At 41.8% G+C, this 72,089-nt stretch overlaps 1 protein-coding gene across 3 annotated transcripts; it reads left to right on the plus strand.

The window, feature by feature from the left end:
* The first annotated feature begins 460 nt into the window (after nt 1–460).
* KDR (kinase insert domain receptor) lies at nt 461–42,706 on the plus strand. Of its 3 annotated transcripts, XM_016207269.2 has the most exons (31): nt 622–754; nt 4,239–4,332; nt 6,257–6,453; nt 9,343–9,473; nt 9,720–9,888; nt 10,491–10,630; nt 11,383–11,554; nt 12,979–13,093; nt 13,179–13,342; nt 15,196–15,352; nt 16,273–16,396; nt 16,907–17,015; nt 17,682–18,002; nt 20,141–20,287; nt 20,622–20,753; nt 23,018–23,124; nt 23,550–23,685; nt 24,036–24,140; nt 25,414–25,527; nt 26,101–26,189; nt 26,790–26,943; nt 28,766–28,863; nt 31,064–31,186; nt 31,340–31,451; nt 31,718–31,817; nt 32,506–32,611; nt 33,708–33,859; nt 38,787–38,886; nt 39,389–39,474; nt 41,137–41,402; nt 41,636–42,706. In XM_016207269.2, exons 1-30 carry the CDS (start codon nt 688–690, stop codon nt 41,357–41,359), a joined length of 4,044 nt encoding a protein of 1,347 aa, XP_016062755.1. In that variant the 5' UTR covers nt 622–687; the 3' UTR covers nt 41,360–41,402; nt 41,636–42,706. The 3 variants fall into 3 exon arrangements, with proteins under 3 accessions (XP_016062748.1, XP_016062755.1, XP_016062765.1); XM_016207262.2 differs by having other exon boundaries at nt 461–754; nt 41,137–42,706; XM_016207279.2 differs by lacking the exons at nt 39,389–39,474; nt 41,636–42,706 and having other exon boundaries at nt 41,137–41,267.
* Nucleotides 42,707–72,089: the final 29,383 nt, after the last annotated feature.

Consider the following 72,089-nt stretch of genomic DNA (forward strand, 5'->3'; position numbering starts at 1 on the left):
TCGAGGCCAGCGTGGCGCCGAAGGCTGTCCCAAACTTTGGCGCGCGTCCTGAGGGCGCAGCGTCCCTCGCTGAGCTCCCAGTCCCGCTCTCCAGTATCTCGGGGGTCCGACAACCGAGGGGACCGTGGCGTGCCCAGAACCTGTTGGGAACTACGTTTTAGTTCTGCCAGAAACAGGGTTGTCGCGCCGCAGACCGTCTCCCTTCCGGCGACCGGGGCCAGGCGCGGTTCCGGGCCAAGCGGCCAGCTAGGGAGATGTAATGGGCGTTGGAGCCGGGATTCAGGCCCGGTACCCCGCAGAGGAGCGGGGGCTCCCCCACCCCGTTGCCGGTCCCGCCCCCGTCCGGCCCGCATCGCCCCGCCCCCGCGCTCTAGAGTTTCAGCGCGGCGCTCGCCGGGCACTGCGTCCCGGGACCCCGGGAGAGCAGGCACACGGTGTGCTGGCTGGGCCGCCTCTGCCCCGGGACATCACTCGCGCTACGGAAAGTCCGGAGCTGTCCCGCAGCCAGGATATTCTCTCCCACGCAGCCCTGCAGCCGCGGCCGGAGCCGAGGCACCCTGGCCCCACGCACCCCGGAGTCGTGCTCTGAGGCGCGCGTTCCGCCTCCACGCCTGTTTTGCGGGGCGGGCCGGGGGAGAAAGAGCCGGCGCCCGAATTCTGGGCACTGCGCCCGGCGCGAGGTGCGGGATGGAGAGCAAGGCGCTGCTGGCCCTCGCTCTGTGGCTCTGCGCGGAGACCCGGGCTGCCTTTGCGGGTAAGGAGCCCGCTCCCTAGAAGCAAGGCGGAGAGGTCGGGTTCGGGCGGAGACGCGGGGATGCGGAGAGGACCTGGAGGCCAGACCTCACTCGGAATCGTAGAGCTGGAGAGCCGAAAGCGACCTGACACTTGGTGTTCTTTCACTGACCAGGGAGGAAACTGAGGCTCAGCGGCTGGCCCACGATGACCTAGCAAGCTGGTGGTGTCCTGAGCCCCGTTCCTTTTCCACGACTCTGGTCTCGAACAGGGGCCTGGACTCGGGCGTGTCCGGGGGACCCCACGCACGCTCGGGCTCTCGGGAGGCGGGGTGGGAAGGCGCCCCGAGGCTGGCAGGCAGGAGGTGCCCGCGGGCGGGAGCGGGGCACCGTCCCGCTCGCCCCGTCCGTCCGCGCTCGGGCGCAGGGAAGGGCGCCTTCCCCGAGCGCCGTCCGCCCCGCTCCGCTCCGCCAGCCGGGCGCGCCTCCCCTGGGCCGGGGCTCAGGCGCGCTCACTCCGCGGGCTGGGTCCGGAGGAGGAAACGTTTTTCCCCTTCTTGGTGCAGGACACCGCTTTCCTCGCAGAGAGAAGGGGCGATTGGGGCTTCGACCCGGGGCTTTGACAGCTTCCCAAAGTGTCTCCAAGTAACGGTCGCCTTCCTATGAAAAACAGTGGCACGTCTTTCACGGTGCTCGGGCCCTTGCTCTAGGCGCATGGTCAGAAGTTCACCTGCTGAAAACTTACTCGGCGGGACTTGGTACCTAGATTAAGCAAGCACCTCTCGGACTCTCCTTGTCACCTAATATTTATCTCCTTCAGGATTAGGAACGCATACGCTCTTGATGCAATAAATTATTTCCTTCTCCACCCCCCCCACCCCCTCCCCCTGTTTATCTGTAGCCACAGTTTGCTGATTTCCAGATTTGCACTCTTTGGAGGGTGAGAGGGAAAAGTCCAATAATTCAGGGAAAAATTCCGTATGTCAAAAGACCCAGGCCTTAAAAACAGACACATATAAAATGACAAGGTCGTCTGTCTATAGTTATTGGATTCTTTTTAGCGATTTGGTTCATCAGGGCCAGCTCCACCAGGGACACTGGTTTGTCCCTGACAAGCCCTCTCTCTCCCCCTTTCTGGGGAGAGAATGAAGGTCTGGAAAATGTAGTTGTTCTGTGTCCTACAAAGAAGTGAATTCCTTTTAAGCCTGGGGTGTTTCATAGCGCAGCAGTAGTAAACTAATCGGGTTGTCCTGAATATAATGATGAGGTTGCCCTTTTGGAGTGTGTGACTTGCTTAATTGGATTGGACTATAATTGGTGCCATCAAATTCTACAGACAGAGGCACTGTTGTTTTTCCTTCCTGTCTTTGGAAGGGTAACAGTGCACAAATTAATTAATTTTGGCTATGGGATTTGAACATAGAAGGGCTTTTTATTGAGCAGTAGCATATGTACTTCTTATAGTTATTTCTTTAGAACTTTCTAAATGGTAGAACTCAAACTTGCCAATGAAAATGAATAAAGCTTAATGGAGCAAAAAATTTTAAAAACATTAAAAATTGAGGGTTGGTCCACAGATACAAGTTGAAAGTTACATTATTGATAGCTTCATTGCATAGTTTTTTGTTGTTGATGTGTCCCTAGAATAGTATGTTATTTTGGCTTCCCATGAAAAATATGATAACTATTTTTTAACATAGGGAAGTACAACTAGAGTGTGAGAAAATCTGTTGCAATAATTTATGAAGATCTTTAAGACTCTCTTATTTTGGTGGTGGGGTGGGCAGAGCTTAGTCTTTCCTACCATTTTTTTCTTACTTGAATGTTACTAAATAATGGGTTCTTTCCCATTTGGATCATTGTGCAAATTATATTGTTACTGTTTTTGACGTTTTTCTCAACCCAGTGTTTATTTATCCAAATAAATTGTTTTCATTTTCCTTTTCTTAGACAAAGTGGGGCTCCATTATTAGAAAGATTTTCTTTTGCTTTTAAACATTTTGCTTTATTGTTTGTCTATTTTGAGGGTAGTTATTTCCTTCCTATTGAAAAGTACTGTGCTAATTAACTGAACATGACTATCCAAGACCAACATTGTCCAAGGGTGGCCCATAGACCATGTATGATCGAGTCACCTGAAATGCCTGTTAAGATGCAGATTTGTAGGCCCAGGGATATTCTGACACATCCTAAAGTCTAAGAACCATTGCCTGAAACACAAGTCAGCACCAATGCCAATTAGTTTCTGAGATTTGTTGACATAGTTGCTTTCAGGTTTTAAAAGATTTTTAAATTAATTTTTTTATTATGTTATTTATCAACAAATTTACAGTTATGTCGGCAACCTATTTTGCACATCTGGGTGAGTGTGTGAGGACATGTGTGACCAGTTGCTCACTTTGCCTGCAGCTGTTCACATTGCGATCCACAGATTCAATGCATTGGGTATTTGCACTGAATATTTGCTCATACTCTGTTTACTCATACTCTCATATTTGCTAATACTCTCTTATTTGCCCAACAAGGTCAATGCCAGTTTAGGGCTAGAGAGTCATTTGTACTTAGCTGATGTGAGTTAACAATCATATTAAGCCTGGGTGCTTACCAAGCATTAATCTCTTTTTAAGGTGGTGTTTTGAACATCTGGGTATTAGTGAAGACCATAGCATCATGGACAGTTTTCCTTTCTCCGATGCTTTTGCAGCACCTGGTAGCTGGTTGCATTTAGTTGACAGAGAACTCAGTTTTCATGCTGTGAACTAACCTAACCCATGCTGAGGAATCTGTCCCATGGTATTTTTAAGTAAAGTCAAATTTCTTATGTGCCAGGCTTGGTATCAGGAGGAACTCAGAGCTTATGCTTTTTCTAGTTCTATTCTCTGAGGAAAAGTATATTAATAGGCATATTATGTGAAATTGGAAAATGTTTTCTTTTACTCAGTTTCTCTAAACTAGTTTCAATGTGTCTTTCAACCTTGGAAGCTCAGTTACCAGAGAAAGTGCACTAGAAAATTGATGAAGGAAATGGAGACAAGGTCATGGATATTCCTGCCCCCTTCAGGGTACACACGAACTATATAGAAAGCTCCCTAAGTACTATTCATTAATCAGCAATTTAGTCAAATGTGTGCATCCTATGTTTTATAAGAAATGTCAGTGGGTCCTTTCCCAAGGGAGTGAGATCATCAGATGAAGGTTCAGTTGGTTTCAATGTTCCATATCCTTTTGTAAGACCTTGAAGTTGGCAATGCAGGAAAACAGGAACTCCACCCTAGCTCCATGAATTGCAGAACTGTTGTGTTGGTTTATGACCATCTGCCCATTCTTCCTGTTATGACACAGCTTGTGAACTTTTACTGGGAATGGTGAAAAGTAAATTCACGGTTTTATACAATGAATTGCTGAAGAGGTCTTTTAAAGTTATGGAGTGTGCATTGTTTATGGAAGGTGTTTCCTATTGGGTCTGACTCAGTGGCAACTACATTCATTTATCTAATTTGTTTCTAGGTTTGCCTAGTGTTTCTCTTGAACCACCCAGGCTCAGCACACAAAAAGACATCCTTACAATTATGGCTAACACAACTCTTCAAATTACTTGCAGGTAAGGGTTGATTTTAGATACGTATTTCCTATGTTAAGTAACTCATTATTGAGTGAAAAATAATTTCTATACAGCATAATTGTAATAGATTTATAGTAATTGTATATAAGTAATGAGGTTTCGAAGAAATGATGTAATGAAAAAATAAGAAAGGTCTTCTCCCAAAAATTCTGCATGGTTTTGCTGGCATTTTTTTTTCTTCCCTATCACCACACACACACACACACACACACACACCAATAACCAGTATAGCACCTGACATATAGTATATAGTAGACACTCAATACATATTGAATGAATAAATGAAATTGAGGACATACCCTTAAGGGATAGGGCTGAAGAAGTTTTGGGCCATATTTACAATACTTAGTGTGGCTCTTGGGCATCTGTAGCTCTTTTCAAGAGTTTTATGTCATGATAAAATTCTTACTGTAGCTGCAATTTAATATTCAGTCATTAATATTACCGAGTACCTGCTCTGCATAGGTAATGAACTTCATACTCTTGCTCAATATTCTGGAATGCTTCTTTTCTCACTTTGCTAGCAAGAAGCCACGTGATTATTGATTTGTACTAACTAGGGAAACAGGCCTCTATGACAAGAAGAAGCCTTTAAATTTTGCCTTTCAGCTCCTAAGCCAGGAGGAGAAGTCAAAGACCCTGTGGTTTAATGCAGTGATTATGCAGAAGCTTGTCAGGGCTGGTGCGTTTTGGCAAAATGATTGGCGGAGGCAATGTTGCCCCCTGAGAAGAGTGCTGGAGGTCCACCAGGAACCTTGGGCCGCTTATCGCCATTGTTTATGATTTGCTGAATACTGTCTTAACACAATGACACAGATCTGTTTTAGATTATGAACTGAGAGGGATTCCCTAGTCCCTCCAGGGTGGGTCACCGACACCCGGCCCTTGGGGAAAAAGCACACTAACAGATGCTGTTTCTCCAGCTTTGCTATTTCAGGACACATTTCTCAGTAGACTTACCTCTTACCCTCAGCAACAAAGAATATTTACAAATTCTCAAAGATTTCATACTCCCTTTTTAAACTCTGAATAAACATTTCTTATGTTCTGAGAAAGCTATGAAGTTCCGTGAATGTAGCTGCCACTTCATGAAAATTTGAAGTTCTTTGAAAGAAGGGTCAATGATGTTACCTTCTTCTTGACATTGACTATCTGCCTTGGGACTTTGTAGAGAAATGCTGTGATAAAGGCAATCTATGTTGTAACTCAGTCCTCACAAGGTCCTATGAGGCCCTTAGACAGTTGCACCCCCTTCCTTTCTAACGTCACTTCTTACTCTCCTGCTTGCTCCCTCTTATCTGGCCACTCTGGCTTCCTTGCTGTTCCCTTAATACTCCAGATATGTACCCACCCCAAGGCCTTTACATTTGTGTTCCCTCTGCTTGGAATACTGTTCCTCAACCCCCTTCCTCCAGCACTCTTCACTCTTTTCTTTGCATCGTCTATATTTTGTCCATAGTATTTACCACCACTGTTTAAAGAATACATTGTAATCACTTTTTCTTTAAGTCTGCTTTATTGAGGTTTATTTACTTTTTTTATTGCCTATTTCCTTCAACGAGACAAATTCCATAAAGACATTGATTTTTGTCTGATTTGTTCATGGCTGTATCTCCAGCCTTTAATAATGTGGGATGCATAGCACATAACTTAATAAATATTTGTTGAGTGAATGAGTGAGTAAATTAATAAAAAACGCAGGAACCCCTATAAGTGATTTCTGAAGCTGAGTCTATGGCTTTTTGTGATTTGTCAGAATAACCTGTCATTATCGGTAAAAGTCTATGTGACTCTGTTGAGGAGTCTATATAAAGTTTGAGAACCAAAGCTTCTAGTTATTTTTTAGAAACAGCCTCATAGTGTAGCATTTCATATTAATACTTGACTGTAATTAATTTTTCAGAGGACAGAGGGACTTGGACTGGCTGTGGCCCAATAATCAGAGTGGCACTGAGAAAAGAGTAGAGGTGACCGACTGCAGTGACGGCCTTTTCTGTAAGACACTCACAATTCCAGAAGTAATCGGAAATGATACGGGAACCTACAAGTGCTTCTACCAGGACACTGACTTGGCCTCGGTTGTTTATGTCTACGTTCAAGGTAAGTGGCTAAAAGGAATTAATTTCCCACATTGATTTGCCAGCTATAAAACACAATAGGCACAGAAAAGAATCAGAGTACAACAAAAGGCTCGCCCTGAAGGCTCTTGGCCAACAGGAATATACAAAATTCTTTCCCAAGGCTTCCTCTGAGAATGAGACTCATTGATTTGTTCTGGAGCATGGGCTCTGTTACATCTCTTGCCCAATTAGTTTCGTTCTGATCCTTGTTTCTAAGGGAAATCTGTGTTCACAATTGGCTATGGAGATTTATCAAAAGCCTTCTGATGTTTGAGAAAAACCCCCAGAAATCCTCGAAAAGGAAGGTTCAGAGTGAATTATGGAGAGGTTTCTGTGGAGAGATAGGTTATCTACAGCAGTAAGAGATTTCCCCAAGAATGCACAGAGAAATAGCCAAGGAATCTGGAGCTTTTTTGTACATAGGAACTTTTCTTTCCTTATACTTTATAACAAATGATTCCCATACTCTGGTGCAAATGAAGATGCTGCCTTAAAGTGCCTTTGAGGACAGTGTTTCTTTCCTTTGTTTGTGTGGTCTTAGATCTTGGATGATATGCCACATCTTTTAGAGTTGACAGTTTGGGATTGACACCATGGAGGCCACCTTAATACCCATGTAGGATAAAATACAATGTTATATATTCAGTATTTATAATATGAATTATTCTTTTTTTATGTTTGAAAACTCTTCTATGCCCCGAATTTCCCTGTGAAAACCTCTCTTAACTAATGAGATACCGATCATACAATTTAGAGGAATGTAAGTATGGTATAGTATTTTGCTTGGATGTACTAAATTTTTTTTTTCAGTGAAGATGAACTTTGTAGACATTTTATTTATACATTTATATAGCTCTTTAAATCCCAGAGGATTTGAGGTAGGTGAAGATGGCTTCAACTTTTTTCCAGAAGTATCTTTCACAGAAACAAGAATTTCGTGAGTTTTAGAAAACATACTCACATATCTCCACTTAAATTTTGATAATACAGTATAGTCAGTACAGTGGAAAAGTGAGACCACATCAAAATAACATGTGTCACTTCTGGACTGTATAGTATTTGACAATTATTTTGGTCCAGGGTAAGCACAATACAAGATAGAATTCTGTGCCTCCCTCATCCCCTCTGCAGAATGTGAGAGAGACGAGGCTCAGATCCTCGAGAATTTCTGGCTCCTTTTGATCTGGCAGCCTTGGGAGACCAGGCTTTCTCAGAAGATTGCAAGGATTTCCTGCTTTCAGCCTGTCTGGAAATAGACTACAAGATGAACCTCTCCCATAATATCTCCTTATTTCCTTCTGCTTGGAGTCAGGAAACCTGGAGACATGTGAAAATTCATTTCATGAGCTTCAGTAAATATTTTATTTTGAGAGGATGGGTGGTTGTTTGGGTTTCTTTTGTTTATTTCCTTTTTCATGGGATACTGAAATAGAATTGATTTACTGAATAGCTTTAGTCTTATGTCAAGGGGTTAATTAGTTTCCAAAGGCTCCTGGTAAAGCAAGCAAAAGGCTTGCTCTGGAAGCAAACTCTATAACATTTCCTAGCACGTGGAGGAAAGGTAGGTCCTGCTAAGAAGTCGCAGGCCATAGCTGTTGACTGTGCACTGCCTAGCGTTGGTGTAGCACCAAAGCCACTTCTGTTCAAGATTTTGGCCATGAAGCTTAACAATGGGGAAGAAAACACTGGACAGCCCTTTAATGTCCCCTCTGGTCCCCACCTTACTTCCCTAGTCTTTTGACCCCATTCCTTGCAGCAATGGATGGAGTCAGGGAGTGGGCCCCGGCCTCGCAAGATAATGGCTGTGGCCTGTGGTGGCTGGATTGGCTGCTTTCTTTGCTTTCCAGCTGGGAAGGAAATCAAACTTCTGCTCTTGCGGGGAATTAGTTGCCTTTGTCGCCTTTGGTGTAATTAACTTTTCTTTCCCTTGGGCCAGCCATCTTGAAGAGCTCTGAAAATGCTAAGTCAGGTGTGTTGGGCATAGCACTTGCACCACTGTCTTTCTGAGGCTTCAAGGCTGACTTCACACCACAGCAGCTCTTTCTCTGGGGAATGGAGGGCTTTCCCAGCAGCGTGTTAACATCGTCTGCACAATGTTTGAGTGACATTAAAATCTCTTTTGTTTCCTTCTCACTCTTCGCCACGGTGGCTTTGCAAGTTTTTGTCACTGAAGATATTAATGACTGCTGAATCTTAAACTAGATGCAAAAACTATTAAACATTATTTTAGAAAGAATCTCACACCTCGTCTTCACGATTTTAAAATATTCACATAAAACAATTCAAAGATTCTTAGTTATTTCTTGTTTGTTTTAAAGGTCCTTTGGGATCTATTAATTTTTTTTTATGGCATTTACATTATTTGCCTAAGGAAAGAGAGCATGATTTTTTTTTTAACATCAATAAAACTCAGTAGGTAAAGTGTAAAAATTTAACTTTAAATTTACTTTAAAATTTATATATGAAAAATGTAGTGTATATAAAAATGTGTATGAAAAAAGGAAAAGTATTGCTCATTCATTTTGAGAAAACAATAATGATTGATCTGTTTAAATGTGGAGCCTATAAAATATACTGTACTTATTGATGATCCTTGTAAAGGGAGTCAATCCCATTCTGGGAGTTTTCTTTCAGAATTTTCACACACACACACACACACACACACACACACACACACACACACCTCCTGTAGGATATCCTTAGAGCCAGATATCTACCAGCAGATGGACCTGTGGGTTCCTTTGCCTGTGTGAAATGTCATTCCCAATTTTTCATTTCTCAGGTTCTCAGGTCAGAGTTTATGAACCTGAAAGATAACCAACTTTTCTAGTAAATGCCAATAACTAAACAGAATTAAATTTCCTTTTAGATTACAGGTCTCCATTTATTGCTTCTGTTAGCGATCAGCATGGAGTTGTGTACATCATGGAGAACAAAAACAAAACTGTGGTGATTCCATGTCTTGGGTCTGTTTCAAACCTCAATGTGTCACTTTGTGCAGTAAGTTACATCTTCAGTCATCTCTTATGTTTTCATAATTTCAAGCTAATATTAAGATGGGTAGCTTGTTTATAATATAGCATCAAGAAGGATTTAAAGATCCTTTAGAAAGGGTCACAATGACAATAAGTAAAACCAATTCAATTTGTATTCTTTAAAAGGTCAATTTTTTTAGTGATCATTTTAACATGGTTTCACTTTTGGATGGCACTTGATTAAATATTTGATATTTCTTTTTCTACCCAGAGATATCCAGAAAAGAGGTTTGTTCCTGATGGTAACAGAATTTCCTGGGACAGCAAGAAAGGCTTTACTATTCCCAGTTACATGATCAGTTATGCGGGCATGGTCTTCTGTGAAGCAAAAATTAATGATGAAAGTTACCAGTCTATTATGTACATAATTGTGGTTGTAGGTAAGAGGACAGCTTCTTCTATATCATTATTATCACACAAAAAGATTGGCTTCCTATATTAAGATCCCTGGAGATTGAGGTATAGAGTGAAGGACTAAGATTTGAAAAATGTATTAACTCAAGACATGGTATTGGGAAACTCAGTATATCTACTCTTTTTTTTAAAATCAAATAAACCTATGAGCAGTCAAGGTTTTCTCTTCTTGTCAAGACAAAGGATGAAAGAGAATACTATTAACTAAAGCATATTTTATGGAAAATTTAATGTTCAGAGCATAGCTTGGCATCGATTATTTTAATTATACCTATTTTATGGAAAGTTCAGCAGTTTATTAACTAAGTTCAGCTGGCCCCATTGGCTCTTGACTGCTCAGATTTTACTACCTTACTATCCACTGGGCTGCAACATCTTTGAGATCCCCACAGGCCTGCTTTGGAAATCTCTATAGGCCATTTTTCTGGGAGCTCCCAAGTCCTGGTGAAACCCTCAGGGCAAGATGATGTGACACATTTTAAAGTTGCATCATTTTTGGAAAAACTTGTGCCAAGTTATAGATTTGTTTTCCCTCTCACTTTCTGTTTTTTCAATTTACTTGCTCCAGGGTCAAAGATTTATGATGTAGTTCTGAGCCCCGCTCACAAAGTTGAGCTGTCTGTTGGAGAGAAGCTTGTTTTAAACTGTACAGCAAGGACTGAACTAAATGTAGCGATTGACTTCAACTGGACATACCCTTCTTTGAAGGTAACACTAACAATTTAAAGTCAGATCTCTAAATACTTTGATAATCAGCTCCAATAGAGTTTGAGAGAGATAGGGGCCTATCTAGCCAGATAAAATGTAAATGCCTGGACACTCATGCATGCTACACACTCACACTTTAAAAGAATTGCAGAATTGGTGGCATTCATGGAAAAGATGCAATTCCAAGAACTCTGTCCCAATCTGCTACAATCAGGCTGTGAGGATTAGTTTTCTCTGGGTGATTACATCTTCCCAGGTTGCTTTGTTTCTCTGTTCTGCAAAGTCTTTGATCTATTTTCCCTTCGAGGGAATTTCTCTTCGAGAGGTTGCGTGAAACACACTACTTAACAGTGGGCCTATTTGCCTGTGTTTCTACAGTTCACACCCATCTCATTCCCACTATGTGAGGTTTTAAAAATCATAAGTCACTTGGATCCATTTATTTCTCCTGAAACCAAATATGCAAGGTGTCCTACAAAAATGTATACACACTGTAACAGCTGATAGCTCAATTTTGAAAATGAAATGTATTTTAATAAACATTGCCTTTATAATTATTCAAAGTACGTGTATACATTTTTGGGGGACACCCTATGTTTGCTGTCTACATATGTTAAAAGTTCTGAAGTCTCTATTATTAGCATTAAATAATGTCCACCAAGGGCCAAGACTTGATGTTCTGGGTATCTAGAAGCTACTGGGTCATGTTATGCTGGAATTTGAAAGTTTTATAAACTGTTTTTCAACATCAGCATAAGAAACCTGTGAACCGGGACCTGAAAACCCAGTCTGGGAGTGACATGAAGAAATTTTTGAGCACCTTGACTATAGATGGTGTAACCCGGAATGACCAAGGGTTGTACACCTGTGAGGCTTCCAGTGGCCTGATGACCAAGAAGAACAGCACATTCGTCAGGGTCCACGGTGAGCCGAGACCTCCTTTGGAATTATGCTGTGCTTTGGAAAGTGAGATAATGTAAAGAAATTCAGGTCAGCTAGTGATTTCTATTTTGTTCATTCAGAAGATATTTTTGAACTTTTGCCACATGATCTAGAGGTCAAGAGCATAGCTTGGGTTCAAATCCCAACTTAGATGGTGAGATGAGCCAATATATCACTAAGGTTCACTAAGTGGTACTTGTAGTAGTTGTTGCTGCTATTATTACTATAGTAAGCAGAGTGTTGTTATCTAAGATTGTGTTTAAATCTTCATTTTATTGCAAGGCTGAGAGTCGTCCTTGAGTAAGCGTGGGCTTTGCAGTTGGAAAAACCTGGATTGAATTCCTTTCTGTGGGGCTTTGAGCAAATAATTGAATTTCTCATTTCTTCTCTTTCACTTAAATGGCTCAGTTTGGATGATAATTTATGTGGCACCCAACTTATGAGCCTCAATAAGGATTTGGGGTTTTATAATATGGGACTGCATAGAAGGGTTTTATGCAGAAAGGGAGCCATGTTCTGGCTTATGTTTTTATAGGATTACTTTTTTTTTTTTTTTAATGTAGAATACTTTAGGGAAGTAAGGGTAGAAGTAGGGAGACCAGTTAGGGGGCTAATTGTAATAATCCAGGTGACAGATGGTGGGTGGCTTGGACAAAAATGGTAAGGGTAGAAGTTGTGAGAAGCGACCTGATTTTGGAAATAATTTTGAAGTTAGAGCCACTAGGACCTGCCTATTAATTCTCTGGCTGTGGGGTATGAGAGGAAAAAGAATGGAAGATGACCTTTGAGTTTTTATCGTGAGCAATTGAGTGAGTGGTGATTTTACTTACTGAGATAGGGAACATTGAGAGAGGAGTAAGATTAGGGGAAACAGGACTGGGTGTGTTTATTTCGAGATGCCCATTAAACCTCCAGAAGGAGATATTTAATATATAAACCTGGAACCCAGAGAAGTCAAGGCAGGAGATACAAATTTAGGAGGCTGTAAGTGGCACCTTATGCCTGAGACTAGAAGAAGGTGTCGATAAAGGGAAGGGGCCTGAAGACTGAGTCCTGGGGCACATGGTAGGGAATGTGTAGGGTGTCATGGGAGCAGAGGAGAAGGAACGCCCAAGTGTCTTTGGGGAACTTAGAGAAAGCTTCACAGAGGAAGAACTACTTGAATTGACACTTGAGCAATGGGTAGACTTGCGGAGCGCACTTGGGGAGAGAGAAAAGCAAACGCGAAGCCTGGAGGCATGGGAGGAGCTGGAATGTGACCCATAGTGGGACAGATAGCATGGGCAGTCTCTGAACGTAGACCCCCGAGGCCCTGGCTCTTCTTCACTTGAAATGAAATAATGAACCAAATGACCACTTAACAATAAGTTGACATTTATGAGAATAATTTTTGTATTTTCTTTCAGAAAAACCTTTTGTTGCTTTTGGTAGTGGCATGGAATCTCTGGTGGAAGCCAGGGTGGGAGACCGGGTCCGAATCCCTGTGAAGTTCCTGGGTTACCCTCCGCCAGAAATTAAATGGTAAATCTTGGAAATAAATGCAAAGCAATGTTCTACATGAAAGCAAATGCTTAGATTGTATAATTCCTGTGTTTCCCCCATATAGGTATAAAAACGGAAAACCCATTGAGTCCAATCACACAATTAAAGTGGGGCATGTACTGACTATTATGGAAGTGAGTGAGAAGGACACCGGGAATTACACTGTCGTCCTTACCAACCCCATTTCAAAGGAGAAGCAGAGCCACATGGTCTCTCTGGTTGTGAACGGTGAGTCCATGAAGTTTTCCTTCTCTGCCCAAAATTTATTATGAAGAGTACGATTATGGTTTCCTAAACAGCCAGGCCACCCTTCCTTTGTCTCTCGCTGTTTCACTCTCATCTTGAGGGGCTGCTATGTATAAAAATGGTCCAGACAGTGGAGTTGAAATGAGGCGTGAGAGAGTGCGCTCTGGACATGCTTGCTGATGAGGCCATGGAAACGAACGGCTTGGTGGTCAAGTGCAAGGTTAAAGTAGATGGTGCCCTCCGTGGCTAAATGCTGAGAATGGCTGCGGGGTTGGCAAGCCTCAGCTGTGCCACCTTTGCGCCTGTCTCTTGGAATGGTGCACCTGGCATTGCCAATGTGTCAGACTCCTTTTGAATTTTGACTCTGTAGTTGATGTATTGGTGATGCCCAGGCCAATAGACACTGTTGGCTGGTTGGAAGCTTTACAATTTTTTTTTTGTTTTTAAATAGGAGTCTAGGATCTGACTTTGAGGCTGTAAAGGAAAGCTATTAGGTTTTTGATTTAAGAGTGATTTGAACTTTGTTTTCCCAAACTGAAAGATGTAAATAACTTCTCTGAGTGGGGGAAAAGGGGTGCCATAATCAGTTGTAAGTGTGGAAGATGCTAAGTTGATGTAAAACAGGAGATGCTAAGTTGATGTCTTTATTGTGAGACTTATCAGGGCCTTTAGTATGTGAATGTATATTGCCATTCTCCAAGGGGAGAGACAGAGTCTTCAAGGTTTAACACATTTATTTGACCAAAGCATCCCTCCCCCAGTAAATTCATTAATATCTTGCTCCAAACACAGTTTGGGAATTGGTTTACTGTTATAATTCTTTGTCCTCCCCACTGGCATGCATATTAAAACTGCAGGATCTTCTCCTATGACATTAAGGCGCTTCCCCGTGTGTCCTGCCACCTCCCTGTGTGTCTGTTGAGGTTGGCTTTATTTCTTTGCTCAGACATCAGCTTCCAGAAATGTCCCTTAGAAGCCACTTGGGAGTAGGGGATTGAGGAGTGGAGAGAAGTTGGAAAGCTAATAAGAAAGGTGGGGAGAAGGAAATGAACAAGAAAAAACGATGCAAAAATGGACAGTAAATAGCGCCATCTCATTAATTCATGAAGTCACTGGACACGGGACTCGCCCTGGCAGTTACCCTGCTACATAAAATCAACATAAGAATGAAGTCCAGTTTTAAAAGTATAATCTAAGGCTTTAAGTTGAAAGTGATGAAAAAATAGTTTGGCATGAATGACTTTGGAGCCAAAAAGAAAGAAAAAAGGGAGAGAAGGAATGAGAAAGGGAGGGAGGAAAAGAGAGGGAGGGAAGGAAGGAAGGAAAGGGAGACGGAGTAGGGGAGGCGAGTGACTTTGGACAAGTCATTTATCTTTTTTACGTTTAATTTTTCTCGTGTAAAATAGAAAACAAGAGTAGTGGTTGTGTGGATGAAATAAATTAATCAATGTAAGGCACTAAGAACAGTGCTTATTGCACAATAAATGTATTTACTGTGTTATTCACAACTTTTCTTTCTGTTTGCTCTGATTTATGAGACTGGAAGATTAAGGAGAGCTATCCCTATAATGTAGATGAGAAAAACTGAGGCACAGGGTAGTGAGATTTGCCAGTCATTCAGCTTAGTAGATTATTGTTATTATTATTATTATTGGTAGTAGTAGTAGTATCACTAGAAGTCACATCTCCTGTCTCCAAGTCTAGATGTTCTTTGAAAAACCAAAGGGGGGCAAAATCATCTGCTCAGGAAAATGTAGCCTTTAGTTGCTGAAAAGTCCTACTTTCCATTCCACTAAGCTGACTGACAATTCAAAAGTGGTTTTTCCCATCTCCAGTCCCACCCCAGATTGGTGAGAAATCTTTGATCTCTCCCGTGGATTCCTACAAGTACGGCACCACCCAAACGCTGACGTGCACGGTCTACGCGGTTCCTCCTCTGAGTTACATCCTCTGGTACTGGCAGCTGGAGGAGCAGTGCACATACAACCCCACGTGAGTAGGGCCAGGGCCACACCCTCTCTTTACTGCCTCCTTCATTTCTTACCGCCCAGCTCTGCCACACTCCATTGGAAGCCCAGAAGCCTGTCTCTCATAAGAGCGTCATCCCTCAGGTGGTGCCCTTAATCTCCTTCCATCTTTCCGTCTTACGCTTTAGACGTCTTTCTGGGGGTGTCCTGCTTTGAGGTTAGCCAGCTCTCGCCTCACATATTGACCCTGATGCGCACCTCTCCAAATGCAAGCTGTCTGCTCACATTGCTAATTGCCAGTCTTTGGTTTTTCTCTTATACCAATTAACTGGTATAAAAGCCCATATCTCTCCTTATCTGTGAGAAGGTTCATCTCGAGGAAGTGCTGCTGGATTCAGGGGAGCAGTTGACCTAGCTGCAGCCAGCCCTCAGAGGCTCAGGCCCAGCTTATCAGGTTCTAACACAAGTCCAGACATCCTTAGGACAAAAAAACGCCACCACAACAGGCCACCTACCACCACCCTAAGCAGTTCACTTCCTGTTGTTGTTTTTGAGATGGCCACTACTGGATTCTTCCTCAGATGCTGACCGTTTCCTACACAAAGGCCACAGTCCCACAGAGATTACTTTAAGGAGCCCAATGGTTTCTTAGTTTCCTTGCCTTCCTTTGAACTAAATTAACTTGAATTGTCTTGTCGATCCAGTTTATGAATGGAGGTTTGTTCCCAGAATAACTGCTTCCCTCCTGTATCCTGAATGATCTACCTGGAACCTCTCCCCTCATTGCTGATGCCAATTTTTAATTGGCACCAATTAAAAATAGGCAGGGTGCATTGAAAGTTATTTCTAAGAACGTAATAATCAAAGTCTGACTCCTTTCCTTACTATTGATGTGAATTAAAGAAAAATTTAATCATAACATGATCTGTTATCTCTTTCTTATAGTCAAGCTGCCTTAATGACAAACCCATATACCTGTAAAGAGTGGAGAAGTGTAGAGGACTTCCAGGGGGGAAATAAAATTGAAGTCAACAAAAATCAATTTGCCCTAATTGAAGGAAAAAACAAAGTGAGTTTGAAGTTCTTTAATTTGAAAATCCCTCTCTCTTTCTCTCTCTCTTATGGAAGGATGGAAGGATGGCATGGAAGCAGGGTATTAATATATGAGGAATATCGGAGATTGATAATCCAACAAATCAGATGATAAAATACTAGTGTATTAAGTCAGTTTGGAAACACCACTCACTTTTAGAAGCACCATTGGCTTATTAATAGCTTAGAATAAGATAAGGCACATATGTCATTAAATGTAAATAGCCTTTGTAAGGTGATTCTGATTTTAAAAGTATGAAAATGAGAAAATATGTTACATTAAAGCACATGGTTTCCAAAGCCCATTTTGTGTAACGCGTGAGCTAAACCAGCATAATTATACTTGCATGAATTTGCGAGTGCTCAGTATGAATGCAGTAGGCAGGTCATAGCGCTTGTGGGGGTGGCTGAATTTTCTGGTCTGAATGCATGTGCACAAACACAGCCTCCATTGTTTATAGCCTGGGATTTTTTTTTTTCTTCACAGACTGTGAGTACCCTTGTCATCCAGGGGGCAAATGTGTCAGCTTTGTACAAATGTGAAGCGGTCAACAAAGCCGGGAGAGGAGAGAGGGTTATCTCGTTCCACGTGACCAGTAAGTGCTGCCCCCTAAGGGGTGGGCTGGATCTCTCATCTAAGCTGTCTGATACGTGTAGCCCTTGCTGTTCCTAGCAGAGTCATGGGCTTTAGGAAGAGGACTTGGACTGATAATTTACGCTTTTGTTTATAAGGGGAAACTCCTCAGGTAGCTCCTAAGGTCATGTGAAGTAGGTACATCCAACTTCACTGGAGAGATAATGGTTTCATACAGGCTTTCAAATCACAAGTCCTGTATCATATGTATGTCTCCACCATCAGAATCTAGCACAGTGCTTGGTTATTGGGGTTCAATTAATACTGGTGGGCCCACTGCTAAACCGTTGACAAGGTTGGGTTCTCTGGGGGCTATTGTAATGACATAGGAGCAGTGCCCTCCAAATGCTGCTAATTTTGTCTGTTCATCTTAGTTTTATGGCTAAGCTTTAGCTAATATTTGATAAATATTTGTAAAAACTTATATTTCCAAGTAATATATTTTGGTAAAATAATATTTTGGGGGACCAGAATTACCCAGTTTAGTTGTCTCCTTGTATTACATTGTCTGTGATTGCCAGAGCTTCACTTCTCTTGGCACTTTATAGCAGTCCGAAGGCAATAGGAAGACAGTAGGGTGCTACCCCAGCTGAATCACGATCTTCTAACCATGGCTTTTACATTTCAGAGGGTCCTGAAATCACTCTGCAACCTGACAGCCAGCCAACTGAGCAGGAGAGTGTGTCTTTGTGGTGCAGTGCAGACAGATCTACCTTTGAGAACCTCACATGGTACAAACTTGGCCCACAGGCTCTGCCCACACCTGTTTGCAAGAACTTGGATGCTCTTTGGAAAATGAATGCCACCATGTTCTCTAATAGCACAAATGACGTTTTGATCATGGAGCTCCAGAATGCATCCTTGCAGGATCAAGGATACTACATCTGCTTTGCTCAGGACAGGAAGACCAAGAAAAGACATTGCGTGATCAAGCAGCTCACAGTCCTAGGTAGGAAGGCGACTCTGGGTCATCAGAGGCTGTTGTTATGCCTTCAATTTAGTGCTTTCAGAAGCTGAGTGAAGATTACTGCCCTCTAGGAGCTTATAAAGGCAACTGGTGCATATTTATCTTATTCACTGAAAAGTCCTTCAGGCAGAAAGAAGCTAATAATGGTGACGTGATGGATTAAAAGGAGAAAATAGCTTGACTCTTTCCAACCCTGATGGTGGAATAACTCACTAGTATCTGCAAGGGATTAGCCTAAGCCAGGGAAATTTCTGCCTTACTCTTGGGCATTCATTTTTTTAAAGAGGCACAGATTTGTGAAGTGCCTAGTATGAGCTAGGAGGATGCCAGTAGTTCACAGTGGTGACTAGGTGGACAGGCTGAGAGCACAGCCACTGGGCAGTCAGAATGAAGTCTCTATGGCTGTGAGGACAGGGGTTGTTTTGTGCTGTACTCGTTCCTACGCTTCAGTCATCCAACACAGTGGCACATGCTGGGTGCTCAGTAAGATATCTGCTACATGACAGTGCGGTGATGGGTTGGTTAGGGCCTATGAGAGCCTTTGGGGGGGGCGCTGCACTCAATGCCTGTACCTCTTTTGTCCTCCATGTGGTTCAGAGTAGGTCAGGGCCCCTGAGATGAAAATTTTAGTGATCAGATAGCTTTGTGAATTCCCCGTGAAGCCACTCTCTACACCTTATCTAACCTTGGATCTTGCACAAAATCTGTGCAGCCATGGTTCTTTCTCCGGGGAGATCAGGCCAATTTGGCAAGTTTCTCTTGACGCCATCTTTCTCCGTTTCCTCCTCTCCTCAGTGTCCCCTCCCTGTTTCTAAGATGCATGTGTTCTGTTTTTTGTTTGTTTGTTTTTATTGTTTGAAAGGGGAACTTCCCAGGTAAACGAATCTATACCAAAATTTTAGAGGAATAATATCTTCAGAGGCCTTGGCATATTTTAAGAGGTACCTTAGACAGGCACTAGATATCTTAGACAGACAGATGGGTTTTGCTAGTCTGAAAACTCAGATGTCAAAAGAAAAGATATTTTTATGTGAAGCCATCCCAGGGCCCTCCAAAACTACCACATACCATGTTTTCTGTTTACCTTGGTAACTGCTCTGGTTTTAAGCTACAGAAGAATTCAGAAAAAAATGTAAAGGAGGCGCCTGACCTTGCCATACCCTGGAAATATGCGGTCACAATGGGCTGGTTGGGTCCCTAAGGACTCCCAAGTTGTTTCCCAAAAATTATTTTTAGGAATTGACTAGAGCCCAGGACATTGGCTTAAACCCGAGTGTTGTGCACTGTTGCGGTGACGTCATTTTGCTAAATGTTGAAAGAGATTCTTTCAGCAAGATTCCTTCTAATGTTCAGTTGGTTTGGATAAGATATTTCCATAGCACTTTGATTTTTAGGAAAAGGGTAAATATCAAGTTTTGCCGTACATGTAAATAAATACCCATGGACTTACTTTTCTTTAAATCTTTGACTTTCCTTAGGGTTGCTTTGTTTGTGTTTTAATGGAAGTAGCATTGGACTAGATTTTTAGATTCACCAGGTTCTATTAGTTCACCTGTTTCCTTAGTTCTAAAGACTTGGGCAAGTTGTTTAACCCCCCGAATGGCAGTTATTTCATTTGTAAAGTAAAGCTAATACTCCTGTCCTGCCCATAGGACTGACAGTGAACAACAGAAATAGTATAAATGAGTTTTGTAAAAAGTGCCAAATAAATATAAGGCATTCTTTGTTTGTTGAATTACACTGAAGGTTTGCACTTTCCAAGAGAAACACGCAGGGTTCTAGGGTGTCACCAGCTAGAACTTTCCTGGGAGGGAAGCCATGTCTAATTAGAGGAAAAATCCATAAAGGTAATGACCTTTATTCTGTGATGTGATTACCAGCTCAAATCACTAATATGAATGTTCAAAGAGATGCAGTAACCTGTCTGAACTGTCCTGAGTTACTGATTTCATTTCAGTTTACTCAGTGACCAATGGAACTGTTATCACCCTCTGTGTGTTTTCAGCTTAGTGAATCAACAGTGTGCTGTTTACTAAGTTTAAATGGTTTAATAGTTTAATGATACTCAAACCATTTCAGAAGTTATACCTGAATGCTCTATTTTCTTTCTGTGTGCATAGAGCGCATGGCGCCCGTGATGACAGCAAACCTGGAGAACCAGACGACAAGCATTGGTGAAACCATCGAAGTTTCCTGCACGGCGTCTGGGAACCCCCCTCCGCAGATTTCCTGGCTTAAAGATAATGAGACGCTCGTGGAAGACTCGGGTGAATTGAACATGTCTCTCTCTCTCTGCCTGCAGAAAGTTTCTGGAGGCGTTATATAAAATCCATATTATATTTTTTATTTGTTTGAGGTAGGAAAAAATAACAATCTAAGTGTCCACAGCCTGGCTCTTTTCATAGGCTAGAATCAGAGCTCTCAGAGCCTGTCGGCTTCGCCTGGGAGCCGGGGGTGTTGAGTCAGCAGTTGATTCCATACGTCTCTTTGGAGTCAGATAGTAGCCCAAAGAGAGGGCAGCATTTATATTTCAAGGAATTTGCCTGAGAAAGCCCAGGAGACCACGCTGTAGATAAAAGTGATCGTTTTCTTCCCCCCCAGGCATCGTGCTGAAAGGCGGGAACCGGAACCTAACCATCCGCAGGGTGAGGAAGGAAGATGAAGGCCTCTACACGTGCCAGGCGTGCAGCGCTCTTGGGTGTGCAAAAGTGGAGGCGTTTTTCATAGTGGAAGGTCAGCGGCGCTCCAAAGACGCATCGGCTGGTTCTTAAAAATTAGCTTATGTCTCACACTCACACGCTTTGGGTGGGCAGATTCTCAGTGATTTTCAAATATTCCTTGCACCTGTAAGTTTGCTGTGATGCGTGCACGCTGTTTTAACCAGCGAGTGTGGCTGTTGCTTTCATTTCCTTCGCATCGCCCTCCTGTCCCTGCAGCTCTCACTGCGGGAAATCCTCAGCCAGGCAGGCCAAGTGTCTGCCTTTCCCCGATTCTTTCTTTCTTTGAATAGCTCAGCGAACTGGTTATGGAGTTATACCTCTATATTTATTTGGGAAATCATTGGAATTACTGCCTAGTCATGAAAATCAGTGCTATCCAGATGGTCACAAATGTTCATAGTTTTCACTGGACTAAAGGTCATTGAGATTCCCTTGTGAACAATAGACCATTGCTTCTCTGAAATGAAGGAGCTGGGGTTCTTACCTAACCATGAAAGGAAACTTGTCTACAGTGTGTGCAGGGATGAGGTGAAATCGGGCATTTTCTCAGATGGGGAAGGTAATTTGTGACAGCGTGTTTTATCTGCAGGAGTGTACTCCTGTGTCTTTTTTGATAATAACCCATCAGGGGGACAATGGAAGTGTATTATGCGGGTGAAGGAATGGTATGCAGGGGGAAGAAAGAAGGTGGTGGCAGGTGCGGGAACTGATGGATTTCTGTGAACTCATCCTAACTTGTCTCTCAGAGTCTAGATTATAGGCCCTTTAATCTGTCAAACTCTGTTGCCAAGTACTGCATCTCAATACCTTGACTTGTTTTTGAATCCATAAGCTTATTACCATTTCATAAACTGCACTTGCAAGTAAAGATTTGAAGTGTATGAAATAAATAAATATTTAAGCGCTTCATGTTTTGGGGCAAATCCTAAGGGAGACGTCTGTTTTTATCCTTGGCTTTGCCTCACCTATTAGCTGTCTGCAGCTGGTTACTGATAGCTAACTAGGTAACACTGGCACAGAGATTAGATTTACTTCCAACCCAAGGGAAATACTAAGAAAGGAAGAGGTAAATGCTTAATTTTCCTGCTTGGTTCCCAAATATCATTATGGGAATATTAATACAAAAACTTATATAGACAATTGAATCTTTGAACTCTTTTCCATGTATAAATGGACATATCCATCCCTATGTATAAATAGAGAATTACTTCAGTACATCCACCAGGGAAACAAAATCTACTTCCAAGCATCCTTGGTGCTTACCTCTCGACTGTTAACTCTTATTTTGCTAACTAATTAATTACTTGTCTCTCTAGCTTCTTGAGGCTGCCATGGACCACTCACAGCTTGTGGCCTGTTTGATTCACACTGCCCTCCTCCCCCAGGGGCCCTAAGTGATAATTGCTTCCTTGTCACCTCTTTGCTAATCACTCTTAAGTCCTCTGGGCTTAATTTCTCCCACTCAGAGCTGTCCTCTGGAGCTTTGAGCTTCTGCAGCTTTCCTTGTCCACCTCTAGCTTTCTCTCTTCTCTTTTCTTTCCTGAGACTTTTAAAAAAAAAAAATTATTTTCTATTTTTCAGTTACAGTTGACATACAATATTGTATTAGTTTCAGATGTACACATAGTGATTAGACATTGATATAACTTACAAAGTGATCACCTCAATAAATGCAGTACCCATCTTACACCATAGTTATTACAACAGCATTGACTATATTCCCTGTGCTGTATTTTACATCCTGTGACTGGTTTTATAACTTGTAATTTGTACTTCTTAATCCCTTTCCCTTTTTCCCCAACCCCTCCCACCTGGCAAACATCAAAATATTCTCCATGAGTTTGTATCTATTTTGTTTGTTCATTGTTACTGTTTCTCAAACACTATACAGATCAAAACATAGACTATCAGAGTAAAACCAGACGTTTATTTTCCCCCATTAGAAATACTTCTCTATAGAACATGACCTGTTTTCTCTTCATCAGTCTTCTCTTCTTTCAGACACTTTCTATGGTTGTCTTTGGAAACATGACTATTTCCATCCTTAATTACTTTAGAATTTTATTGTTGGAAGTTTTCATGAACAAAGTTTTGCAAACTTTAAATTATCCATTAAGAATATTATAGACTCCATCTGAGTTAGAGGTGGTGACCTTTTACTCAGGATTTTTCCGTGTTGGTAAGCTTGAGATCTTGCTTTAATGTTGAACTTTGTCATCTTCTATCGAAAGGTATGAGTTTCCAACTGTTGATGCTCATTCAATTGTGTCTTTCCAGGTGCCCAGGAAAAGACAAACTTGGAAGTCATTATTCTAGTAGGCACTGCAGTGATTGCCATGTTCTTCTGGCTACTTCTTGTCATTGTCCTACGGACTGTTAAGCGGGTAACACAATAATTTCTCTTCCATCTCATGCACGTTGGTTTTCATGATTAATGAAAGCTGACTGGGGCTCTCTGAGTTGTTTCTTCCCATTGTTATTGGCTCAATGGGCACAGTTCATTTCAATACAGTAACATCTTGCCCACTTTCTTTTGGCTGGACCACTGGGCTTTAATTGATAGAAGCCACTAGTGGAGAAAAAGGCTTGGACTGTCTATTGTAATTAAGATTTAAGAACTTTAATTCTGAGCTCATTTGGGAGTTGAGGGGACACTGGAAACAGGATTATAATAGGACTACTCTGAAACTCCATGAGTTTTATTTCAAAATGAGACATCAGAAATGGGGCTTCTATCGAAACAATAGCAAGCACACAAACAACAGCCAAACAGCAGAGTGTGTGTGACTTAAAGGAGGATGCTTTCCAGGCCAATGGAGGGGAACTGAAGACGGGCTACTTGTCCATCGTCATGGATCCAGACGAGCTCCCCCTGGATGAGCACTGTGAACGCCTGCCGTATGACGCCAGCAAGTGGGAATTCCCCAGGGACCGGCTGAAGCTAGGTGTGCTTTCGAGTGATGCTTGTTTGATGTTGGGCCATCTCTTCTTTCTTTAGGATTGTGACAAATCTAGTCTTTGCAAAGGTTGGATTCTAGTTCAAAAATATTCAGTTTATCTCTCGAATTTAAATAATCATCCTTTTAGTCACCTAGAAGTAGGGTCTCTTGGAGAGTAGGACATTTGGAGAGTAAAGGGGGAGATACTAAATAATTAAGCCAAGACAAGGAGTACACGGGACTGTTCATGTTAAACTGGGATGCATGGCCACCATACCTAGCTAGAACCTCCGCCTATCACTTTGGAGGTATAATAGTCCAAGTCTGTTTGTTGTTGCTGTCATTGCTGATTGTAGGTAAGCCTCTTGGCCGTGGTGCCTTTGGCCAAGTGATTGAAGCAGACGCCTTTGGAATCGACAAGACAGCAACTTGCAAGACAGTGGCCGTCAAAATGTTGAAAGGTAAAAGCAAAATTCTATGGTGATGTAACCCTCTATCTGTTTATCTGGTCTAGGCTTGTATCAGTGGCTTTGTGGTTAGGTGGGCCCACTAGCCGAGCATGCAGTCAACCTATATATCTTTGTGCAGATTGAGGGAAAAGTCCCTCTTTTATAGCCTCATGCCAAGGTGCATGTCAGGCAGGCGAAGTTGGAGATGGGTTTCAGCTGCCCCCCTCACTCCCCACCTTGCCTGGGAGTCCTTGCAGGACACAGTATGCACCACTGTACTAAGTGGCCTGACTATAGGGAAAAAACCCCACCTTGGTTATGTAAAAACTGTTTCTTATTATATTATGTTGCATTAGTAAGATAATTATAGACTGTTCAGAAACAGGAAAAGAAATTTGATATAATAAGTAAAAATAGTAGAGTACAAAAACAGCATGTTCCCTAGAATTGGAACATGTTAAAGATTTCATATATAAAAGATAATATAAAAAATAAGAATGGTTGTGTTAGGAAAAAAGGATTATGGGTGATATGTAAAAAATTAAAAGCTTTGTGAACAATTGTTAATCCCAATAGTAATGGAATTCTGGTCTTGCCATTTTATTTTGGGGAGGTGATGCATACAAAACCCTTTGTTCCAGTGGTGATGTACTTTTATTGATGGAGATGATACTATCTACCCTTTGCCATTTCAAAGCCATCTCTCTCTATTTGCCTGGTCTCCCTCAGGGCCGAGGGGGTATGTAATTTTGAAGTGGCTCATCAGGACCTGAGGTGTGGGTCATGTCTGTGAATTACAGGGAAGTGTAGCGGTTGGCACTGGATCAAACTCACAGTCTTAGCTTCATCAGCTTCAAATGCCAACTGGCTTTGCCAGCTGGCCCTTGTTAAGTTTCCTGCGCGGCACAGATTGGCGGGAACTTCAGCATAGCCCCGAACATGAGGATATTTAATACACGGTATTGCTTCCTTACAAGGAAGCACCGAAATAATCAGGCCCCAAGAAGCATAGTAAACCTGGTATATGAAAATTCAATTTTGTAAAAGAAGAAAATCTAGGCATGATTCCATTTACAGATCTATTCTCCACTTTGCAAAAGACTTCACAATGGATTCCTTTAAATATCAAACATCCTGAGTGCACTTAAAGGAAGAATTTGATTTGGAATTAGAAAATATAGTTTATATTTGACTTTCAGGGGAATGTACCTAGTCTGTAAATTGGGCAAAAAATGTGTTATCCCTGGAGGGGAAGTTGATTTTCCTCTTCCCCCTGTATTTGTAGAAGGAGCAACACACAGTGAACACCGAGCCCTCATGTCTGAACTCAAGATCCTCATTCATATTGGCCATCATCTCAATGTGGTCAATCTTCTAGGTGCCTGTACCAAGCCAGGGGGTGAGTATCTGTGGATGGTTCTGGTTGCCTGATCTGAGCATACACAACTCTGCTGGTATTTGAGGGAAACCACTCAACTGCCATGGCCTTCATTTCCTTAACTTAGGATACTTTGCCAGATATTCAGATACATATAAATATATTTCATGGAGGTTAAATGGACACTATAATTATTCTAGATCTACCTGCGAATTAAAAAATGTCACAACACTGTAACATAGTTTGCTACTTGTATAAAAGGTGTTCAGATGAAACAAGTAAACTTCCCAAAAAACCTAAAAACAAAAGACCTTAACAGTAGTTCCCTGTAAAATGGAGTCATCTTAGGCAATTGTGTTGAAAAGCAAGTGAGTGTGTTTTCTTCTTAAATTTTCGTCAGTCTTGTGGAATTGCCTTTTGGAAAAGCAAAGCTACAGTGTAAGGGGATTATGACCAGCTGATTTCTATGATCCTGTCCCCTATGAAAGGTTGTAGCCTTTCTACAATATTTTCTGGTTCAAAAATATATTAAACACTTAGTGAGAAACATGAGTGAACACATTTTCCTTTCTTGACATGCTGTGCTGTCGGCAGGCCCACTTATGGTGATTGTGGAATTCTGCAAGTTTGGAAACCTATCTACTTACTTAAGGAGCAAGAGAACTGAATTTGTCCCCTACAAGGTATGTATGTCATTTCCTAACTCGTCTCTGGCTATATTATAAAATAGAGGAGAATTCAGAGTGGTGCAGATTAAATTTTTATTAAAATTTTGTGAAAAACTTCTGAGGAATCTTCTCATATTACCTCTTAGGTGTCATAACCTCTCTTTTTCATTCTGGGGCACATAGGCTCTCATGTTTTATTTTTGTGACTTTAATCGACTGACCCGTTACAGGTGGTGCCTGAGGAGGGGAGAAGGTGGGCATGGTTAAGGAAAGGAAGGGCAGCTCTGGATTGTCTCTCTTCCCCTACCCATGTTTGACCCTGTTGAGTGGGGATCCCTCCGTAAAGAGCATCCCAATCTTTGAAGTGTGTCCGAGTGAAACTTGACACAAGGCATTGAGCTCTGTGAGCTAAAAAGAAGGAGCTAGGCTGTGTGGAAGGAAAACATCTACTATGTAGAACACTTGTCCAAAATTGTAGGCAGGAGACTTCCTAATCCTGACACTGATGCCCTTCTGGTCTGCTTTTTGATAGTTACAATTGTTTCCAAAGTTTATTACGTTTTAGAGATCCGTTTTGTAGCCAGGGGATTTGTTTGTTCATGCGCTTTCTTGCAGACCAAAGGGGCACGATTCCGTCAAGGGAAAGAGTACGTTGGGGAGATCGCCACGGACCCCAAGCGCCGCCTGGACAGCATCACCAGCAGCCAGAGCTCGGCCAGCTCCGGGTTTGTGGAGGAGAAATCCCTCAGTGATGTGGAGGAAGAGGAAGGTACCTGCCCTTGCTCTCTCCACGCGCCGCGCATCTCTCGGGGGAACAGACCCGGTGACGGGGTGTCATGAGAAGCTTTGCCAAGGGAAGAGCCCAGTACTACCTAGTATTTGAAAGAGACCTGAGTTTCTAGACTGGCTCCGCGTAGTCTCCCCAGAGGTGAAGTGTGGAAGCTCCAAATGAGCAGGGGGCTGGCTGGCCTGAGAAATCTCTAACCCCAGGAGAGCTCAGCAGTTGGCCACCGTCAAACCAATGCCCTTAAAACACTGGTTCAGCACTTATTAGCAGGAGAGGCTCGGCGCTGTGTTCCAGAAGGGCAAAGGAGGCTCTTTGGGGCTGATGGCCTTTCAGTTAATCGTACCCAGCCTTCTCCAAGGCAGCGTAGGGGCCACCTGCTGTCCCTACCCCACCCCACGGGGCTTATCAAGCCTTCCTTCCAACCTGCTCCCTCAGAGGAGCCTTGGTAAATACGCTTTTCTCTACCCAGCTGTGCTTGCAGTGATATTTTAGAGTTCTTTCTGAGCGGCGCTGTATTCCCAGCCTAACTTCCAGCACTTCTTCCAACTCCAGGGGACACTATCTGCTTCCCTCAGGAGGAGCAGAGCGAGCTCTGTGGATGTAGAGACAGGGAATCCTGACATCTGGCTCCTCTTGAGGCATGAGCTTAGGGTAATCCAATCACGAAGTGGGAACCGGTCACTATGTCCCTTGACATAGGACTGAAATCTGACTTCTGTCCCTCCGAAGCCTAGCAGGCAGTGTGAGGCTGGAACTGGTCTAGAAGAGCGTGGGGAGGCCGTCTAGACCTCCCATGACTGGTCCCACCCTGATGGAGCCATCTCTGTCTGTCCTGTCTCACCACACAGTGGCCAGTGAGCTGGAAACCCAAGGACTGAGGCAGTCAGTTGGAGCAGAAAGGGTGCTAGCCTAGGATTTTGCCTCTATTTCTTCATTTGGAAAATGAAGGGGTTTCAACTAATTATTCACTGAGAACCCTCTAGCCCTGTGAGTGAAAAGTCATTGGGAAAATGGTTCGAAGCCTTTTTAACACTTACAAGGTTATTACAACTGAGTTTTCATTTACTTTGTTATTTGTCTCCAGGAAAGAAGCCCTGTCTTATCTTATCTGACTAAAGTTAAGAGATTGTGTTGAAATACCCGTTAATGTCTTAGTGTTTATTTGTACCAGTTGCATGGAAGTAAATAAATCACCAATTTATGTAAATTCGTCTTTCTTCATGTTCCTGTCATTTCTCATTCATATCCTTGAAGGAAGAAAGCGTCCTCGTAGTCCAGGTTTACTGTGTTTACAACACTTTCTCATCTTGAAAGTGAGAGAAGTAAATATATATCTGGTATTTTTAGTTATCCGTTGTAGATTATAATTTGACCTTTGTCTTTGTCCCAGGACAAAGCCTGGAGAGAAAGATTCAGTGACCCTGAATATTGTTGTTTTATTTTTAGAGTTCTTGATATGAAACTATTGTTTATCCCTCTGGGTACATGAAAAAACAACAGTGTAAAATAGTGCATTTGAAAAAGTCCACTTTCACCCTGTTATCTGTGCCAAGTTCACTTCTATTCTATCTCCTGGATTTGCTGGTTCAATTTGGCTGGAATGGAAAAACTAATATTTTTGCTAAGCAGTATGATGAAGGCTAATAATACTGGTATTCAGCAAATTTATAGAAGTAGAAGCATTTTCTTTCTGCTTGTATTTTCTGAAATTTAATTCCCAAGTTATAAAGTGAAGATTACAAACTTATAAACAAACAGTTTCTGGGGGAAATGCTGACCTCTGTCTCCCTGCTCCTTCTGACAGTTTCTGAAGATGTGTACAAGAACTTCCTGACCTTGGAGCACCTCATCTGTTACAGCTTCCAAGTGGCCAAGGGCATGGAGTTTTTGGCATCTCGGAAGGTAAGACAGCTCAAGGGGCAAGAAAGTATCTCTTCAGATCACAGATTTGGAAATAAGACCTGAAGTGCCACGCATTGGTGTTTGTTTGGGACTGTAATTCATTCACCACTCCTGGGTCTATTAAAATAGCTCTACGGGCGAGGACCCCATTTCTGCTCTTTAAGGAGGTATGGAGATTTCATGAAATTAATTTATGTGATTTTTGAGCCCTTGATTATTGAACATCTACAAAGCGCAGGCAGTCTTCTAAGCACTAAGGATACTGTGTGAACAAACATGCAAGACTCTAACTTGGTGGAGTTTACATTCCAGTGGGTGGAGCAAGTAGTAAATATCAACAAGTAAAATACATAGTAGGTCCCACAGAGTAAGAGCTAAGGGGAAGAAAAAACAGGAAAGGCTATGGGATATGTAGGGGCGGTGTGTCGGTGTGTGCATCTGCTCTTACGTTTGTGTACATCAGTTTTAAACAAAGTGGACAGGGAACGCTGTATGAGAATATGACATTTGAGTGATGACCTGGAAGAGGTGAGGGACTGAGCCTTGCAGATATGTTTATTTTTAATTTATTTTACATTCATCACCGTCCATCAAAAAGTATTTGTTAGCAGTATAATTAGAAACCAGGAAGGACAGGCCTCAGATGAGAGAGATTAAAAGAGCTAAAATTAGAAAAGTAGGCCAAACAAAGGCTGAGGTGGGGACGTGACAAGTAGCAAATATTCCAAAAGTTGTGAACACCAGGGAGGGAGCAAGGTTGGTTGAAGTCACCTCTGTGGAAAAGGGTACAATGAATGCTTTGACATTAAACAAGAAAAATTCAAATTAAGTGTCAAGAAAAATTGTTGGTTGGCAAAATGCATTTGCTGCAGCAGCCTACTGGGGGAAGAAAGACTAAGTTTTGGGGGGTTTTTTTGTTTGTTTGTTTGCTTTTTGTTTTTTCTAAATTAGAGTGAAATTCCTAATCCACTTATTTTCAAGTTTAAAGCTCATCACAGCTTTCAGAGCTTCAGGATCTCAGATATTTCTGCCAAAGGGGAGCTCTTGTCTTGTCTCTCCTTGCAGAATTTTCCCAAAGAGAAAGGCCCTTTGCCCTTCTCAGAGATTCTGATTTTCTAAAATTACTTTTTAAAGGCTAGAGCCTGCCATTTAGTCAGAGTCTGCCTCCTGGGGAGGAGGGAGATCTTTTAGCTTTCCTTGCATCTACCCAGTGATTTATTGAATACCACCTGGTCCTTGGGCTACAAAAGGAAGCTCTTAGGTTGGAAAGAAAGTAGGAAGGGCTGTCTGTGTTTTGGAATCTCCTGTTGCTCAGTCATGCTAGACGATGTGCTTTTAGCTAGGCCTCATTCAGAGGGAAGTGCTACCCAAATGCGAGGTGTGGGATGGTCAGTAACGCTCAGCTCACATGATCACTTCTACACTGACCTAGGAATTCTCACCCAAACCTGTCACCCATTGAAAAATGCTCCCCTTGACTCTTACTCTCCCACACATCTACCAGGGGGAGCTAAAGCTGCTTAGTGGTAGGAAGCAGATGAAGTTGGGGGACATAGAGGAGGGAGAACCGGGAGCAGAACAGAATAGAAGGAAAGGCCATGGGGGTGGGTTTTCCTTTCTGGTGCACCAGAGAATCAACCCCACTAGTGGGAAGCTGACATTGCTTTCGCAGACCTTTATGATAACCCTACACTTTGGAAACAGGATGAGCCCCACTGGGAGGTGTTTATCGGAGCGGGTCCAGCTTCAGGGACATATGGCATGGGGGACCCAACCAGCCACCTAGCCAGTGAGAGCCCCTTGTTCCTGGTTTCCGTGCATTCATTCAGGATAAATCCCATTCTGGGGCGTCCCTTAGAATAACACGTTCCCACCATATATGGGGCCAGGCAAAAGGGATGTGTGGATGTGACCAGAAACACATTCTTAATTGTGTCCAAGAGAAGTCTATTTATGACTCCCTCATCGTACCATAACTTAATTCTTTAACTCCAAAGTCTGGGGCTGTTTATGGGATAAACAGATGTGCGCCTCTGCGAAACTCAGACTTTTTCCCTGAAGTGTTGATAAAAGATATTAACCCAGTGCTTGTTAATCAGCTGGGTTTCTGATGTGGGTTTTTTTTTTAAGCATGAGGTCACAACAGATGTAGAAAAGATCAGCTGTGCTGAGACCTAATGCACACACGACTCCTTTTCAGTGTATCCACAGGGACCTGGCGGCACGAAACATCCTGTTGTCGGAGAAGAACGTGGTTAAAATCTGCGACTTCGGCTTGGCCAGGGACATTTACAAAGACCCAGATTATGTCAGAAAAGGAGACGTAAGTTCCAAAGATGAGCCCAGTGACCCGTTCATGGGCACAGTTCAGACGCCTCTCAGCAAACCTCAGGACCTGTGTTCAGGGGGGAAGGAAGTGTTGTTCTTCAGAAACTGGCTAAGTGGGAATCTGATTGCTTGTCTTCCACGCTCTTAGGCTCGCCTCCCTTTGAAATGGATGGCCCCAGAGACGATTTTTGACAGAGTGTACACAATTCAGAGTGACGTGTGGTCTTTTGGCGTCCTGCTCTGGGAAATATTTTCCTTAGGTAAGTCGCTTCTCTTGGTCCTTCCAACCAGACTCCAAATAGAACGATAAATCAGTGGCCCCCAATTCATCTTTCCCTGTCTTGTATTTGACCTTTATTGAAACTTACTTGCAAGCTTTGTGTTGTGAAATTTAAAAAAAAAAAAAAAAAAAAAAGAAGGAAAAAAGTATATATAGGTGATCAGTATGTTCAAGAATCAGGTTCAGGGCTTTCTATAAGAGAAAATCAAATCACATAATAAATGTCCCATTCCTGTTTTATTTCAGGTGCTTCTCCATATCCTGGAGTGAAGATTGATGAGGAATTTTGTAGGCGATTGAAAGAAGGAACTAGAATGAGGGCCCCTGATTATACGACACCAGAAATGTAAGATTTTAAAAGTATCCCTTTATTCTTTCTTTGCTCACAAAATTCTCCCTGCCTAGAAGACTGGCCATTATATACACCTTCGTGGGCCAGTTTGTGTTCTACTTCTTTGTTGCAGTCCTTCCTTGATAATCTCAAGCACAGAGCCATCTTTTCTTGAAATGTCAGCATTTTATCTATACCATCCAATTAATTTTATCAAATCATTTTTTGTTATTGTTAATCGTCACTGGAGGGATATTTTTTCCATTGATTTTTTTTTTTTTAGAAAGAGTGAAAGGGAGGGGGGAAGGGGGAGAGAAACAGAAACATCGATGTGAGAGAGACTCATTGATTGGCTACCTCCCGCACGCACCCTGGCTGGGGCTGGGGATCGAACATGCAACCCAGGTACATGCCCTTGACTGGGAATCGAACCCTCGACACTTCCCCTTTGGTGTGCAGGCCGGTACTCTACTGAGCTACACTGGCCAGGGCAGTTTTTATTAAAATCTTGATCTATAATTTTCCTCTCTGTACACACTTCATGCTCCCAAGTGGAGGGGAGCATCACATATCTTATGTATCCCTGTTCAGCATCTTGGCTCCTGGAAGACTCTTCATGAATGTTTGCTTATTCAAGTGCTTATTTTCAGCATCAGATCAAGACAAAAAGGCAGTTAATGACATCAGTGTTTTGCTTCTCTAGGTACCAGACCATGCTTGACTGCTGGCATGGGGAGCCCAATCAGAGGCCCACGTTCTCAGAGCTGGTGGAGCATTTGGGAAATCTGTTACAAGCTAATGCTCAGCAGGTTTGTGACCTCCATCCAAGAAGCTTCTTTAAAGAGTACTTAGGTGTCAAGGACTTCTTGACTGCCCAGACCTTGTCATGGCCACCGTGCTATATTCTCAGCCACTGAATAAGAAGTTATATTCTTGCAGATCTGAACAGTAGTGATGTTCTCGCAGCTGTAATTAAGCTTTTAGACAGACGAGATCCTAATTCATAACCACTCTTATTCCTACCAATGTATCTTTTTAAGCCTTTAGATGCTCTCCTAAAGTAAAAACAACACACTAGTTGACCTAAAGAATATCAACAATGTATGGATTTTCAAGGAATTTTTAATACATTCTGCAGGCAAAAACACATGTGAACCCTGAAAAATAGATGGCTTTATTTTTCCCCAGTAAAATCTCAGGTCCCCATAACTTCCCCATAACTTTCTAGCCTTTACCACTAGAAAGTTATTTAACCTCCAGTCAACACCTCTTACTATGGTGAATGGAAGCCATTTTCCTACTGTTTTCTTTTGAACATCTGGGGGGCAGTAGGTCAAATCTGTTTTTATCATAAACCTTCCAAACCTTTAAAGGTATCATCTTGCCCTTTATTTCTTTCTTTTGGTGAAATGATGTTAAATTGGGTCACCTTTTTTTAGAAGACCCATTTTCCTGCACATTTATTGCTTTTCTCTAGACTGTGATCAGTTTTTCCATTGCCTTGAAATATAGAGGCTAAAATTGGATGACATGCCCTTTAAAGGACCTGGCTGTGTGGATAGCGCTTTGTGTACAAATGATTTCTCAGCTCTGTGGGGCTGTGTGTGTCCTGTTGCTGCATCTGTGACCACGGCCTGCTTGGTCTTCACTGAGGCCACAGTGCTCTGTGTCCCCTTTACCCATCTCCTTATTTGTGAGCTCCTTTAATATACTTTGATGCACACATCCCTTTCAAGTGCCCTTTTGTTTTTACAAGCCAGTTTTAATGTTGTCTTAAAGTTTTACATTTCCGATGTGAAGGCAATATACCTCATAACCAAGAATCCATGTTGGCCTTTGTTTTTCATGAAAAGGCCCTTGAAGGGCCGAAGCCATAACAATAGCACTCTGTGTTTATTGTTTCAGGATGGCAAAGACTACATTGTCCTTCCGATATCGGAGACTTTGAGCATGGAAGAGGATTCTGGACTCTCTCTGCCCACCTCACCTGTTTCCTGTATGGAGGAAGAGGAAGCGTGTGACCCCAAATTCCATTATGACAACACAGCGGGAATCAGGTACTGTATATGGCCAGCATCCCCTGGGGAGCGGGGTGGCACTTCGAGGTCATCTTGGAAAGGGGGGTGGAAGGAAGACGTTTCATGGAGCTGCTGCATCCCACTTCCACATTTATCCGTGGCCCTGAGGCTAATAGAAAGAGAAGTGCTCCTTGAAGAGGGCCTGGGTAGGTGTGTTTCCTCCCATCTGTGGCCCACATTGCTGCCCTAGCTCTTCTTTTCAGAATTTTAAGCCCTGCAGCTGCAAATAGCTGGAATGCCACAGTTTGTTAATCTCCAGAAAAAGAGACCAGTTTTACAAAGACATCTGTATTTAAATTATCCCCATGTACTCTTTTATTAATGTGAATTAAATGGCTCAGGAAAGATTCAGGGAGGAGGAGTTCTGTGCATATATGAAAACACACTTATGCCTCTGGGGCTAGGATACAGTCTGCCAGGGGGATGCACCCTGAATTAGACTGGACAGCACATCTCCCAAAGCCCCGCCCAAGTCTGATTTTCGGGGTTTTATTTGCATAATGAGACTTCTGGGCTTATTTAAAACATGTGCACTGCAGTCCTTCCCTGATTTGTAAAGGGGTTCTGAAGGCAGCTTTCTTCTCTCTCCCTCCCAGCACCTGTGCATAAGGAAAAAGTTGATATGATTTTCTATGTCGCGATGTGAAAATTGCCTTTTACTAAGCCTGGGACTTCTTCCCTTTGCTTTGGTTCTTTTAGTACCCCTTTGGGTGTTTTCCTCCTATAGCTGGGCCCCCCGACAGCATGGCCCCAGCTGCCGTCTTGGGTGTGCTGTGGCCTCAGAGAGGGGCACGGGCCTTTACACACTTGGCCAGGTTGCCACATAGCAGGTGAGGAGGCGCCTGGACAGTTCGTGCCATGGAATCACACGGGGCAGCGGAAACTCTGTTGTGAGAGAGAAGCAAGCTCAGGGCAGTTGGTGGCCAGCAAGTGAGCTGCCCATTCCATTTTGTCAAGAGCCTTTGGCTTTTCCTTATATTATCAGATTTTGCCCACATGGTAACGCTCAGTGTTAGGCAAGGTGGAAAGTATGATCTTTTTTGATGTGGATGTTGAGGCTCAGAGAGGTTACCTGGGGAAATGTGATTCAAGATCCAGATTTTGAGTCAGACGGAAGTGGCCTGAACTCCCAGGTCAGCCTCTTGGCAGCTGTGTGACCTGGGGCAGATCTTCGCCAAGACCCAGGCAAGGCTGCCGGTATTCGAAAATGATTGCTTTGAGAATTACTGATATGATGCGTTTCTCAGTGCCTCGCACTTAGGGAGCGCGCAGTAAATGCTAGTTCTTATGTGACTTGCTTAAAGTCGCATTGCCCAGGATGACTGCAGTTTCCCTGATATTGAACCCAGTGCCGTTTCTCCCACACCAGGGAGGATCTCTCAGAGAGAAACAGTAATGGAATGAAAGCCTACACTTCCACTCCCATGTTAAAAAAAAAAAAGACCTCGTTCCAGTTCAGCCGGCCTTCTGGCGTGGTCATTATTCCCGCAACACTGTCGCCTGCTGGTTGATCCTGAGGCCTGTTCCCTGGTGCCCTGACCGGGTGGAGCGCGGGCCCACGTCGGCAGCGTGTGGCTCGCATGGGCACTTTGCACATGGTGCTGAGAGCGGATGAAGTCATGTTTGTGTAATGGAAGTGCCAAGTGCGAGGCTGGATCTGAGACAGGGCTGCTAACATTTATCCCCAGAAGCGTGGACAAATGTGACACCGCACTCCCAACGCAGGCCTGGCTTCTATTTTCTGCCTGTGATTTTTGAATTGGTCTTTCCAGCTCAGTTTCTCTTTTATCCAGTTGTAATTTAAAAAATAAAGTGGAAATTGGCATCTTTTGTCTGAATCCCCTCCCTGCCGCCTCCACCTTTTCTCCTTTTATAAAAATAAGACTACGCAGTCACATTTTAATCATCTGGGTTCAAAGAAAGGCGGCACCGAGGCATCTGCACACGGCACACTTCATTTTGCGGGTCTGCTTCCCTGGGGGGAGAGAGACGAGGCTGGGGCACCTCTCAGCGGACTTGTTTTCCCCTCTCCCACATTTCCAGTCAAGTAGAAAAGCCGAGGAGCCTTTCTCACTTGCTTCCTCCTTATTTTCAACTCCATTGCACTATAAATAGAGCTGGACAGAGACATCACTGTGGGAGCCAACCTCATGATTTGCTACCTAGTTAAAAAATATGTGTTCAGCATTTATTTAGAGAGAGGCTGAGAAGTGTGTGGGGGAAGGGTGGCGAGGAAGGACCACCAGTGTCTAGACGTAGCTTCGTCTCTCGTTTCCCCTGTGGACCGGCCCTGGCCCCGAGTTTGCCTGCTTCCTGCAAGAAAACACATATTAATTGCACTCATCTTTCTTTGAAAGCAGTTTGGGGGCTATCTGCGGTTGCTCCATCATTTCCCCGGGTAGTTTCATGTCCCACTCCCAGCAGCTTATCAAAGATTTCTTTTCAGTTCTCTCCCAGACAAAGGTTTTGGCACATAGCATTTTCTTCATTTTGGTTAATTGCTGCTGCTGACTGAATGTTCCTTGGAGATTGATGCTTGGGACAGCCTGCTGGCTAGAGGCTCCTGAATTTGGCTCTGATATTAGACAGCTTGAAGTGAAACTGTCTTTTTCCATCTTTAGTCTATCTCACACCCCACATACACCCTTCTCACCACCTCTCATCACACAGGTCACACATGGGAGAGAGCTGTGCTATGCACATACTAGGTGCTTAATAAAAACTTGAACAGCCATATCCACTGCTCTTCTTTTTCCTTCCTGATACTTTTCCGAAGGAGTCAATGTAGAACAGAACAAAACAAAACAAAAGAAAAACCACCACCACCAACAAACGCTTGCATGGGCTTTGGTGTCTAAGACCAAAGTGTGAGTGCCAGTTCTAGCCATTTCTTCCCTAAGGCTTATCCGCCTCATCTCCAAATGGGAAATAAAACACACACACACACACACAACTTTGTAGTTTGGTGAGGAGCAGATGCAGCAATATCCATAAAAATGCCTTTTTAACTATGAAGGGCCGTCAACTTTTAGAGTTATTGGGCTCAGAAGTCAAGGAGCTACCCTCTCTAAGGTAGCTGCAGTATTGCTCAAGATCGCCAACTTTAGTTGATTCTATATCCTAATATCTCTCGAATCTGTCCATTTCTCCAAACTCTGTGAGCATCGCCTTTCTTTAGTCAGGCTGCCCTGCCTTCTCCCAGACAAGTGGAATTGTCCTCTCAGTGATCTCACTGGCTTTGGTCTTACCCTCCTCAACTCAGGGTCATCTTTCTAAAGAACATACCTGACCTGGTCATTCTCATGCTTAAAATTCTTCAGTGGTTGTTCATTACTCTCAAAATTATAATCCAGATATTCCAGGTATGTGATTTTGGACATATTCCTTAACCTTTCTATGCCTCAGTTTGTCATCCGAAGTCGGGATAATAATACCCTTCACTAGGGAGGTACCACTTGTGAAGATGCCACAAGACAGTGGTTGAGGAGCATTTAGCACAGTGCCTGGCACATGGAAGGGATTCCTGAATGAGTGAGCGAATAGATGACTGACTGTGCTACCAATAGTCTTTAGCAACTGCCGCTTATAAGGACTGAACTTAGGACAAGGGAGCTTTTTCTCTCTGTGTGTGTATAATGTCTTATTTCTTGTGGAGTTTCCTGAGTGAGGATGTTACTGGTGAACTTCACTGGCTCCTCTCTATAGGAGAAGGAACCAGCCTCCTGGGACACGGGAGGGAGACTTGGTTTCCACTCTCTTCCTTTGGCCCAAGTGAGTCCTCACTCCACTCATTCACAGAAAATGCAAGGAAACAGAAGTGAGCATGTCCAGAAGGCTGCCGATGGTGGGAAGTACTCTGGGAAAAGAGTGAAGAGTGAATTTACTGTCCATTCCTGCGAAAAGGAATTTCTTGCTTTCCACTTGGGCTGTCAGTGATTTTAACCAGATCGCTCAGACTCACCCAAAGTCACAGGGCAGGGAAGGAGCACCCGCCGCAGGCAGGAGATATGTTGTCTGACAAGTCCTATTCTTTGGGCTCCTGAAGGAAACTGGCACCCTTTGGACACAAAGGAGGAAAACAAGCTTCGGTTGCTAGAACATTGTACTTTCTAAGAGCACTTAGCACTTGCCATGTATTCCTCACCTCCTGCATCTCCATCCATCCTTCTGGCTGAGGGGGAGGCTATGGCCGGTACATTTTCAAGATGAAGCAGCAGGGGCGTAGAAGTGTTTAGGACTCTCCCAAGTTTGTGTAGACTTTGAAAGAGACAAACTATCTCGTGACACTTGAACCACTGCCCTTTCCTGAGACCAGCAACTCTGTGGGCTGAAAATAGGGGATAGTGAGACTCCTGTCTACACACTAAGCTGCTATTACCTGTAGACGGAGGTGATTGTCTTCAGATCCTGCTGGGTTCAGCATCCTATAGTGAGATTCAGTGAGGTTCAGGAGTTTCCCTTACCCATCTTCCATTGGATGTTTGCTCTGTGGACATTGACTAGAAACCCTTTCTTGGGAGATGGCCAGGAAAGTGTGAAGCACTCAGTGATATGTTGAGAACTCAGTGGAGGAGCCGCATGCAGCGAGGAAGCCAAACAGAAGGCAGCCGATCACTTAATTTGCTGTTGTCTTTAGTCCAGCCCTGGACCTCAGAAGTACGATTCAAAGGAACAGGGCTCATCTAGGCCCCTCGGTTATATTATACTTTTAAATGGACTTTCGCAGGAAATTAAGCTGTCAATGTGTGCTAGCAGAGAAAGATTCTGTTTTGTTTTTCTTTTTCCAAAGGATGTTTGGAAGGTCACTGTTAAATTTGTGGTTGAAAGATAACGAACTTAGGTATCACTTATGGTAACTGCAGCCAAATATACCACCGCTAAAATACAAATATTTGTTCTTTTGCAGTCAGTATCTGCAGAACAGTAAGCGAAAGAGCCGGCCTGTGAGTGTAAAAACATTTGAAGATATCCCGTTGGAAGAACCAGAAGTAAAAGTAATCCCAGATGTAAGTACATCTTTTAAAAATAGTCTTAGAAATAATACAAAGGACGAAACATTTGCTAGATAAATATTAGCCTAAGCATCAGTCTTGGAGGCTCATTATAAGGCTTTCCTTGAGGGTCTGTGTCATGGGGTCGCTACTGAAATGAAACTTATCAGACCCCCTGGCTTTTTCCAGAAGTAAAGCCTGGTTCAAGGTTCAAGATACTCTACTTTCATGTCCAATTCCACTCAAGTGTAAATAGTATCATTGGGAAAAGAGGGATAGAAATAGGTCCCTCAGCTTTTTTCCCCTAAATTCCTCTCTTCTTCCTGGCCTGGGTCTACTTCTAGGAAGCAGTTGTTCCCTCTTACAGCTTGCACAGTTTCTGGCTGTGTCACCTTTACCTCCCTCTGCACAGCACTGAACATGTTGTCTGATAAATGGGTTAAGAAATCAGCTTAATGAAGTAGTTGGTCAGTGTATGCACTCAATCAACTGTGCCATCTCATTGTCTCTTAAAAAGGACAACCAGACGGACAGTGGTATGGTTCTTGCATCAGAAGAGCTGAAAACCTTGGAAGACAGAACCAAATTAGCTCCGTCTTTTAGGTAAGGCCCAGCCAAATAGAAAAGACAAATTTCAACAAGAATTTTTAGAAGGAGCTTAGGATTTTCAATGTAGGGGCAGAGTTTTCACATTTTGTGTCTCCGTTGGTTGGGCAAATTTGCATCAGCCTATCTAATAAAGAACTTAAACAATTAAATTAAGTGTTAAGTCTAAGAAAGAGTTTGAAATACATTAGAGGATTTTTATGAGATTTGTCTGGTACTGGCTAAATAACAAAGAGATCATTATTAAAATCTTTGTGGACCTGAACATAAATAGTGCATCTGTCCTTAAGAATTATGATATATAAATAAGCCAATATCTGTTTGTTTAAGATACTTAAATATTATTGGCTGAGTTCGCCTTATTCAATTGTGGGAAAAATACTAAATTTTGTTTTGAGTATCATTTTCTCCAGGTGGTTCCATAGGAACCTGTAGTTGTTTTGAATATACGTACCTGCTTTTGACCTAACAAATAAATGAAAATCTGCATTTATATGAATAATAGGATGCAGAGTAGTTATTTATTTGCTAGTGGGTTCACTCAGGGTAAGAGTAGAGATGATTTTGATCTACCTATAATCTAACTATTGTATAAGTTGGGAATACCGAGGGATTATTGAGTGATGTTCATGTTGAAAAGACAAACATTAAAATGTGCCATTGTGCTATTTTGTTTGCCTTAGCCCAAGGTGGGAAATTGTGAGAGTCAATCATGTTTTATTCACTGATTCAAAATATATTTACTTTGAATATATATATGACTGTGTGCCAGTTACCATGCCATTGCTTGAGACACTAAACTCATTTTATTGAGGTTGGGTTGAAAGGAAAATTGCATTTCTAGTGATTTGAAATAACTTTTAAAACATATATGAGCACAAAGTTAATAAAATCCTTTTTGCAGTTTTCAACATGAATAATTTGATAAAGCACTTATTAAGGGGGAAAAAGCCACATCTCGGAATGGCTTGAGAAATGTAAATCCTAAAGTTTAAGATCAGCACAGCCTACATTTCTGAGCTCTGACATGATTACCATCTGTCATGCTTCCATATCATTAAAAACATTCTCTTCTTGTTGCCAAGTGATCCAGGCCCTCAATCCTTCCAACGAACGTGATTTTGATGGGTAAAAAAGTAGTTTCTAACATGTCTGGCTTGATTGCACATACATCTTTCAACTTATTAAAGTTTAACATTGCTTGAGAACTCTGTTGACACCATACACATGCCTTGTAATCCCCTGGTTGACAGTGTGGGGAAGGCACAAGTGGACTTTCAGAACATCCCAATTTCCTTTCATATCATGAAAGAGCCCCTTTGGCACCTACCATTGTATACAAACTTGTCAATCCACAAGGCCATAAAAATGTTCCATTGGTTGGAGCCTTTGCATAACTCAGAACTGCCTTTCATCTCATCTCAGGTTTGAAAGACTCAAACCTGAATAAGGGGACTTATCTGAAAGGACAAATTCATGCTCGTACCTGAAAATAGACATTGTCTGAGCAAACCTGATATGTTGATTAACAAGTGGGAGAGATAAGGGCCAGTGTCTCCAGGGAGATTACTGCCTACCTGGGGTGGGGATGGAGTTAGGGTAAGAAGCAAAAAGCTGCCTGCTCTCCACCAACTCATGCAGTTGCCATTTTTTCCACAGTGGACTGATGCCCAGCAAAAGCAAGGAGTCTGTGGCATCTGAAGGCTCCAACCAGACCAGTGGCTACCAGTCCGGGTATCACTCTGATGACACGGACACCACCGTGTACTCCAGCGAGGAGGCAGAACTTTTAAAGCTGATGGAGATGGGACCGCAAGCTGGCAGTGCAGCCCAGAGTCTCCAGCCTGACTCTGGGACCACACTGAGCTCTCCTCCTGTTTAAAAGGAGGCACCCATCTTCCCTACTCCTGGAAATCACATGAGAGGTGCTGCTCAGATTTTCAAGTGTTGTTCTTTCCACCACCAGGAAGTAGCCACATTTGATTTTCATTTCACAAAAAAAAAAAGGACCTCAGACTGCAGGGAGCCAGCCCTCTAGGCATTTCCTGACAAGATGCTTATGACCCAAGAATGTGTTGTGTCTCCTCCCAGTGTTGACCTTCTCTTTCATTCTTTTAAAAAACATGTAAGATGTTCCCTGGTGTGGGTCTCCCCACAGGTTATAACAAAAGAAGTCCAAGCAATGGCTTCATTGTCCAAGAAGCAGCAATACCTGGGGAGTTGACGCCTCTCTAAAACCAGAAGATAATCCAGGCAATGGAAGTGCTTTTGGTGTTGAAGATGCGAAGACCTTTAGGGCCGAGTCCATCTGGGAAGCTTTGTTTAGGATGTGGGTCCTGAGCCAAGTCTCACGTGCAGGGTTTGGACTGATAGAAAGGAAGGTGTCGCGTACTTTGAGGGCCTGCTGGAGCCTGCACATGCATCGTGTTGCTCTGGTGGACGTGGGCATGGGGTCTGCGAGGGAATGCAAAGGCTTCAGACGAGGTTACTGGTTTTAGAAGGTTGCGTGCTCTTCCCAGTTGGGCTAAATGAGAGTTCCTTGTGCTGTTTCCGACTCCTGATGAGAGTTCCTTCCGGACTCTTACGTGTCTCCTGGCCAAGCCCCAGGAAGGAAATGATGCAGCTCTGGCTCCTTGTCTCCCAGGCTGATCCTTTATTCAGACGCCACAAAGCAAGGACATTCAGAAGAGGCTCCCCGTGGTGGTGAAGAATCTGACTGTACAAACCAGCTTCTGGTTTCTTCTGGATGAATAGCCACATATCTGTCCCGACGTGTTAGGCCTGAGCCTGAATGCAGCAGGTTCAGTGTCAAGCTGCGGTGTCAAGGCTTCGGGAAGGACTTTACTCCTTTGTCCCTTCTCTGCTCCTGTGCCATCCCTCTCCCGTTCACCCTCCACTAGTCAGTGTTTTAATCATTTGGCCTCTACACCCTCGTCAAAACTGATTTGGTTTGTTCACTCTTTGAATAATTATTAGTCAGATTTCAAAATTATTTTATAGCCAAAGTTATAACAACACCTATTGTATTGTGTAGACTTTTTAACATGTAAAGCTATTTCTACTGGTTTCTGCCCTTGTTTCCTTTTTTAAAAACAAAATGTATTGTTCGTTTGGTACCATAGTGTGAGATGCTGGGAACCATGACTCTAAAACATGCTATGGCACATATATTTATAGTCTGTTTATGTAGAAACAAATGTAATATATTAAAACCTTATATTATATATAATGAACTTGGTATTATCCACATTTTGTATCAGTGTATGTGGCATAACAAGGTCACAATGCTTTCAGCAATCAATGCCTTTTATTAAAAAAAACAACAAAAAACTGAAAAACTTGAAGGAATCCATTTGCAAGGTTGTGTGACTGTACCTATCACTGCTCTCACTTCTGAAACGGAGGGAAATTGGACGTAGTTTCCATGTGGTAGTTTTTCACTTTTGCTTGTTCCCCTATTCTTCTTATAAAGGATATTTTCGTAAAATGTTTATATACTTTATAAACCAATAAATGTATTCTTAGTTTAAAAAAAAAATACAATGGTATAATATTATCCTAACTATTCTGAGGGTACATACTTCTGGCTTGAGGTAGAATTGCTTCTCCCCCTCCTCGTCTTTGGGACACAATAATTCACACACGTGCACAAATTGTAGTCCAAGCACTTTTTGGAATCTGACAACATGGACTGAGAGATACCTGGTAAGTTCTCGAAAGTATTTTTGGCCCTCCAGTAAACCCCATGCCTGTTAGAATCGCCAAGCATGAAAATCAGAGGGGGAGAGAGCCTGAGATAGGCGGCCACACCCAGGCATTGCAGGGAAACTTGGAGCGTACCGATAGTTTTCCATACTATTTTACTCTATACTTACAGTGTCAGGACATCAGATTCGATGATGCCATTTCCAATGATTACTTTGGCCTGAATTCAGTGAGTGGAATTATCTAACAAATCATTGACACCATCAAGTGGCCCCACTCTGCCATATTTTTATATGAGATTTTGAAATGTTAATATCGTCAGATATGCTTATTTTTTTTTATGGCTTCTAGGTTTTTAAATCTTATTGAGGAAGATCTTCCCAATTCTAAAATAACTCAAATTCTAAATTTTCTTCTTTTTTCTTTACATTTAAATCCATTTGGTATTTATTTTTGTATATGGAGTGAAGTAGGGGTCTAGCTTTGTTTTCCTCAAGCAGTTGTCAATCACGGCAGCAGCATCTATTAAATATGCCTCTTCCCCACTCCCTCTCCCCATGGTTGTTACATCGTAGCATTTTCGAACCCTATCATCTCCCTGAGACATTCTGCAGAACTTTATGGTGCAGAGGGTGGCTATGGGGGTATGTGGTTCCTGGGGACAGCACTTACAGATTGGGCCATTGTCTGGGGTTAGTGGATTGGGGTCTTCTGACAGATGTGAAGCTGTAGGTCAGGCGTGACCTTGTCCATTCCGTTGTTAGAGTGTTGTCCAGTAAATGAACAGGAGAAGAGTCTAGGTTATTCAAGACAGAGAAGACCTCACAGAAAAACAGAATTTTCTTCATTTTAGGAAAAAGAGATCGTGATTCTCATGAGAGGCACTGTTTCCAATACCAGGAATTTGGATTCAGTTGAAACTTCACACTTTATAAAGAAATGCTTCTAGCACCTCAGGCAGCATGATTAGGAGGTAAGGTTTGCCCTCTCCTTTCTCTCTCTCCTGTCTTCTGCTCCCCTTGTTCTTAGCTCCTTTGCTCTCCTCATTTGCCCCTGTATTGAAGAGAACTCTGTGGCTTTTTTAAGTGTTTCTGGCATGGTCTTATTTTCAAAGCTTTGATTGGAGGCATTTGTTGTATTTTAGATGAGGCCACGGCTGTCTCCCCTTGGCTCCTGCCCTCCCTCCTCACTCCGTTAACTTGCTTTGTTCCTTTCCCCCCCCCCCAAACTCCTCTGCCCCTTCACCCTCTGTTTCTCTCTTTGCACCACTCTCCTCTGCACACCCCACCCTCACCCCCAGCAGCCCTTCTCGTCAACCACATCAACAGGGAAGATGAGAGTTGGGGGAGGGTTAAATTCATTACCCCTGGACTAGGTTTTCCTACTAAGGCACATTTATTTGCCCTCTTCAATGAAAGGAAAGAAGAAAAGTAAAAATCTCAAAGCCACAACTTTGTAGTTAACAGAACCCAGTTTTCCTGTCTCCTCTAGCATGTCTTTCTTCCCACCTCTTACTCAGATATGTTTCACCAAGATGATAAAACGTAGGTACATCCAGAAAGCCAAAGCCTTTAAGACAGTCACTTTGCATACACATCTCTCTACACTTGAGTGCCTTTTCCCTTAGCAGCACTGGTCATGCCATGTTCGTGCCTTCCTGGGTCTGTAAGGAGCACGGCTCAAAGGGAGTTCTAATCTGTTGTTATAAAATTGCATTTGCTACATGAATCTCTTCAATGTAAGGGCTTAGACATAAGTGAAAATCTGGGCAGTGTTTGTGAAAGCAATTTTAAGTCCATTTTTTTTGGGGGGGGGGCATAGTTACAGAATGATCTTAAGTGAATAATTTATTTTGAATGGAGAAAAGTAGAGGAATCTGGGAGGAGCAACCCAGATAGAAATTTAACAGCCAAGTTGGCGTGACATTCTGGATCAAAAGTTTTAGGACATACCAGCCCAGCAGGTCTGACTCAGAGATAAGGACTCTGAGTTAGGAAAAAAGTTTCCTAATAAAAAGGAAGTCTGATAAGACAAGGGTTACAGTAAACTGTGATTGATATCAAGTGAATGTTAGTAAGAAGACCTCTAATTGTACCTTTCTTTACAACACAACACAGAACTTTATATAACATTTATGGGTATAAAACAACATTAAATTTAGCAGCTAATGGACACATATGATTTATTTGTTAATTTTAGCCTCACCTGTCATTTATTGCAGTGCAGTGGACTCTCAGGCCTTCATTGTTTGACACTCTCAGCTTTTAGATACATTGCAATGGAAAAATGGCAGGGAATAAGAAAACTGGGCTTGCTCTAGTTTCAATCCATACTTTGCTCTGCCTGTGCTGTCCCTTCTTCAGGAAGTCACGTTTTGGGGGGATAAGTTCAGGAAAGTGGGTTGGGTTTTTCAGTGTTGAAGGTCCTCTCATTGCCTGACTCTCAGCTCCCAGGATATGGGGCATGGAATGGCTCCTCAGGAGCCCTCTGCAGGACTGCTTCCAGGAGAGTTTAAGGGGAGCCTGGCGCTGTGCTGTGTGGGTGATCTCGTTAAGCTGAAACGACTTAACCTGGCAAAGGGGATTGAGAACATTCCACTCATTGCCACAGAGAGAACATAAATGGAAATGAAAACCCAGATGCAAAGTGGAGAATTCAAGCTAGATATATGGTGACCAAAAACACCCACCTTCATTCCCCAGGGTAACAAGGAAATTAGCAGACAGCACCCTGTAGCACATATTGGGGAAAAGCAGGACTTCGATAGATTCAAGCACCGAAGAGTCAGCCCTTCGTAGTAAACTTTAAGTAATATTTTACTTGTTTGTTTGTTGTTTATTCATATTTAACTGTACTTATAAAATGCTTACAATGTGCCAGATCCTCTTTTGAAAAGTTGACTAATATTAACTCAATTAATAGGGACCCGAGAGCAAGCTGCAGGCAGCACAGTATAGAGCAGACGGCAAGCCAGAGTAGGGTACACGCAAGGATCCTCACTGGCGGTTTCCACAAGTGTTTGCCAGGCAGGTCCTGTGTGCCAGGCCTAGCAGGCAGTGGTCAAAAGTCTCCTTAGCTGCGTGGGTTAAGGGTTAGCAGCAGAACCACAGAGAGGAGGAGCTCCGCTCTTATTTCAGACTCTCTGCCTGTTCTGATGGCCTCACCTTAATGACTGAGCATAGTTCTCATCACTGGCTCGTTCTTTCTCCAGCCATTCTTGAATAAAGATCTGAGTTCCATAACCCTTCTAGGTCAAGAAGCCATTTCACAGAAGGCTGAGGAAATTAGCTTCTTTTTGCCCGGCTTGCCTCGTGTGGCAAAATTCCCGGCTGACTTGTAAAGCAAGATGCGATCCTGATGGTGCTCCAGGATTCCGTGTTGGCAGGCATCGTGTGGCACACAGAAGGAATCTTTGGTTTTATCGTCAGTAACATAGTGTCGTCTTTGACTTACCAGTCTACATTTTAAACTTTTCCAGCGGCTGCAAATCCAAAGCACAGGAAGAATAAATTCCGTCACTGTCATCGGTTTTATAAGGAATTCTTCGGCAGGGGTTGGTTTACGAAACGACTTCTCCTTGGTCATTTTAAAGTATTATCATGTACCGTGCAGCAGCTCTTCAACACATCAGTTTCACAAACCGAAGTGTGGTCCTGTGTAAGCTGCCTTGGGGATCTTTTAAGCAGCCTGTACTTCAAATCAATAGAAATGAATTTTCTTTGAGTTCAGTCATGGATAAATAGTGATATATTGCTGTGCCTCCCCCCCCCCACACACACACCCCACGTCTGATGTGGTTGGCAAATTGCCTTGAGGGCCTGTCATGAAGAGAGCAAAAGATCTTCATTCTTCCCTTGTCACCTTACTCATCAGCGAACGTCCGCGTTCTGCCCAGCTTTCATTCTGGTGGCCTTTGGACTGGAGGGGAGCTTACTGCTTTGTTAACTGAGGAGCAGGACAAGAGGATGTCATACCAGGAACCATTCCTGAATCAAATCTTACAGAATTAGTCAATAATTTTTACTTAGAAAAAGTACCAGTGAGCATTAATTTTGGATGACCTATATTAGAGCAGGCTTAATCACGACATACTAGTTTTTTCATAAATATATGTTATGAATTTAACTTTTATTATGTTTCTTTATTTCATGGTGATAGACATTACAAGTAGCTCTGTAATCACTGAGATCTGAGCAGCTTGAAGGGCAGAGAACTAACGTTCATATGCCATATGCCAGGCATCGAGCTGCGCTCTCCTCACATGTTGTCTCATTGAATTGGAGATAATATATGAGGACTGCCTATTCAAGCTGAAACTTACTGCTCTCCCTAGTCCATTAAGTTTAAAGACCTGTGTGTAAGGATTCTCTTAGCATCACAAACAAAGTGTTGGAAGGCATGTGCCTGGAAGGCTGCAGCGTGATAGAGGCGGGATTCAGAAAGAGCTCACTTGTGCATTGCTGCTGGGCTTGCCAACTGGTGCAGTGCGGCCACTATGGAAAATAGCAGTGGAGTTGCTCCAAAAAACTAAAAATAGAACTACCATGTGACCCAGCAATCCCACCTCTGGGCATCCGTCTGATACCCTGTGTTCAATGCAGTGTATTCACAATAGTCAAGCAACTTGTGTCCATAGATAGATAACTGGATAAAGAATATGTGCCCCCCCCCCCCCCCAGGAATATTAGCCACAGCAAGGAATGAAATCTTGCCTTTTGTAACAGTGTGGATGGACCTAGAGGGTATTATGCTAAGTGAACTAAGTCAGAGAAGGATAAGTACTGTATTATTTCACGTATATGTGAAATCTGAAAAACAAAACAAACAAACAAAACAACAGAAACAGACTTGTAGATAAAGAGAATGAACTGATGGTTGCCAGAGAGCAGGAGTGGGGGTGGGGGTGGGGGCGGTGGGCGGTGAGAGGATGGTGAGAAAGGTAAAGGGGAATAAGTACAAACTTCCAGTTGTAAAATAAATAAGTCACAGGGATGGAATGTATGGCACAGGGAATAGAGTCAATAGTATAGAAGTAACTTTGTATGGTGACAGATGGTTACTAGATTTATCACAGTGATCACTTTGCAAGGTACATAAATGTTGAATCACTATGTCGTACACCTGAAACCCATATCATATTGTATGTCAATTATATGTTAATTTGAAAAAAAGAAAGAGCGCACTGGTCGGGGTTCAAAGGTTGATTCAAATTCATTTGATTTCTCTGCACAAATTTTGGGATGGGGCACCATGACTTTAGCAATGGCTTTAAATGAACAAATATCAGTTTGCCAAAATCAATTATAAAATGACCAATTTGCTAAAAATCAATCTGTCAAATGATCAGTTTGCTCAATGATCTACTCATCAAATTAAATTAATCAATAAACCCAAATCTTTAAGAGTTATTTATAAACTTTACAACAATTTGTATTGAATGAAGTTTTCTGTGAAATTGTAATGAACTGTTTCTCCGTCTGTTTTCCAAGCAGAATTTTATGGAATGTTCAATTTTTCAAAAGGTTTAAATTTCTCATGAATATATTTAATCAATGTCAATGACTTGATCAAATTCATCAATCTCAGCATAAGATTATACTGTATATTTGCCATTAATATGGAAATTCTGCAAAGGGATCCAAACTAATCACATCAATATGAGACGTTGAATTTTTCTTACCAATTGCTAGAAATATAAAATTAAGGCTTAAATGCCATTTGAGGCATTGTTAAAAAGACTTTCAAAAGAATCAACTCAAAAGTGTCTGGCGCAATTCCATTGTACAAAGAATACTAGTTCCATCAAAACAGGAATTTTTGTGTATGTTGTTCACCTTAATCTCCAGTGCCTACAACAGCACCTGACAAGAGTAGGCGCTCAATATCTATGGAATGCAACAGTAAAATTGGCCCCTTGGCAAATAGAATTTCAGCCAATTGGCTCTCAGCAAATTGAGTTTTGGCATTTTAGCCTGCTCTCCTCAATACCAGCAAGAACACAAAAAATTCAGGGGCTTTTGTTGACTGCGTTTTCAGGGTATGTTGGTGTTTTCCAAAGAGATGAGGGAAATTTTAAACTGTGTAACTAGATAAATATGTGGAGATCAAGGGGAAGGGAGATGTCCCACGGTCTCCAAGCTGGTCGGACCCACTTGAATTCTGTCACTTCATTCTTGTGACCACATTTAAGAGATAACTTGACAAACTGCATCATACCCAGAGGAGGGTGACCAGATGGTCTTACATAAAGAATGGTTGGGAAACCAGAAATAGACTAGAGAAGATTTAATGCTTATGCAAAGGCTGTCTTTTAATAAGTGAAGAGGCTTCAATGGTAAGTACTCTGACTCTCTTTGTCTTCCCACAGGGCTAATTAGGTCAATGGATAGAAACCATGAGGATGGCATACCCGGGATCATCTGATTCCTAATCAGATGCTCTTTCCCTTGTGACTCATGGATTCCTCCTTCCATAGAGTAAGTAGAGATTATTCTGTAAGGTTGTTGGAGAGGTTAAGAAGTTGTAAGGAGTTAAGGAACCAGAGCGCCAGTTGGACCAATTGGTCTCCAAGTTCCCTGTCAATCCAGCATATTAGAAATCAAGAAGCTGGTTCTTGAGTAAGACGTACCCATGTCTGGATCCATGTTTGGAGTTGTGTGGTCATGTGCAAGTTACCTGACCTCTCTGAGCCTCGGTTTCTTCATTCATAAAATGATAATAACAATACATACCTCATAAAGTTGTAAGGATTAAATAAAGTCATGGATGTAAATCGCTTAGTGCAGTGCCTGGGACAGTGCACTCAACAAACACCTTACGTATTATTATTATGAATCAAATAAGAGGAGTGTACTGTGTTTGCTTTTCTTTTTTTGAGAGGTGATAACCAAGGTTTCAGCCTCAAATGGCTAAAGTCGGCACTTCTAAGAGCTCACCAAGATCTTCTGAGGGCAGGAAAGTTGTTTTTTTGTTTTCAAAATAGCTGCTTCCACAGATGACGCCCAAATGTATACACAACACTTCAGTCTTCGCAGTGGCCTCCAGGCTTCTGCTTTGTTCAGAGGTCCGGGCGGAATGTAGACAGGAAGAGGTGCTGAGACACTGGGGCTGCGGAGCTGGAGTCCAGGCTAGGTTAAGCAGGGGCGTTTTTCCATGAGTCACAGGCTGGGAAGCTCCAGCAGGGCCCCTCTGACTCTGGGGCTTCTCACACTGGGAGACATTTCCTGCTCTTTGCTTTCCAAGACCCCCTCCCCCAGGAGTTCCTTAAGACAAGGTCTTTAACTGAATTGTTATAACCCAAGTGTCTGCCAAAGCTGGGAATCTCCCAAGCCTTGAGAAAATTGTGTATGAGGCAAGTTGGTTCTCCATCTGGGGCCCACTTTGCCATCTAAGCAAAAGGAAGCCAGGGTTGGAGGGGAATAGCTAACTTGTGAGTTAAAAAGTGAAGTGTTACTGCCGAAACAGTCCTTTTTCAGCACCTCTGGAAAGGGTGAAAACTTTGATTTGACTTTGGATAAGGTGCCCCATAACCCCCTGGGATTTGCTCACTCAAGCTCCGCATTGCATGGAGGTCAACACAGGAAGTTCTGGTCACTTGGGAGGAGGAGATGACGTGGGTTCTCCCTGGCCAGACTCAAACCCTTGGCAGGTTTATGGAGGATGGAAGGCAGGGAGAAACCTCCTCCCTTGGCTTTGGCCTCTTGGCCGGATCAGGTTGAGCTGGCTTCACGCTCCTGCTCAAGCCTGCAGACCCATTGGGCCCGGGGCTTCCCCGGGGTCCTTTGGAAACTGCACAGGCCTCTGACATATGGCCCTGATAAGGATCTCCCTCTGGAGATAAGGAGCTGTTTAAGGGGATCTGAGGAAGCCCGATTTCGTTTCCGCAATGCTGCACAATGTAAAGCGTCATCCCTGCACAGATGTAGTTAGCTGTTAAACATATTAAGTCGTGAGGAAGGGGTGCTCTGCCAGTCCATAAACTACTGCGAATTTGCCCCAGAGGAACTGCGGGTGGGTGTCTTTCCTGCCAGGTCATTAGAATGGCCACTGATGATGGGTCAAGAGGCCGAGCTTAGAGTAGTTTCAGCACCTCCTGAGCTCCAAAGGAAGAAGGGCCTTTGGGGAAGTCACAGCTGTAAACGACCAAAGGTCCTTGGGCCTTTTGTCTCCCTAATATAAAGGAGGGGGCGGCAGAGTTGTCTTTGAGAAAGGCTTTGAAGAGTCACATCAAGGCTCAATATGGCAGCCAGCTCACTCGGTGCTCTCTGCTAACACGGGGTTTGGCACTGTGGTAAGTTGCCAGGTGATCTTGGTGAAGGCCGAGTGCCCCTCCAACTGCAGGCAGGCAGGCAGGCAGGAAGGAAGGAAGGAAGGAAGGGGACTCTAAGTCTCATTTCTGGCCAAGTCACTACTAAATGGCCTTCCCCTTATATGCCAGTGTCACCTCTGGCATATTCCTTTCATTGATTTAATATAAATAATAATAACAGCAACAATAATAATAATCGATAATTATTAGGAGATTACTCTGTGCTTGGCAGAGTACTATAGTTTATATCTATTATCTAATGTATGTCTCATAATGTATGTCTATGTGCTAGGTACTAATATTATCACCAGTTTACAGGTGAGAAAACTAAACTTTAGGCAGGTTAATTTATTTGTACACAATTATACAGTAAATACGTAGTGGATCCAGATTTTAATCCCAGGAGCTCATTCAAGAGCTTAAACTCATAACAAATATTTTAGGGCTCATTGGAAACACCTCTCCATAAGCCTTGTGGCGAAATCTGGCATTCCTGACTCCAGTTGGTATTAAGAGCAACCAAAAGTAAAATGCATTAGATGAATATGTTGGTAGAGCCTATTACAATATGCTCTTCTACATCCTCTGGTCTAGCCTGATCTTCAGAAGTTCATTTGGAGCTTTCCTGTCACAGCTGACTTCATGTTGTTTGGGAACTTTTTGAGATGGTGAAAGGACAAAGCAACTGGTGAGCAGCATCTGTGATCATGCCTTTGAGTGTCTTCAAGGCTTTTCAGGCAAATAACCAATAGTTGGGGTGGGATACTGAGGAAACTGCTGCCAATTAACATTTGGGTGGATTTTTATAGCTGTTCTTTTCCTTTTTTTAATTTTTAATTGGAGTTCAAATTTAATATTATTTTATATTAGTTTCAGGTGTACAGCATAGTGATTAGACATTTATATAACTTATGAAGTGATCTCCCCCGATAAGTCTAGTATCCATACCTGGTACCATACAGTTATTACAATATTTGGCTGTATTCCCTATGCTGTACTTTAAAGCCCCATGATTGTTTTGTAAATACCAATTTGTACTTCTTCTTTTAGAAATAGGTTTTTATTGATTTGAGAGAGAAAGGAAGGGAGAGGGAGGGAAAAAGAAAAATATTGATGTGAGAGAGAAACATCAATCGGTTGCATCCTGAATTGCACCCTGAGCATGTGCCCTGACCAGGAATCGAACTGGCGACCTTTCAGTGCTTGGGAGGACACTCAGCCAACTAAGCCACACTGGCCAGGGCCCAATTTGTATTTCTTAATCCCTTCAACTTTTTCACCCAACTTCCCCAACACCCTCCCCATCTGGCAACCATCAATTTGTTCACTGTGTCTATGAGTCTGTTTCTGTTTCGGTTCATTAATTTTGCTCTTTAGATTCCACATGTAAGTGAAATCATATGCTATTTGTCTTTCTCTGTCTGACTTACTTCACTTAGCATAATACCCTCTAGGTCCATCTATGTTGCCACAAATTACAAGATTTTATTCTTTCCACTGTATATATGTGCCACATCTTCTTTATCCAATTGACTATTGATGGACAGTCAGGTTGCTTCCCTATCTTGGCTATTGTAAATAATGCTGCAGTGAACATGTAAAGAACTCATACAACTTAACACCAAAAGAAGAAGACCAAATAATCCAATTAAAAAATGGGCAGAGAACCTGAATAGACACTTCTCCAAAGAGGACATACAGATGGCCAATAGACATATAAAAAGACACTTACCATCAGGAATCATCAGAGAAATGCAAATTAAACCTGCAATGAGCTATCACCTCACATCTGTCAGAGTGGCTGCCATCAATAAATCAATAAACAAGTATTGGGGAGGGTGTGGAGAAAAGGGAACTCTCGTGCGTTGTTGGTGGGACTGCAAATTGGTGCAACCACTGTGGAAAACAGTATGAAGTTCCCTCAAAAAATTAAGAATGGAGCTGTCTTATGTCCCAGCAATTCCACTTCTGGGGATTTATTTGAAGAAATACAAAGCACTAATTTGAGAAGATATATGCAACCCTTTGTTCAAATTTGGGGTTTTTAAGCAAAACGTAGACAAAGGCTCTTTCCTTTGAACTGGCTAGCTGGCACTCCAGTAGTCAGGCTCTCCAGAGCTGTGTGCCCAGGCAGGACAGGTAAGATGCTTAAGGGTGGGTGGGTGGCATACTGCCTTTGTGGCTGTTGCCATTCTCTTTCTCTTCTGGTCTCTTCTATACATTTTCCAATCAGAAATATTTGGACGCGGCAAATGTCTGGCCTGAGATTCCAATTTGCATTCACTGCAGAGGCAAATTGTGATGTGACTGCTTAGTGATGTAACTGCTCTCTTTCAGATGCCAGTTGGATCTTTGCTGCACTGACTTGTGATGGGAAATTTCTAGAGACTGAATCACTGTAAGTGGAATTGTTAATGATTTCTCTTAAATGACAAAAGATTCTCCCACCAGGCATTTAATTAAAAGTTAGTCCCAGGCTACTACTGACCTCGGCAACCTGCTGGGGTTCTTATTCCACAGTTTCTCTGGGGCCCTGCTCAGTAAAGTGTTGAAGGGAACGGTGTGACTTCATGAGCATTTAGTGCACCAGATGACAGAGTCTATGCAATCGACTTAGGATGGCAAGAAAGGAAGTGGCCCTGTGGCCATCAAGGACCAGGTGGGGCTGGAGTAAAGAGTGGCCAGGTCAGCCAGGCTATGCTGAGACAAAAACACAGCTCACTCCATATCTTATCAATTGCCATTCTGTGTGATTTAAGACAGCCCAGTGTTACTTTTATTTTTAAGTGTGTGTGTTGCTGGAGTGGGGCAGGCATGGATGGAAATCTAAATAGCCAGGCACTCACTTCCAGAGTCTCCAAGAGATAACGTCCCGCAAGCAGCTGTGTGGGGCACTCAGGGTAGCCTTGCCCTAAGACAAAATCATAATCACAAGGCGATCTTTACACTTTCTGATAAAGCTCCCCCTCTCGCTTACTGGCAGGAGCTGATGAACATCATATTTGAGTTAAGGACTAAAAGCGGCAGGGAGTGTAGAGATAAACCACTGCAATGATTAACTCACTGCTGTTTAATGGCACGAAGCCATCCGGAGTGCGGCGGGCCTGCCCGGCTCCCACAGCGATCCTACGGTCTTGCGGGCCCGGCTTATTCCGTTTTACTGGCAGCCAGCAGCTCGTGTTGGTTGTGCAGCCATCCCCGTGGAAGGTGTCGCGTTGTGCCTGCCCAGGCCAGTTTGCTTCCTAGCACCAGGTTAGATAGGGTGGAGGGTCATTTTGAAAGTTGTCATTCTTATTTGCGGCTGTCTGATTTTTTTCGCCATTTATCCCATGAGATTCCTGGGGATTGGTTTTTAAAATCTCCTTAGAAATTCTGGTACATAGTGAAAGTTAAGAACTACTGGTTTCAACAGTAAGAACATGCATATCTAACCTCACGTGACAGGAAGTGTGGAGACAGAGTGGGCGTCGGCGGCCCTGTGACGCCACTGGGGACCCATTTCTCTGCTTTCCCACACTCAGGGTAGTTTCAGTGTTTTACGTAGGAAGCAAGATGCTGCCGTTGGTGCAGACTCGACAGCGTGAGAAAGAAAAGGCGAAAGCTCTCAGAAGCAAGCACGGGACCCCCGAGGCCCACACCCACACCCCGCCTTCCCCTCATGGCTCAGCGCTCAGGGCTGGCCTATTTCTGAGTCAGTCACTGGCCAGGAGAATGGGACAGTCCTTCGATCAGTCAGGAACCCCTTGGAAATGGGGGTAGGATGGCCCAAGCCCATGGTTTGGCCACAAGGCACACAGCTGTGTTGCTAAAGAGCAGAGGTCTGACATGAAGGAGCTGAAGTATGGAAGAGGCAGGCAATTCAAGTGCTCACCGGAGGACCATTCGCTGTGAGTGACGAGGGGACCTGCAGTGACACGTTTGCTTTAATTTTTCTTCTCACTGCTTTTTTTTTCAGGTCACAAAAGTATATATGTTCTTTATGCAAAACTTTTGAAATTCAGGAAATTAAAATCACTTATTACTTTCTACCTAATAATAATATTATCATTTGGCTTTAACCCTATATATATTCTAAGTATAGAATATACATATATGTATTATATATTTTAAGCAGGTACTATTTTTAACAGTCTCCTTGCTAACACTACTTTCATAAAAATCCTTGCATGAAAAAAATTATTATGTATATTTAGAATATATATATGGTTAAAACCAAATGATAACCATGTTATCGGGTAAAAAGTAATAAGTAGATATATATTCTAAATATATATGTATGTAGTTAAAACCAAATATTAGTAATGTTATCATATAGAAAGTAATGTGATTTTAATTCCCTATATATACATATACATATATATTTAGAATATATACACATACTGTATATATACACATATATTTAGGGTACATATATATAGTTAGCAGCAAAATATTAATATTAGTAAAACAGACATATCTATCTTGTGTGTATTTGTATATATATTTTACATATATATACACATACATACATATGTAAAGATATAATGGGATTATAATATGCATGGTGTTTCGTAAATCTGCCTTTTCACTGAAAATATACTGTGAGCATTTCCCCATGCTATTAAATACCTTTCTAAATTCTGACTTTTGATGTTCACATAGTATTATGTACCATAACAACTAGTCCCTGTTGTTTCATGTGTGTTTTTTTCCCCAGTTTTAAAAATTATAATTAGTAATCTAATAAACATCATTAGATCAGCCTTTTCTTTTTTTTGGAGACCTATTCATAGAGATGAAGTAGAAGACTTGAGGTTAAGAACATTTTTAAAGCCTTTAATAACTATTGCCAGTATATCAATTGATATAAGTGGTACAATGCCTTAGGAAAGCAAGTGAGAGAATGTATTTGGTCAGTTTTAATGAAAGCCTTAAAAATATTTATACCTACTAATCCCATTCTTGGCAATTTATACTGAGAAATTAATCTAAATTAGACAAAAGTAGGAGAAGGCCATCTGTGCAAAGATGTTACTGCAGCATCCTTTGTAAACAGTAAACTTTTGGAAACAATCTAAATGCTTTAGAAACACACCACTGGAAGAGTTCTTGGAGATCATCTAACTCATTTTTCAGACTTAGAAAAGCAAGATCCAGAGAGTTAAAGTGACTTCCCCAGGATCACACAGTGAGATGAGGTGTTCTGACTCTCATTTCAGACTTTAGCAAAAGACTTCTAAAAGTTCAACTTATACCTCTTGAAATGTTACAAATGTGGGCATCATGAATACTCAACTCTTAATGACTAAATCTCTTTTGGGGTAGGAGAGATAATTTTCAAAATATAATTTAAATCTTCTTGTACAAGTATGATATTAAAACTATATTAATTTTACAAATGTAAAATCATCAAATATTAAAGCACTGAAAACTTACATATTTTATCTGCTTTGTTAAACAATGCCTATATGGTACATTTATTTTTAAAATTAGAAAATAAATATGCATTTTATATAAAAAGAATACTTAAAAACAATGCTCTATAAGAAAATCTACCTGTTCTGAACAAAGTAAAACATTAATTGCTATATTTAGCTTCCTCTCAAACAGCACAGGAATTTTTTTTTAATTAAAAATTTTTTAAATTTTAAATTACAGTTTACAGTCACTGTTATTTTGTATTAATGTCAATCGTACAGCATAGAGGTTAGCCAATAATACTTCACAAAGCATTCCCTGATATTTCCAATACCCCACAGGCACCATATATAGTTACTACAATATTAATAACTATATTTTGTTTTGTTTTTGTTTACCTTTAATGTTGAATGTATTACAAATGTCCCCCTTTTTTCCCTATTGATCACCTCCACCCTGCACCCCCACTCCAGGCCTTTACCACACTATTGTCTGTGTCTATGGGTTATGCATATATGAATATAAGTTCTTAGGTTAAACTTTCCCCTCCCCCCACTCCCCACCCCTTCCTTCCCTCTGAGATTCGTCAGTCTGTTCCATGCTTCTGTGTTTCTGGATCTATTTTGTTCATTGGTTTATTTTGTTCACTAGGTTCCACATATGAGTAAGATCATGTGACACTTGTCTTTCTCTGACTGGCTTATTTTGCTTAGCATAATACTCTCCAGGTCCCATCATGCTGTCTCAAAGGGTAGGGAATCCCTTTTTTACAGCTGCATAGTAGTCCATGGTGTGAATGTCTGAGAAGATGCCTGATGTGATTTCAATATTCTTGAACTTGTAGAGACTGGTTTTGTGTCCGAACATGTGGTCTATCTTTGAGAATGTCCCATGTGCACTTCAGTAGAATGTATATTCTGCAACTTTGGAGTGCAATGTTCTGTAAATTTCAGTTAGATTCATGTGATCTAGGATGTCATTTAGAGTCACTGTTTCCTTGCTTATTTTTTGTCTAGAAGATTTATCCAGTAAAGCCAGTGGGGTGTTAAAGTCCCTACTATGACTGTATTGCTGTCAATCTCTCCCTTAAAGTCCTCCTGAAGTTTTTTTCTTTTTCAGCTTGTGTGAGCCTTTTGCTCTGAGGTGAGTCTCTTGTAGACAGTATATATTTGGGTCTTGTTTTCTTACCCATTCAGCTACCCCTTGTCTTTTGATTGGAGCATTTAATCCATTTATATTTAAGGTTATTATTGATTGGCATCTAGCACCATTTTATTTCTTTATGCCTATGTTTCTCCTTCTCTCTATTTCAACTTATTACAGCAACCCCTTTAACATTTCTTGCAATGCTAGTTTGATGGCGATAAATTCCTTTAGCCTTTTTTTTAATTTGGGAAGTCTTTTATTTCACCCTCTATTTTGAATGATAGCCTTGCTGGATAGAGTAGTCTTGGTTTCAGATACTTGTTTTGCATTACTTTGAATACTTCATGCCATTCCCTTCTGACCTGTAGAGTTTCTCATGAGAAATCAGCTGACAGCATTATGGGAGCTCCTTTCTAGGTAACAGACTGCTTTTTTCTTGCTGCCTTTAATATTCTCTCTTTGTCTTAAATTTTTGGCATTTTAATTATGTGTCTGGGCACATCTTTGTGTTCTACTTGCTTGGGACTCTCTGTGCCTCCTGAACTTATGTGACTTTTTCCTTCACCATATTAGGTAAATTTTCACCTTTATTTCTTCAAACAAGTTCTCTGACCCTTGCTTACTTTCTACATCTTCTGGCACTCCTATGATGCAAATATTGTTACATTTCATGTTGTCCCACAGTTCCCTTGAACTCTCCTCCTGTTTTTTAATTGTTTTCTTTTTGATTCTTTGATCGAGTGATTGTTTCTACCCTGTCTTCTAATTTGCTGATCTGATCCTCAGCTTCCCCTAATCTGTTTATTCCTTCCTTTTTTTTTTTTTAATTTCTACTATGTAATTCTTAATTTCCTTCATAGTTTCCATTTCTTTTCTCATGCTGTTGAGCAACTTTATGATCAGTATTCTGAACTCTATATCTGATAGATTGCCTATCTCCATTTCATTTAGCTCTTCTGGAGAATTCTTTTGATCTTTCATTTGGGGTTTGTGTTTTTGTCTCCCCATTTTGGCTGCCTATTTGGCTTTGTTTCTATGTATTAGGTAGATCTGCTAGGATTCCCAGTCTTTTGGATGGTTTCTGGTGCAGGCCATTGTCACATGCTGTTTGTGACTGGCCTTGAGCACCCTGTTTGAAGCTTTCCACACTCCACAGCTTGTGGTTCCCTCTTCTGGGGCTGGGTGCACTTGGACAGGACCAAGATGTGCACCAAAGTCTGCTTTTCCAAGCCCTGAGTCCAGCAGTAAATCAGGCAATGACTCAAAGCACCCAGAGGCTGTTATTCAGTCTTTTAATGAGCCTCAGGTTGTAGAAACCACAGAGTTGGGTGAGAGGTTTTTCACAGGGTGGGGCAATTGCTTCCCCTGAAGGCAAAAGCTGCTTAGAAAGTAAATGTCTGCCTGAGAAAGATGTCCTCTGCAGTATGGAGGAATAGCTCAGCACAGGAATCCAGGTGGCTGCCCTCTGCCCTCTGTCTCCTGAGCCTGCACCCCTGGATACTCACACAGCTCCAGCCCACTTTGCCCCCCCTCCACTGAAGCCTAAGGTGAGTGGCTGCACACAAAACTTTCTGCGATGGCCCCTTAAGAGGGCTCCTGCACTTCCTGCCATCTCTCCCTGGCAAACAGAAACCCTGCTGCTTTTCACAGCCAGATGTTATGTGGGCACCTTCCTCAGTTCTGGTGCTCTGAGCTGGGAAGCTAAGCTTGGGGTTTTGGTCCCAGAGTTCTCAGTGGAAACCCCCCACAGCTGAGATATCCCTCAGGACCTTCAATTTCTGCCTGTGGGAGCCTGGCCAGCCCTCTCTCGCCTCTGCACTTCCTACCAGTCTCTATGTGGTTTCTGTTTTACATCCTTGGTTATGAGAGTGCTCTCCAGATAGTCTTCAATTGATTATTCAAAATGTTTTTTCTATATTTTAGTTGTAATTCCAATTTGGTCCCGGGAGAGTGTCAGTGTAGCTCCCACTCAATCCACTGCCATCTTGGAATCTCCTATATTTTCTATGTTGTACTTTACATCCCCATGACTATTTTTATAACTTCTAGTCTGTAACTCTCAGTCCCTTCACCCTTTTCATGCAGTTCCCCAACTTCCCTACCCTCTGGCAACAATCAGTCTCTTTTCTGTATCTATGAGTCTGTTTCTGTTTTCTTTGTTCATTTATTTTGTTCTTTGAATTCCACATGTGCATGAAATCATGTGGTGTTTGTCTTTCTCGAACTGACTTATTTCACTTAGCATAATAACCTCTAGGTTCATTGATGCTGTCGCAAATGGTAAGATTTCATTCTTTTTAATGGCGGAGCAATGTTCTATTGTATATAGGTACCACAGCTTTTTTATCCACTCTGCTATTTATGAGTACTTGGGTTGCTTCCATATCGTGGCTATTGCAAATAACAGTGCAATGAAAAAAGGTGTGCATATATTCTTTTGAATTAGTGTTTTGGATTCCTCTAATATATACCCAGAAGTGGAATCACTGGGTCATAAGGTAGCTCTATTTTTAATTTTGGGGGGAACTTCCATACTGTTTTCTATAGTGGCAGAACCAATTTGCATTCCCACCAACAGTGCAAAAAGATTCCCTTTTCTTCACATCCTCTCTAACATTTGCAACACAGGAATTTAAAAAGCATTTCTTTTAAACTATTTTTGTCTCTATCTTCCATGTTAACTTGAATTAAAATTCTCTAAAGTAAGTACTATTTTTCAAAAAATAAATTCTTATTTAGATTTAATAACACATTTACCTTTTTTTTTTTTTTTTGGTTTACTATAATTTATGCATTCATTTCTTCTGGTTTTAATTTCTTCTTGCATACATTCCTTTCTGAGGATTTATGCATTAAAAACATCCTCAACCTTTGTCAATCTAAAGATGCCTTTATTTCACCTTCATTCTTGAATGATATTTTAGCCAGTTACACAATTCTTTCTTGACAATTTTTTTTTACAACTATGAACATATTATACTGTTATCTTTTGATACTTGTTGTTGATGAGAAATTTGCTGTTTAATTGTGACTTCTTTGGAGATAATTGGTTTTTCTCTTTTATAGCTTTAAGATTTTTCTTTTTGAATTTAATATTTGTAGTTTTATTACAATGAGCCTAGGCATAGTTTTATTTTTATTTATGCTGCTCAGGATCTAGTGTGCTCCTTCAACATGAGGTCTCGTTTATTTCTTCATTTTCAGAAAGTTTTCAGCCGTAATCTCTTTAAATATTGCCTCTCTTCTCTGTTGATTCTCTCTGGAATTTCTATTAGATGGATTGGAGGTTGGAGATTTCTTTCTGTCTTCAAGGTTTCCTTGATTTTTCTTTCACCTCTCTCATCTTTTTGTTTTCTGTCTTGGATCAAGAAAATTAACATTTCTGTGCTTTAATTTTCTCACCTGTGACTTGTGAACCAAATAGTTTTCACATATCATGGGTTTGTGCAAGGGTGAAATGAATTGTGTTAGGCAGCCTCAAAAATGGTCTCAACTGATTTTTAAGGAGGAAGGAAGCAGAAGGAGATGAAGGAGGAAAAAGAGAAGAAAAAGGAGAAGAAAAAAGAGAAAATGAAGTCGTCATCTTCAACATTTTTGTTTTAAATATATTCCTGTAAGTCAAAAGTGCCACACAATTTTTCAGGACAGCATGCAGCAATGAAAAATATTAATGCTAATTATTTGGAGATTTACCCAGGATGAAGATATAAGGTCTTCAGTCTATCTATTCCAATATATGAAGAAATATTCATAAAGGTGAACTTTATAAAATAGCTCAAAGTCAATATTTTAAAGCACTACTTGAGCCCTAGCCAGTTTGGCTCAGTGATTAGAGCATCAGCCTGAGGACTGAAGGGCCCCAGGTTTCATTCCAGCCAAGGGCATGTACCTCAGTTGCAGGGTCAATCCCTGGCCCCGTTCGGGGTGCGTGTGGGAAGCAACCAATCAATGTGTCTCTCTCACATCAATGTTCTTCTCTCTCTCTCTCTCTCTCTCTTCCCCTTCCACTCTCTCTGAAAAGCAATGGAAAAAATATCCTCGGGTGAGGATTAAAAAATAAAAAATAAAAAAATAAAGCACTACTTCAGCAGCAAAGATAGATATTATGTTGAGAGACAGATACAAGTGACAAAAGGATACCTATGGTTAGAATTCTTATAGTTGAAGTCCATTTACATCAAGTTTGAAGATAGGCAAACCCAATTTATATTGTTTGAGATATATATGTAAATGTATATATATGAACAACCAGACATTTTTATCACTAAAGATTGAATAGTGATTACTTTTGATAAAGCAGCAGAGGAATGTTATGTGATTGGAGAATGTCATGTGGGGGCTTCTGGGATGCTGGCTATATTCAGTTTCTTGAATTACAGCATTGTGCTCAGAAGTGAATCTCTTTTGGGATTTGGGTATTAAGATGAGCATTAACTTTGTAATTATTGCTTTAATTATATGTCCTGGATTATGATATATCTCATATCAAATAGTAAATACATAAAAATGTTATTTTATTATTATTATTTAATTAATTTGTATATCTAATGATCTGCATTTCCAGGAACAGAACTGTGATTTATAATAGTGAACTTGTATAACAGGAGAGTCTACTCATAACAGCTTGATGTTTTGACTATGGCCTAGAAATCACTTGTCCTAACTCAGGTTCATGTATTAGTAGGTATTCATTTCTAAACAAGGGACCTGCTGGGTAGGAAGGTTCTCAACATGAAGAGGGACACTGATGTTGAGTGGTGGTGGATCGCATGAAAGACACATTTTAGGTATTTCCTGATTCTCTGAAGCATGAGCTTCTTCCTCAGGTCTGTAATTCCTACATCCCTCATGGGTACCATCCTTGTGCTTGTTTATGGATGGTCATGATAGGGCAGGGACATTTATACATGTCCAGTGTTCATGCAGACCTTCAGTGGGGAGAAATAGGGCTCTGGAGGGTCCATAAAAGACATGGAAAAACTACCCCCCCCCCCCAAAGCAGTTCTCTCCTGAGAATAGATATTAAAAGCAAAAAACCAACAACAACAAACTATGCTGGGGCAACTATTTCTCCTAGAGGTAGGTGGAGTTTTCTGGTTTGGACCGGCTTGTATTTGCTGGAGGGTGAGGAAGAGAAAGGCCAAAGGCCATAGAGGATGTGCTTCCTTCCTCCTTTTAATTATTTAGGCAGTTACCACACACACACACACACACACACACACACACACACACACCATGGCCTACAGTAGGTGTTTGCCAAGAGTCAGTTCTCCACATATGCACATGGGGAAAAGCAACCTAATTAGATTCTAGCCCTTCTAAATTTATTTTTGTGTTGTGTTGCACAGAACACTTTTACCTTCTATTGTGCTAGTCACTGCGGTTAATAAGTTTTGGAGTCAGGCAGCTTCTATTTGAATGCTTTGCGTCTTACTAGCAGTATATCCTTTGGTAAATTATCTTAGCTAAGCACTGTTTTCTTCATCTCATTCTTACCACTCAGGCTTATCGCCAAGATTGGCAACAAGGTAAGGGGCCTAACATCATCCTTAGCTTTATAGTACTTGCTCAGTACATGGTAGTAACAGTCGTAATTGTTGTTTTGGTTGTTCTCTTGCTGGGAAAACATATTAATCATTTTGACAATGATATAAAATTATATATTTAATCAATACCTTGCTGGGAAGTTGTTTTCACTGTTGCTGAGTAGAGAGGGTGATTGAAATGTATGGATCATTTATTTTGAAAGTTACCCTAAGATTTCCAATAGGAAGGACCCTAATTCATTCATTTATTTGTTCCTCTTTCTCCCTACTTTGTGCTAGACACTGTACTAAGTGCTGGAAATAAAATGGTGAGCAAGACAGATACATTCCTACTTCCATGGAGTTTATACTAAAGGGGAATTTTTCCCCCTTGCGTCCTTTTAAGGAAACATTCTTTGGGCTATATTAGAATAACAAGATCCTTTGACATGTCCATTTATAGACCTTATCTTCTCAATAGATTTCTCAGTCATAGTGTTTTTGGAAGCAAATGCTTGCTGCATTTGGGATTCTCTAGCTCAATCCCAAATCGGCCACCAGCCATGAACAGGCCATGGCAAATTCAGGCAAGGAAATCTCCTACAACTTCAGGAACCTGGACATTTCCGACCTATTTTGGAAGGATTTGAAAACCACTTAATATAGATATCCTGTAAAATTCCATTCTACTGGGATTTCTGTGTAGTCAGTTTTTATAGAAGCATTTTCTTCTATCTATAAAGCAAGAAAAACAGCAAAGAAGGCTCAACTCCTTAACTACTCGCTCCCCGCGAGCTTGCCCCATGATCCTTTTCTAAATAATTTTTTGGCTGCTTCTTCTTTTTCTTTTTTTTTTAAATTTCCAGCATTTTACTATGAAAAATTCCTAGCTACAGCATAGGGGAGAGAATTTGACAGTGAACGCCTGTGCACCCTCCGCCTAGAGTCTTCTATTAACATTTAACTGTACTTGCTTTATTGCGCATCTGCTCGTCTCCTCAGTCCTGCCTCCAGCCACTAACCCGCCTTTCTTCCTTGCAGCGCAAAGTGAACTGCAGACGTCAGCACACTTCTCCATAGGCTATATTTCAGCTGAATAACATTAGGTAGCGTTCAATACTTGTTTGCGGTTTTTTCTTTTGATGTAAAATATACAAACAAAAAATAAAGCTTCATAAATCTGAAGCATAAATTGGCTGATTTTGACAATTCATGAACCTGTGTAACTCAAACCTCTTTCAGGATATTGGACGGCACTCTCAGGCCCAGGGAGCTGTCTTACACTCTTCCCAATCAGACCCTGCTAACCACACCCCCACCAGAGTCAACCCTAGTTCTGAGTTTTCCCCCCCATATTCGCTTTCCCTCCTCTAGAATTTTGTATAAAGGGAGTCGTATAGTATATACTTTTTGTGTAAAGCTTTTCCCACTCATAATATTTTTAAGACTTGGTCATTGTTGCACGTGTCAATAATTCATTTCTTTATATTACCGAGTGTTCCATTTTATAAATATGCCACAGTTTGTTTATCTGTTTTCCGATTGACGAACACCTGGACTGTATCCAGTTTGGGGCTTTTATAAATAAAGCTACTATGAACATTCTGTACAAGTCCTTAGTGAAGGTATGTTTTAATTTATTTTGGGTAAATACCTAGGAATGGAATTGCTGGGTGAAAGAGGTGTATTTTTAACTTTATAAGATATTGTCAAGCTGTTTTCCAAAATGGATGTACTGTTTTACACTTCTTCAATAAATGCATGAGAGCTGTTTTACATTGTGGGTTGGTACACTTTTTCTGTTACGGGCCATAGAGTAAATATTGTAGGCTTTGAGAGCTATATGGTCTCTGCTGCAACTAGACAACTCTGCTATTGTAATGTGAAAGCCATAGACAATTGATAAACATAAGAGTGTGGTGTCAGTTTTTTAAATTTTAGCTAGTTAGTGTGAAATAGTTCCTCATGTGGTTTTCATTTGCATTTTTCTGATGCCTAATGATACATTTTATGAAGTATGTTTCAGTCTTTTGACTATTTATTTATTTATTTAATTATTATTATTTTAATATATCTTTATTGATTTCAGAGAGAGGAGAGGAGAGGGAGAGAGAGAGATGGAAACATCAATGATGAGAGAGTCATTGATCGGCTGCAGCCCACAACCCGGGCATGTGCCCTGACCAGGAATCGAACCCTGATCTCCTGGATCCTAGGTCGATGCTCAACAGCTGAGCCACGCCTGGCTGGGCTTGGCCATTTTTTTAGAAAGTCTAAGCTACTCTACTGGAGACAGAGACCACAGGAACTGTAGGTGAAATCAGACATGAGTGGGAAGAGGTCAACTTGGAGTCCTGCTTAGTCTAACCCCAGATGATTCCAGACTAGCTCATCCACTATCCAATTGCAATCCCATAAGGGACCCCGAAAAGAACCACCCTGCTGATGAGCCCAGTCAATTCACAGACTGCGAGAGATTAATTATTTTCAGCCTCTAAGTTTTTGATTAGAATGCTACTGCATAATAGATAACTGGAGCCCATGGACACTAACATACTCTCTTCTCAAGTGTTCTAAAACAGAAGACTTCAAAATAATTAAACTGCTGCACACCTTCATTAAAAGTTTTGCATCTCTCTCTTATTTTTATCATTGTTATAGACAATATTTTAGAGCAGTTTTAGGTTTACGTAACAATTGAGATGGCGATACAGAGATTTCCCATATACACTCTGCTCCTACCCACGAACGGTATCTTTGTTACCAAGGACAAGCCTGCATGGACACATCATAATCACCCAAAGTCCACTGTTTACTTTAGGGTTCACTCTTGGTCTTGTACATTCTATGGGTTTTGGAAAATGCATGTTGACATGTATCCATCATTATGGGTTCATGCAGAGTATTTTCACTGCCCTAAAAACCCTCTGTGCTTTACCTATTCATTCCCCCTGACCCCTTGGGCAACCACTGATCTTTTTACTGTCTCTATAGTTTTGTCACCTCCAGAAGGTCATATAGTTGGAATCATACAGTATGTAGTCTTTTAAGATTGGCTTCTTTCCTGCATGGCTTTTCATGGCTGATGGTTCATTTCTTTTAAGCGCTAAATAATATCCATTGTTAGGATGTACCACAGTTTGTTCATTCATCTACTAAAGGACATCTTGTTTGCTTCCAAGTTTTGGCAATTATGAATAAAGTTACTGTAAATATCTGTGAAAGTTTCTGTGTGGATATAAATTTTCAGCTCATTTGGGTAAATACCAAGGAGTATGATTGCTGGATTGTTTGGCAAGAGTATGTTTCATTTTGTAAGAAACTGCCACACTACTTTCCAAGGTGACTGAACCATTTTGAATCCTACCAGCAATGCATTTGAGTTTCTGTTATTCCATAGTGTAGCCCAAATTTGGTGTTGACAGTTGGCCATTCTAATAGGTGTGTAAAGGTATCTCGTTGATATTTTAATTTTCATTTCCCTGGAAACAGATGATGTGGACCATCCTTTCATATGCTTATTTGCCATCTGTATATCTTCTTTGGTGAGGTGTCTGTTAAGATCTTTGGCCCATTTTTTAATCATGTTGTTCGTTTTCTTATTGTTGAGTTTTAAGAGTTCTCCATATATTTTGGATAACGGTCCTTTATCAGATGTGTCTTTTGAAAATATTTCCTCCCAGTCTGTGACTTTTCTTCTCATTCTCTTGACATTATTTTTCACAAAGCAGACGTTTTTAATTTTAATGAAGTTCAGCTTATCAATTTCTTTCATGAATTTTGCCTTTGGTTTTCTATCTAAAAAGTCATTGCAATTTCCCAGGCCATCTAGGTTTTCTCCTATGTTGTATAGGATTTCTATAGTGTTGTATTTTATGTTTAGGTGTGTGATCCATTTTGAGTTAATATCTGTGAAGCGTGTGAAGCCTATGTCTAGGTTAATTTTTTTTTGCACATGGATGTCCTGTTTTTCCTGCACCAGTTGCTGAAGAGACTATCTTTGCTTCATTATATTGCTTCACTCCTTTGTTAAAGATCAGTTGACTATATTTATTGAGGTCTATTCCTGGGCTCTCTATTTTCTTCCATTGCTCTGTTTATCCATTCTTTTGTCAGTACCATACTGTCTTGGTTGCTCTTACTTTATAGCGAGTCTTAAAGTCTTACAAGGTAGTATCAGTCCTCCAACTTTGCTCTCCTTTAATATTGTGTTGGCTCTTCTGGAGCTTCTGCGTCGCCATGTGAACTTTAGAATTAGTTTGTCAATATCTATAAAATAAATTGCTGGGATTTCGATTGGGATTGCATTGAATCTATGGATCAAGTTGGGAAGAACTCATATCTTGACAACATTGAGTCTTCCTACCCATGAACATGGCATATATATTTTGTTTATTTAGTTTTTCTTTGATTTTGTTCATCAGAATTTTACAGTTTTTCTTACATATATTTTGTACACATTGTGCTAGATTTATAAGCATTTCATTTTGGGGGTGATGATATAAATGATAAGATATTTCAAGGAAATATGCAAAACTTTGAAAAAATCTTCTGAGATGGTCTTGGTCATCTGGTGGATCAACATAGCAGTTGGCTCAGACAACAGCCTCGTGTATGTGCAGGATACCACAAGCAGGAAGGTTTTGCACAAGCTGCCTGGCTATGCTGGTCCATCAGTGAAGTGGTTTTCCATCCCAGTGAGCCCATCATTGTCTCATCACCCAGAGACAAGAGACTATATATGTGGGAAGTTCGGGGAAGATATGGAGTGGAAGGGCTATGGCTCCTTGACCTTGAGACTTCAGATTGTATAAGTGCATTGAATGGTGCCCAGGCTAGCATCCTTCCTTCAGACGAAGAGCATTACTAGCAAGAAACAAGGAAGCGGCCATATCCCAACACCAGCATGTATCCCATTTCACCAGGAGGACTGAGGCAGGCTTCCAGCGGCCTCTGAAAAGCACCTACCATATTTCCGGAACTGTTTTTTTCCCCCCACTTTTTTTTTTTTAAATAAGATTTCTTCTAAGGGACATACATTGTTTTGTTTATAGTTTCCCATTTTCTAATCCAGGGTGAAGATAGGGAATGTGACTGAAACTTGTTTTTTGGCAATATTGTTTTCAATGAAGAGTGGTGAAAATCATCAGCTACAGCCACAAAGACATTAGTAAAATAAAGGCCCGTGGTGGTGATTGCACTAGGGGGTGGAAGGGCATAGAAGGGATAACTGGTGATGGAAAAAAATAAAATAAAATGAAGCAAAAAATAAATTAAATTAAATATATATATGAAAAAAAAATTAACTAATAAATGTAGCAGGAATTACAGCACTAGAAAAAGAAAAAAAAAAAAAAACGTTCAAAATTGTGCATGTTTGCAGTTTTATTTCCCTTTATATTTCATTAATCTTACAGTTTGGTATGAAAATGAAGAAATTTATGTTCTCCTACTAAGGTTGCCCACTTTCAGCTGAATCCAATTTGTTTGGCGAAACTCCTTCCAATCAGAGAGCAGCATCTTGCTGCTACTTTTTCCCAGGATACCTCCATCTCTGAGGGTGTACTCCCCATGGGAAAATTACTTTCTTTAGGCATCCTCTGCACTGGTAGAGCCTGGGAAACATTCATGGAAAAAACACACAAAACAATCAAGTCGACAATGCCAAGGATGCAGCAGTGACTCAGTTTGGTAGCTCCTTTCACAGCATTCAGCCCAAAGGAAAAGAGAAGCTATATGAGGAAGGAGAATTTGGATTGGAAAGCACAGGGTTTTTGATATACATAAAAACTTTTTCCCCAGTGGTTTACATGGAAATTCAAGAACAACACTGTTCTTCTGAAAGCTATTTCAGGATTCCACACATCTTGTTGATGTTTGGATGCCAGCTTCAGCAGTGGTGTGCTGGTAAGCTGGTTCTCTGGGGAAAGAATCCCTATTTGTGGTACCTGCTGAGTCTCATGATGTAAATACTGCCACCGTGGTGGACTATAAGTTACCAAGATGACATCACTGAGCATAGAGTTGGAAAAGCCATGAATAGTCAACTAGCTCTCCTGTAGGCACAAGCTGGCTCTGACACAACACATAGCCTGAGGCCCATGCTTAGGGATAATTGCTATTGGCAAATTCACCACTTGTTGAAAATAGACGTCATCAAGTTCTAGAATTCACTCCCTCTTGCTCTATGGCCGGCATTTTGGTCATTGTTTCTCCAGCTTTTTGAAGTGGCTCAGTAAATCTCACTACTGTGGACCCCCGGCCCTTTCAACTTAATGAAGATTGATGTCTTCATCAGATTTTGAAAAGGAATGCTCGGACATTTTATTACCTGGTTGTTGGTGCCTAGTACTCTCTGTTCCTTGGGCCATCTCTCCCACGTCCTGTGACACATTCCTGAAAGGACTCCAGGAAAAAAAATGTTACAGCCTTGGCTGATCAGTGCTTTCTGATTGTGCAATGTCCTTCCTGAGAAACCCAGGCTCCAAAGGCAGTCATCTGAAATAGGAGCAAGAAATGGTACGGGCCGGCCACCAGGAGGGCAGCAAGGAGGCCAGATGGTGGTGAGCGGGGACAGAATAAACCTATGGGAAATGGCATCCATGTGTATCTCACCAGTTTTATGGGTTTAGGAAAACTGTCAAAATATTAAGAAGAAAGGGATGAAAGGGCCGTTACTTTGCCAAATACTCTACTTTCATTTTAATTAATTTTTGGCCTTTACAAAGCAACTTCACCAATGTTACCTCATTTGTTCCTCACAACAGGATGATGAGACCTCCTCCTCCTCATCGTCACAATAATAATATTGTTAATATAATAATATATTACATTTAATATGTTACATTGGTATAATATGTAACATAATATAATAAATATTAGTAATAATATGATAAATATGCTTATTTCCCCTTTGCAGATGAAGACACAGACTCAGAGAAGATAAATGACTTGCTTAGGGCTCCACAGATGTTAATGACAGGGGAGGAACTTGAACTCCACATGTCTGATGCCAGGCTAGAGCTCTCTCTATGCCAGACTGGTGTAGAGGAGACAGAATCAGAAGAGTCAGAACGTTTGAACAAGTCTAAAGTTATACTACTGTCCAAGAAGTTTCAGCAGGCTGCTGGGCTCAGATGTTCTCCCAGGTATAGGTCAGTAGCACCTCACTAATCCAGGGCTGGCGGGGAAGAAGACATTCTCTAAAAATAAGATGTCTATGTACTTGTTCACATACCTTAAGCTTCCAAATTTCTAACGAAATCTTTTAAAATTATGTTGCATATCTGTCACTCTGTGTTCTTAAATATAGGATGCCAAATATAGCTTATTTCATCTTTTTTTAAATTGTAAATCTCGATTTTTCTAGACTTTCATTTACTGCCCTCTAGGGCTCTCCACTACAAGGCTCCAGACTGCTCGGCCTCCTGGAATTCCCGCTTCTTTTTTGGTTAAGGGGTGCTGGGGTGCTTACCTTCAAGAGGCTGTGCACCCTCCTCTGGGTTGTTGTTTCTAATGTGTGAAGGAGCTCCACACCAGCCCAGATAACCATGCTGATTAGACTTGTTTATCAAGCAGGGGTAGGTAGGTTTTAATTAAAGCCTTGGATAATCCTTCTGGGAGTAAACACTTTCTCTTATCCTTCCTTTTAGGGGTGTGGTAGGGGCTTTTGCTGTGCGGCTCAGGTCCTTTTACTAGTCTGCTATCTCCTCACTCAGCTGCTCTGAGTGCTGGTGACTAAGACTCTTCTTGGTCCACAGGAGCTACTCCAGCCAGAAATGCCTGGGGGCTGTCCCCCTGCTTCTGTATGTGGTTTGCAACCTAATACTAATACAGATGTATAAAAGCCTAGCCCTTTGCCTCAAGCTGGGACAGTCCTGTGATGCTGTCCTGTCCCAGAACTTCCCGTGAGATTGGGCTGAGGCCTACTGGCAGCTTAGCCTATATCCTTGCTTTGCTTCTCCCACGCCCTGTCTTGCTTCCCTCCCTCCCTTACACGGTCTCCCCGTGAGAGCTCTCGTGGGACTTCCCAGCCCAGCCTCTGATTCCAGGGACGCTAACTTAAGACAGCCCCCTCCTCCTCTTCATCTTCCCAGATATATTCCAGAGAGGGAAGGTAACAAAAGACCCCTGTTCTCCTCACTCCCCCTCCTCCCAGCCCAACAGTAACCGAGAAGGGCAGCCTTCATGCAAGAAGTAATGCACAATGAGAAAAAAAATTCCAAAAAATGTATTAGAGATTCATTCATTTGTCAAAGTTTGACTTAAAGCCTACCGAATGACTCACTGTACTAAGCTCGCAGAATACAGATCGAAAAGACACGATCTCCCTTGACCTTACCCTTTTGAGGAGCCCAGTTTGGTGAGGAACCCAACAAGGAAGTGGGACAGTCACCACACATCATCATTCATGCTGTTATTGAAGTCAGAACTCACTCAGGCATTTAAGAAATGTTCCGTAAGCATCTACCATGTGCTAACCTTTTGGGGTCCGAACCCCCCAGAGCAAAAGCTGGAGACAGTGTTTACTC

The sequence above is a fragment of the Miniopterus natalensis genome, chromosome 1 (genome assembly GCF_054644295.1).
Source record: "Miniopterus natalensis isolate mMinNat1 chromosome 1, mMinNat1.hap1, whole genome shotgun sequence".
Lineage (NCBI taxonomy): Eukaryota > Metazoa > Chordata > Mammalia > Chiroptera > Miniopteridae > Miniopterus > Miniopterus natalensis.

What these genes read in the sequence shown, in the direction of transcription:
- KDR (XM_016207262.2), top strand. Translation starts at nt 688, where the DNA reads ATGGAGAGCAAGGCGCTGCTGGCCCTCGCTCTGTGGCTCTGCGCGGAG. An exon ending in CCTCCGCCAGAAATTAAATG is followed by an intron (nt 13,094 to 13,178) that starts GTAAATCTTGGA and finishes TCCCCCATATAG; the next exon opens with GTATAAAAACGGAAAACCCA. An exon ending in GATTATACGACACCAGAAAT is followed by an intron (nt 31,818 to 32,505) that starts GTAAGATTTTAA and finishes TTGCTTCTCTAG; the next exon opens with GTACCAGACCATGCTTGACT.